The 62,614-nt window shown below is 41.9% G+C and overlaps 1 long non-coding RNA gene across 2 annotated transcripts; it reads left to right on the top strand.

Annotated features, from left to right (window-relative positions):
* The first annotated feature begins 11,068 nt into the window (after positions 1–11,068).
* Positions 11,069–39,756, top strand: LOC149435310 (uncharacterized). Of its 2 annotated transcripts, none has more exons than XR_016308516.1 (3): positions 11,069–11,195; positions 12,146–12,219; positions 39,656–39,756. It is a non-coding gene; the product is annotated as an uncharacterized LOC149435310 (long non-coding RNA). The 2 variants fall into 2 exon arrangements; XR_016308517.1 differs by lacking the exon at positions 11,069–11,195 and adding an exon at positions 11,592–11,778.
* The last annotated feature ends 22,858 nt before the right edge of the window (positions 39,757–62,614 follow it).

Raw genomic sequence — 62,614 nt, forward strand, 5'->3', positions numbered from 1 at the left:
GCCTCCTCATGCTGCTGCCAAGTCTAGAGTCTCTCATGGGTCCCTGTACGGCCTCCCATTGCTGCTGTCTCCATCGCCACACTCTGCTGCCATGTGCCACTTTCAGGTCTCTTCACACTGCTGGTGTGTTTAATTTTTTGACATAGGGTGCAGGCAGATTACGGGCCTCACATAGCTGCTGCCAGGCCCCTAATCTGCCATGGGCCCCTATATACCGCCTCCTCATGCTGCTGCCAAGTCCAGAGTCTCTCATGGGTCCCTGTACGGCCTCCCATTGCTGCTGTCTCCATCGCCACACTCTGCTGCCATGTGCCACTTTCAGGTCTCTTCACACTGCTGGTGTGTTAAATTTTTTGACATAGGGTGCTGGCAGATTACGGGCCTCCCATTGCTGCTGCCAGACATGTAATCTGCCATGGGCCCCCGTACCGACTCCTCATGCTGTGACGTTGCAACAAGGTGTAATTCAACCCTACATATGTTAGACCGCCTTTACGAACAGCTAAAGGCCATCACAGATTTCCTGATGTTAAAAGCGGATAAAGGTACTCCCTGTGTAACTTAGATGTCAGCCATTGTCAGCTCATGTGTGACACCTGCGCTTGCTCAGGCCCTTTGAGGAGGCCACGCTATTCGTGAGTCGGCAGGACTATGGGATGAATGAGGTCAAATCGGCCATGGGCCCCCGTACCGCCTGTTCACGCTGATGCTGGTCCCACAGTGTGACCTGGGTCCCTGTACGGCCTCCCATTGCTTCCACTCTGCCATGTACCTCTTTGAAATCTCCTCACACTCCTGCGGTTGTCCATTTTGTCATAGGTTGCTGGCAGATTAGCGGCCTTCCATAGGTGCCGCCAGGCCCCATATCGACCATGGGCCCCCGTACCTCCTGGTCACGCTGCTGCTGAGCCCACAGTGTGACCTGGGTCCCTGTACGGCCTCCCATTGCTTCCACTCTGCCATGTGCCACTTTGAAATCTCCTCACACTCCTGCGGTTGTCCATTTTGTCATAGGTCGCTGGCAGATTACAGGCCTTCCATAGGTGCCACCAAGCCCCATATCGGCCATGGGCCCCCGTACCGCCTGGTCACGCTGCTGCTGGGCCCACAGTGTGACCTGGGTCCCTGTACCGCCTCCCATTGCTCCCACTCTGCCATGTGCCACTTTCAGGTCTCCTCACGCTCCTGCTGGTTTCCATTTTGTCATAGGTTGCTGTATGGCCTCCCATTGCTGCTGCCTCCACCGCCACACTGTGGCTCCAAACACTGGTTTTGGCCCCGTGACTGGCCAAAGGAGTGAAGTGTGCAGTGATTCTAAGATCGACGGCACTCATCTGCATGTCATACTGACAGACAGTATTATTTCTCTTCCCCAGCAGACTCCAAGGGCATTTAAATTAAAGGTACAGTGTTCTGCACTAATATTAAGTCTCTCTGAAGCCTAGAAACACCCTTTTTTAAGTTAAATTCACAGCGAATTTATTCGACTCGAATCGAATATTGTCCACGAATTCGCCGAATCAGTCGAATCGAATTTTTCATTTCTTCGCTCATCTCTACTAATAATGATGCTGAGTGGAACCAGTTTTTTAATAATGCTGGTTTATATTTATTAAAACGTAAAAAGAAGAAATTAATCCGCCTTGACACAGAAACTAATAAGACCAGAGAAAGCCTTTCTCTGTACATGGGAAGAAAGGATTATATGAATGAGTCGGATAGACTCAAACTATTAATGGCGAATACAGAAAGGGAACAGAAATTTAAGAAGTATGCCAGAGACCTTAGGGACTACAAGGAGGGTAAGGTTTTTAAATGGCAAGAACTGAGTGAGGGTGATAATGCTGAAAATCCTTTATTCAATGAGCAAGATTCTAGATTTGAATTGTAAAGATGCACCTATGCTAACCAATAACGCTAAATTAAAATTCAATTCTCAGGTCCATGACCATTTGAGTCATACCCAAGGTTATAACTGACATGGTAGGCAGTTGGCAGATCCTGATCACAGAAGGGATAGGATGCATAGTGATCTCTTTGAAGATGGGGATATATATGATGTACCTACCTTGAAAAGATTTCTTGCTTTACAAGGACTTCAGGATGATAATATTGGCAATAGGAATATGAGGATTTACCCTTATAATCCCTATAATGCTAATGGTAAACAGCATTGCTGGAGAAATCAGAACTAAGAGACAGTACTCTAACCCGGGTAATAGGGAGTATGATAGAACTCCCAGGATGCGATCAACATCCAGAAACCCCTATCACACATCATGCAACCCCTCCAGGAATCATATGAGGCGTGGTTCCTTTGAACAATCTCACTATAAGGGGAATTCTCACTCTGAATTGAATGGGGGGACAGAGAACCCTTTTTATGTCCAAAATAATGACCGATTGGACAGGACTCAGGCATAGGACATGGGGGTAGAAACCCACAGAGAGAGGAGAGACCAACCTTGAGGCAGTATGACAATCAGGGACATTTTTTAGAGATAGGACCATCCAGAAAAAGAAGCATCTACATAGAGGTACCCGAGGGGGTAAGAGGGTCCATAGACCCCAAAACAAGGCAGGTATAATGGGCAATGGCATTTTTAATTTGAGTAAGGCAACTTTGACTCTTGAAGAAATGGCATTGCTAAATAAGGGACTTAAATATGCCCCACATGATCAATTGAATAAATTTCAAACCTATGTTGACATCCACAAATTTGTAAAACAGGTGTCCCTGAAGAAAAATTTTATGACAAACCCCAATACTAAAAATGGGCAAGGTGCCAGTGATGTAAAGTGTTCTAATTTGAAAAATGCTTCCTTATTTATTCCCCTTCTGCCACTAATCCTCATGTTACGATCTTTAAGGAAATGGTAATTAATGATCTAGAATCCCTATGGATTAGAAATCCCACTAATCTGCGTGTTATTAATTCTGAGATTAAACAACTTTTGAATAGGAAGGATTTAGTGATCTGGCCAGCAGATAAAGGGTGAGGAGTGGTCATTTTGGATAAGGATGATTATATTAAAGAGGTATACAGGATCCTTAGTGATAAAGACACATAACATTTTATCTAAAAACCATTTGGTTAGTTTTAAAAAGGAGGCTAAATGGATTATTAACCACTGGAAGTCCAGAAACTTTCACCCCCTTCCTGTCCAGGCCGATTATCAGCTTTCAGTGCTATCACACTTTGAATGATAATTGCGCAGTCATGCAACACTGTACCCATATGAATTTTTTAGCATTTTTTTTTAGACAGATAAAGCTTTATTTTGGTCGTATTTATTCACCACTGGCATTTTTATGTTTTTGCTATATAAATGAAAAAGTCCAAAACATTTTTAAAAAAGTGTTTTTCTTATAAAATTTTGCAAATAAATAATCTTTCTTCATAAATCTTGGCCGAAATGTATTCGGTTATCTTTTTAGTAAAAAGAAATAATAACCCAAATTAGTTTATAACCAAAAATTATAATTAAACAAAAATATTTTTTACATTCTTATTTTTTTATATTATTATTTATGTTTTTTTTTTTAACATACTGTCACCCTAGCAGTACAGTGTCACCATAGTGACACTGTACTACTTGAGGGGGGTAATGAAAATTTGTTTTTTAATTTATGCTGATTGCTTTTGCACCTATAAAGGCTGTAAAAGCAATAATTTATCCTTCTCTCTGGCTGCATTCTTGCAGCCATTGAAAAATACTGTGAGAGCTGTGATTGGTCACAGGTTGTCACATGGTACAAGGCTGTTGTGAATAGCCTTGTACCATATGACCTCTGTGATCATTCACAATTTCACAAGTAGTAAGCAATGATGTCAGAAGTGACATCTTGCTTACTACTTTTCATTTGATCACTGATTGGCCAATCAATGATCACATGATCGGGACCGTACAGTGATCGGTGTTCTCTGGACACAGTGGACACCAGATCGTGGTGCCTCACGCTCCCAGGGAGCATGCCTGAAAATTCAGGCGCCGTTTATGAATGGCAACCCACTCCTGCACTGCTCCCGTCCGGCCGTTTATGTACATGGGCCGGATGGGAAGTGGTTAAGAGTGGTTATAGGAGTGGTGTGATTACTAAAAAAGAGATTTTGTATGTCCCTCAGGTCCTTGCTTACCCATCATGTACTATCTCCCTAAGATCCACAAAAATCAATCCCACCCTCAGGAAGACCATTTATAAGTGGTATTGGTTCCCTATGTTCTAGAGCTGCAGAGTATATTGAGTTTTTTTCTCCAACTGTTAGTACTTAGTACTCCATCTTTTTTAAGAGATACAAAACAAGTTTTAAGGGATGTTAAAAATATTGCAGTTGAAGATTCTACTTTTTTGGTAACAGCGGATGCAGCTTCCCTGTATAGTAGTATAGGACATGAAAATGGCATGCAGGCTGTGAACTAATATTTGAGTGGGGCAGAGGAATTTCCAGATAGACAAAAGTTGTTCATTTTGGAATTACTGGATTTCACCATGACCCACAATTGTTTTTGGTTTGGCAAGTTGTTCTATCTTCAAACAAGGGTTGTGGCTATGAGAGCTAAATTTGCTCCCAGTCTAGCAAATTTGTTCATGGCTAGGTGGGAGGAGGAGGATATGATTTACTCTAGGGATTGGCTTAAACTGATATCCTATAGGCGCTATATAGACGATGTCTTCTTTTTATGGCAAGAGAATGAAGAAGCACTTCATAATTTTTTTGGGACCCTCAATAATGACAATTTGAATATTTGTCTATCCCATACTTATAGCCAGAGTTATTTTTTTGTAGATCTAACGCTAATGAATGATGGCACCAAGATTGTTACTAAAACCTTTTTTAAACCACTGACAAAAATAGTTATATCCCCACCGATAGTTGCCATCATTCTCTCATGGTTAAAGAGCATACACAAAGGCCAATGTTTAATGTGCAGAAGGAATTGTAACAACTTAGATAACTATTATGCACAATATGAGATATTAAAGGATAGGTTTTTGCAAAGGGGTTATAATGAAATCTTTTTTGGAGAATACTATAAAACAGGTAGCTGATGTTAATAGAGAATTACAAATACCCAAACCTAACTGTGTACAAAGCAGCAAACACTCTAAGAGGATATCCCCTCTAAATCACAAATCAAAATAAATAGCTAGTGTTGCACTAAGGGAAATATATAAATACATAAAAAAAATTCACATAAATAATATACATTAAATATATAAATAATTGATATGTGTCCAATACAGGATAAAACAGAAAGTGCTCAATAGTGAACCATTGCCAAACATATATAGAACAGTCCACTTATTCTGTGACGAATAATAGAAAATCACTGTGAGAATTGCACCACCATGATGTCAAATTGGAGATCCTTTGACCCCTTAATTATAGGGGGTCAATACACGCCTGATATATATAATTCCGTCCAGACTCATATGGCTCACATCAGATCACGTATACCATCCGAGGCTCCTCAGGCCATCCCAATCTTATGGGGTCAACATATACTCATATAAAATAAAGAGGTGCCTCTCATAGTGCAGTAGGTTAAAAAACTATTAATTAAATGAACAAAAATGCACTTACAATCATAATAAATTATAAGGTAACCATAGACCATCAGTCAGCAGAAACAACAGTAAAATGGCGATTCTTACACGATGAAGGGAGCCTCCCTTCTGATGTCAGCACGTAAGAATCGCCATTTCAGGACAGCATTTATGGCAAAGCTTCCATTTGGAAAGGATTGGTATCCAAGGATAGTGTACAAATTCTTATAACCTAATATAGTGAAAACAAAACTTGGACCCTTAGTGAATGGTAAAAATAATGTAGTCTAATTATTTTCTTTCACCCTGTTGCCAATATGAGTTAAGGAGAAAGTAAAATCATGCAGTACATATGGTCAACTGATAACTGAAGCATTGGAATCATTCCTATTCTAAACAAGCATTTTGTTGAAATCATTAGGTCCCAGAACTGTTTTGTATGGTCAAATATGGGGCCTTTTTAAAGTCTACCTGCCCTGTGGGGCCAACAGTGCTCCCTCATGGTATTTCCATTTTCTAGAATGATAATACAGTGGGTTAATGAATGCCAGGGTGAACTCCCTCCATGACCTATAATATCTGAATCAAAAAGCTTACATTAGTGTACATTTGTTCTCCTTATTTCCTAAAGGAGCTGGAGGCCTTTCTTCCTGAACAATTGTGCATTATTTTTCTATACAGTTCAAGACTTGTGTGAAAGCATTCTAAGAACTATTAAACTGTTCTGGAGGCATGGAGCGACCCTGCTCCTAATAATATTCTTGTTGATAATACATTGTTATCAATGTAAATTATTTTGTCTACCCTCTGCATATAAGCCTAAAATACATGATTTTGTCTAGGAGTACTAGGGAACACTGTCGATCCCACACAAACATTTATAGAAGATTAAACCAACTAAATCTAACCTTAAGGAAATTAGTAAGTTACCTTAGCAGTCTATAGTTCTAGTACCGTATTTTCACTCCATAAGACGCACTTTTTCCCCCCCAAGAAATGGGGGAAAAGGTCTGCGTCTTATGGAGCGATTATGGAGCAGCCGGCCCGGTATTCCCCTGTCACCGCCACCGTGTTAGAATACCTGGCTGGCCACTCAGCTCTACTGTGCAGAAAAACCTGCTCCTCTGTCCTACCTGTTCCTCAGTCCAGCTGTCAGATGCAGTGACTGACAATTCAAACTCAAAGATAGCCGCCGGGCCTCCACGTGGCACCGGCAGCATGACATCATGACGTCCTGGGCTCCCACTGACGCGTTTCATGCGCACGCACTTCTTCAGAGGTAGAGACAAAGGCTCACGTGGAGGCCCGGCGGCCATCTTTGAGTTTGGATGGTCAGTCACTCTCATGCATCTGACAGTGTTGTTACCCATTTTCCTACCGAATTTTGTTAAATAAAGATTCTACCTTAATACTACACTATGAGTTTTTCCCTTCGTCTCCTGTGAGGAGCTTTTCAACTTTCAGAGCCCTGCTGTGATCCACCTATCAGCTCCAGAGAGGGGAACGCCTTGTCATCCAGGATTTCCTACCCACACATCCCTGAAGGGGATCTCAGGCACTCTGGATCCATTCTCACCACACGAAGGCGCTTCATCCTCACTATCTCCAGTTCCAGTCCTATTCTGACCAGAGAGAGGGGGGATCTTCAGGATATTTATACATCGCGTATTTTTAATACGCCTCTGGTTAGTGCGCAATTTTATTATATGCACTGGGAACGCAGGGAGCACCAACACAGGACTTTATTTTCTCTTGCTAACATTGATTGTTTATCATTGTCATTGCTAATTTTCATTTAATCTTTAGCGCTGCATTTTATGTTTTATTTTCACGAGGTTTTATGCGGTTTTCCTTGAATGTTCAGCTGCTTATGTTCTAGAGCGCTCACTGTAGCATTTCATTATTACATCTCCTGTACTATGTCCGCAGTGTCTGATCATCTCCTGTACTATGTCCGCAGTGTCTGGTCATCTCCTGTACTATGTCTGCAGTCTCTGGTCATCTCCTGTACTGTGTCCGCAGTCTCTGGTCATCTCCTGTACTGTGTCCACAGTCTCTGGTCATCTCCTGTACTGTGTCCACAGTCTCTGGTCATCTCCTGTACTATGTCCGCAGTCTCTGGTCATCTCCTGTACTATGTCCGCAGTCTCTGGTCATCTCCTGTACCGTGTCCGCAGTCTCTGGTCATCTCCTGTACTGTGTCCGCATTCTCTAGTCATCTCCTGTACTGTGTTCGCAGTCTCTGGTCATCTCCTGTACTGTGTCCACAGTCTCTGGTCATCTCATGTACTGTGTCCACAGTCTCTGGTCATCTCCTGTACTGTGTCTGCAGTCTCTGGTCATCTCCTGTACTGTGTCTGCAGTCTCTGTTCACCTCCTGTACTGTGTTCACAGTCTCTGGTCATCTCCTGTACTGTGTCTGAAGTTTCTGGTCATCTCATGTACTGTGTCCGCAGTCTCTGGTTATTTCCTGTACTATGTCTGCAGTCCATTGGTTCAAAATATTTTTTTTCTTATTTTCCTTCTCTAAAATCTAGGTGCGTCTTATGGTCAGGTATGTCTTATGGAGCAAAAAATACGGTAATTAAAGTTATTCAACTGGATACTTCCATGTAAGCACAACATTGTTCTAAGACCTCAATATGATGCCTAGGAGCACTAGGAAAGACTATTGTTACCACACAAATGTTTATAGAAGTTAAAACAAACTAATTCTAACCTGAAGGAAATTAGTAAATTACCTTGGCAGTCTACAGTTGTAGGGATCAACATTATTCAAGTGGACACTTCCGTGTAAGCGCAACATTGTTTTAAGAACTCAAGCTGTCCTTCCTCATACATCATAATAGATAGAATGAACTGGAGATCCAAACATCAGTTATGGGATGCCTATTTAGAGACACAATCTGCAGATTTCAAATCAGGGAATATGGGAGATCCCTTTTATGTTACACTACATGGAAACATCTGAGAACCCAAGTACACCAATCTCACTATTGGAATCCTCAAAATATGAAAGACACCACTTGGTGAATCAATCAACTGGCATCCTCCATGAACCCTCAATTTATATTTGACCCATAGCCCTGTACTTAGGGTGACTGCAAGTTGCAGGATAATGCAGTCTCATGCACACTAGCATACAACTCTTACAGTGTATTTGTATGCTCAGTACAGATGTTTGTGCCAAATGGCCTATATAAACAGGGTCACTGCATGGAGAGATTGCTGAATAATCTTTAGCTAGTTCCTGATTATCCATGAGCTCACCTGCTGTTCTGCTTCCCTACCAGGGGCGGACTGACCATTTGGAAATTCGGGCACTGCCCGAGGGCCCGGGGTCAGTAGGGGGCCCCATGACATGCCCCTGGTACCTTTTTAATAGGCTTTTTTTGAGTTTGGGCAAGGACACAGGGGCCCCATGATCCCCTATTGCCCGGGGGCCCCATGAGTTGTCAGTCCGCCCCTGTTTCCTACGTATGACCCAGCTTGCCTTGTGACCTGGACCTCTGTCTACTTATTGTGACTTTAGCCTGCCTGATTGACTCCACTTATTGCCTTCTGTCAAGTAACTCTGCTGCCTGCTTGATCCTGACCTTGGATTGAGCTTCAGCTCTTACTCCTGAATTGGTACCTCTGTTGTCCATGTGTTACTCACACTTGCTTGTATCTTGTTCTCTTTCCTAAGCTCTGATCTGATACTGTGATGATCCAGACAAGCCTAGAGCTATGAGGGCCTAAATGACTGAGTAAATGGGGAAACAAACAGTGTGGAGGTAACTAATTTAAAAACATAAAAACAAAAAAGGGTGGTACTTACTGGATTTGTTTGAAGAGGTAGGCTGAGGAAAAGGAAGATCCAGGCCTCAAGTCATGGTGACAGCATCCCTCCCCCCAACCTATTTATCATCTCTGTATGGTTTTAATTTAGGTCTTAGCAGAAGCTGGCAGTTTGGGGTGCTTCAAGGTGGGATGAATCTGTTTAGTTTTCTTTTGTAGGACTCATCTTCAGTATGGTGTCCTCTAGCTGTTCTGGTCAAGTCATAGTTCCTGGGTAGTTGTAGACATGTACATGTCTGAGGTCAAGTGAGATAGTCACCAAAGCAGTGTTTTACTGCTGGGAGCATAACTTAGCTATCTGGTGTCACAGCCCATCAGCTCAGTCTCCATTATATTCATGACAACTTTTCAAAATTTTAGTAGACAGCATTTTGGCTCATTTTTGTCCTCCTCACCATAGTCTCGGTAGCTATACTGTAGCCCTTATGTACAAAAACTAAAAAATGAAAAATAATAGTATTATGCCCCCAGGGCAGGACTTCAAATCACACCCCAACCCCTTAGCATGGGGGAGGTGTTTTGTAGTTCATAGAAATAGCTGGGAACAATATAACTGATAAAGAATGCAGCACAGGTACAGGGCACATGGACTTTTCAACTCACAAACGTTCAGGCAGAGCTAACAGATCATTTTTTGCACTTGAACAGATATAAGAAAACAGGTTCAATTATATATTTAAAGGCAGGCATGGTAAACATTCCCACCTGCTCCTTGATTTTTTTCACCTGCATAAGATGTGCATTAATGTAGTTTTATGGCATCATTTGTTGTGCTGTATGCACCCGTATGTCTATAACAGAGTAAATCCTTAAATTCTGGAGTCATCTGTTGTGTTGAAACGTGAGGCATGTGGTATGGCACTGCACAAGCTACTGCATGACATCTGTCTGTAGTGGGAGACCTGACACTTCCTATGCAGAAACTACATTTCCCACAATCCCTGGGTCTCTCATTCTAGTGCTGGTGCAGGTGAGAGCTACACAGATTAAATCTGACATAGGTGCACAGATGTAGATACAGCTCAGTTATTCAGTGTTTCATCACATTATCACTCCAACATTTGTGATGCAGCACAGAGGGGGTAATGAGGGCACTGCGTGACCCTGAATAGGAAATTGCCTTGTCCCTTTGGTGTACAGGGAAAAGCTAGCTGATGCAATTCATAAGCTCATCATTACAAGGTAAGCCAAAAAAACAACACCAGAAATATACAGTAACTCTACTAATAGATTTTTAAAGCAATTCAAATATTTGAAAGTGTAAAGCGCCTTTAACAGACCAAAAGAGAAAAAAAAAAAAGAAGGTCATTGTTAAGGTTTACATACACTTCTGAGATGGCTGGTTTGCATGTGTGCATGATATTCCTAAGGGCCCATTCACATCTATCCATGTATGTATGCAACCCAGACACATAGGTGTGAATGGGGTCTAAATCATCATCATCAAGTCTGAGCTTCAGTCTCTCGCCTGCTCAGGGACAATGAAGCCTTAAAAAGTGACTGGCTGCTATGCACACCACATCTTTCTATCTAGTTTTATTAATCAACCCTTTATGTACACTGCATTCTACGTATCAGTTTTACTAATATTGCAGGCCACCTGCTAATGTGATATATTAAGATCAACACTATAAGTATTCCGTGTAGTATTCCTCCTCTTGAGTTCAGCCTACATTTCAAACATCTAAATAACAGCGTAGCTCCACTCACCATATTCTGTTCACCGATCCTCTTCTCCAGCCGCCTTCCAATCTTCCGTAATTCCTCTTCTGACTCCATAAAGTCAGGTGAAGAAGTGTCACAGGTAATGATAAAATGTGATATATGTGCACAAATCTCTAGGAGAGGTTTTTTTTTACCTCCAGGTACAGTAGTTTTTACATCTACATACTAGTGTAAGTATTCTATATTGACTTTTGTTATCTGTGTTCACAATGTAATGGGAATAAGTTAATGTGCAGTCATTTCTGAAAGCAGATGTCTATTCGGTGGTTTGTATACACTTGTGTTTTGTATAGTGTGTCACTGTGTGAGTATATACCAGTCCGAAGTGTATACAGTTTTCTTCTGCTTGGCCTTACCGAGGGGGTGTGTCTCAAATTATAAATAGTCCCAAGGTCTTTCAGCCGGACACTGGAAGTGGGGGGGTGTAGTGACAGCTGTGCACATGGCACACACAGCCCTAAACACAGCAGAAAACCATATGCTATATGTTACATGCTTAACCACATATGCCGTCTTGGCCATCAATACACCCTTGCACCTGTTAAAACATGCAGTGTTAATGTAAAAGTGGATTATACTGAAAAGATACTGCTACGTGCAGGACAATCAAGACAGAATAATAACACAACGCCAAAGAAAAGATCACCTGCTACTGGACCACAGTAAGATTTCATTCAACTCTGTAAATGCATGGGACATATATATATATATATACATTTGTGTTCAAAATAATAGCAGTGTGTTGAAAAAAGTGAATAAAGCTCAAAATCCTTCTAATAGCTTTTATTTCCATACACACAAATGCATTGGGAACACTACACATTCTATTCCAAATCAAAACATGAAGAAAAATATATCAAATTTGTGTTGTTCCTCTAAAAAAATTGAAGAAAAGTAAATATTAGACTGTTCAAAAAAATAGCAGTGTTTGTATTCTTCTTTACAAACTCAAACATTCACTATATAAACTGAAAAATGTTTGAAGATTTTGCTTTCCTCCTCTTCAGCACATGTCTTTTTTTTCAACAGTGGGACTTTGCGGGGGCTTCTTGCAGATAGCTTGGCTTCACATAGGCGTCTTCTAATTGTAACAGTACTCACAGGTAACTTTAGACCTTCTTTGATCTTCCTGGAGCTGATTGTTGGCTGAGTCCTTGCCATTTTGGCTATTCTTCTATCCATTCGAATGGTAGTTTTTCGCTTTCTTCCATGTCTGTCAGGTTTTGGTTGCCATTGTAAAGCATTTGCAATCATTTTAGCTGAGCATATACATAAGGGGGAAACCTCCTGTGCTCAACCCTAATATACTGAAAAAAGCTGCTAACACCTGCACCCGTTACCCAAAGTGAAAAACATAAAGATATAAATGATTGGTGTAGCGCTTTTCAAAATCTTTCCCTTATTTATACCGTGAACAAACCATATAATCAGGACCAAATCACAATAGGTCAATCATACAGTGACAAATAAACACAAAATATATATATAGTGAATAAACCACAACTATATCCCAGATCCTGGGAAACATATAGAATCAGTGTTAAGTGCTCTGTGTCAAACCACTTAAATACACATGTGTAACACACTAAAGTGAAAATTCAAAATACAATCGTGAATAACATAAAACAATTTATAAACCCATAAATAACATTAATTCATATAAAATGTGAGAACAGTGTCCACTGCAATGCATTAGCACACACATGCAGGTGAATTTTGTGCGTGGCAGGCTCAGGTGCTGTGGAGTTTGCCAAGGGAGGAGGTGTAGATGGAGAAGAGAAGGGGTCCGAGGACAGAGCCTTGGGGGACCCCAACAGAGAGGGGGAGGGGAGGTGGCACCGTTGTAGGAAACGCTGAAGAAGCGTTGGGATAGATAGGAGGAGAACCAGAAGAGAGCGCTGTCTCTGATGCCAAGGGAGAGTAGTTTATTAAGGAGGGGGTGGTCAACTGTGTCGAAGGCCGCGGAGAGGTCCAGGAGAAGGACGACAGAGTAGTCGCCTTTGGCTTTGGCGGTTAGTAGGTCGTTAGTGATTTTGAGGAGGGCGGTTTCGGTGGAGTGTTGGGGACGGAAGCCGGACTATAGTGGGTCAAGGAGGTTGTTGTCAGTTAGGTGGGCGCTCAGGCGATCGTAGACTAAGCGCTCAAGGAGCTTGGAAGTGAGTGGCAGCAGGGAGATGGGTCTAAGGTTGTTTGGGTCTGTGGGGTCCAGGGAGGGCTTTTTGAGTATGGGGGTGATGTGCGCATGCTTTAGGGGGGGAGGGGAATGCGCCAGTAGAGAGGGAGAGATTGAAGATGTGGGTGAGGGAGCTGATGAGGGAGGAGGGGGGTGACTGGAGGAGATGAGAGGGATAGAGTCCAGGGGGCACGTAGTGAGGCGGGCTTCTGAGAAGACCCTGGTGACTTCCTCAGTGGTAGCAGGGCTGAAGGAGTACAGTGCTGGGGGGTTACGGTAAGCGGGGCCTTGGGTGTGGTGGGGAGCAGTGCGGTTGCGAGGTCAGAGGAAAGATGAGGGGGTGATGGGGGTGGAGGCTAGGTGGGGAGGTAGATTGCAAGTTGACTATGTCCTTACGGATTGCATCAATCTTGTTGGGAAAATGGGTGGCAATCTCGTGGGCGGTGAGTGAGGTACTGAGTGGAGGAGGGGGGGGAGCGATCAGGGAGTTGAAGGTGGAGAAAAGTCGGCGAGGGCAGGTGGAGAGGGTGTTGATCAGGTTTACGAAGTAGGCCTGCTTGGCGGCATGGAGGGAGGAGGTGTAAGTGAGGAAGGCAGATTTGTAGAGGGAGAACGCACGAGGGGACCTGGTTTTGCGCCATAGTCTCGCCAGCGCGCGAATGCGACGTTTGAGGCATTTAGTATGGTCATTCTGCCATGGTTGAAGCGGTCTAGGTTTGATGTTGCATGTGGTTAGGGGTGCCAGAGAGTCTAGGGCAGCTGACAGGGAGTCGTTGTATGTGGTGGTGGCTAGGTCAGGACATGACAGTGGAAGAATGCTGTCGTGTAGGCGGTCGGCAGCCGAGTGCCGAGTGCCGGGCCGGGTTCAGGTTGTGGAGGTTGCGGCTGGAGATGGTTTGGCGCCTTGGGGGGGGGGGGTTAGGGGAAGGGGAGATGGAGAACGTGAGGAGGTGGTGGTCGGAGAGAGGGAAGGGGGTGTTAGTGATCTGGTTGAGGGTTCAGAGGTGGGAGAAGACGAGGTCCAGGGTGTTCCCATCGATGTGGGTGGAGGATTGAGCGTACTGTGTGAGCGTGAAGGAGCAGGTTAGGTGGAGGAGTTGGGAAGTAGCCGGGTTGTTGTCGTTGATGGGGATATTGAAGTCCCCAAGGATGATGGTCGGTAGCTCAAAGGAGAGGAAGAAGGGAAGCCAGGCGGCGAAGTCATCCAGGAAGCGGGGTATGGATCCAGGAGGCCTGTAGATCACTGCGATCCTTAGGGGAGTGGGGGAGAAGAGCCGGATGCAGTGAGTCTCGAAGGAGGAGAAGGATAGAGAGGGGGGGGTTAGGGAGGACCTGGAAGGTGCTCAGCGGTGATAGGAGCAAGCCGACACCACCACCTCTGCGACTGCTCAGTCTGGGTGAATGGGTCCATATGAGACCTCCACGGGTGAGTGCCGCAGGGGAGGTCATGGATGGCGGTAAGCTTGTTGCAAACCGAGCGGGCGTTCAGGAGTGCAACTGAGAAGGGAGATGGATGCGGGGAGGAGGGGTACAGGTATGAGGTCGAGGGGGCTGCGGCGGCTGGCGGGAGCAGGGGGGTCCCTGGGGGGGGTGAGGTGGTGAGGGGCCAGGGTTCGGGGAGATGTCCCCAGCGGATAGAAGAAGGAGGAGGGTGAGGAAGGTGGCATGGGAACGGGAAGTGCAGATAGCAATGTTCAGAATGCAACAAAGTGTTAAATGACAGCAGAAACAGTACCAAATTTGCCAGCGTATAAGACGACCCCCTAATTTTCCAGTTAAAACATAGGTTGTCGGCTATACTCGCCTTATAAGACTACCCCTCTTCCAAGGCAACACCATTTAAAAACATCAGATTTGATTGAAATAATTTTAATTAAAATGGTTATGACTTACCGGTACTTAAAATCCTTCAAAATCCTCATCATGTTCATCCTCTGACATCAGCAGCTCAGTTAGAGCTCTTGTACACAGCAGCTGTCAAGCTGGCATTCAGGAGCTGTTCTGTGTTTTTTTCAGCAGCCCCTGAACTCTCCCTAATGCTTTCCTATGTGTCCATGCAGGGGCGGACTGACAACTCATGGGGCCCCTGGGCAATAGGGGAACATGGGGCCCCTGTGTCCTTGCCCAAACTCAAAAAAGCCTATGAAAAAGGTACCGGGGCCCCGTACTGACCCCCGGGCCCTTGGGCAGTGCCCGAGTTTCCAAATGCTCAGTCCTCCCCTGTGTCCATGTACACTTAGTTGTTTACAGGCAGTTGAGTTTACAGACTTTTTTTGAACGCACCAAACTTGTGTTCAGGAGTAGATTTTACCAACGTTTCAAACGCCAAATGCTTGTAAATGCTGTAAAAGCGGTTAACCGCGTTTAGAAGCATTTGCGTTTAGAAGAGTTTTTTAACTGTTCCATATCCAGATGCTGTCCAGAGCCTTTTTTCATCAGCAGAACTGAATGCAAAGCGTTTTCCATGTATTCATGGACCTATTACACCAGCGCAGTCAGTTCCAGGTTTTGCATGAAGGAAAAAATGGTAGAACGTGCCGCATTATGCTCATGATGGGATCCATAGTGAATACAACCAGAAAAGACAGGTCATCTCAAAACATACTGCTCTCTCTGCTTCTGCTCTCTCTATTTCTCACAAAATGTCTGAAATAGTTAATTTTTTACTGTTTTTCAGTGCATTCTGGGCATTTTAGAAGGTCTCCTGAGGTTATCTTTAAAAAACGCTTCTAAATGCAAACGCTCATAAATGCGGTATGCAAACACAGCTAAACAGAAGTTTTTTAACTTTCGTTTTCCAGCAGTCATTTTCCATCGTTCAGAAGTGTTTTCCAAATGCACCGTGTACATGGACCCTAAGACTACCCCCCTTCCGAGGCAACATCATTTTAAAACATCAGATTTGATTTAAATAATTTAAATTAAAATGGTTATGACTTACCGGTACCTAAAATCTTTCAAAATCCTCATCATGTTCATCCTCTGACATCAGCAGCACAGTTATTATGTTCCTTGGCAAAGTTTTCAACTTTCAGTTTGAAACTGGCTTCATATTTCCTTCTTCTTGCTGGAGCCATGATGGGGTCTTGTCTAACAGCCATTTTGTTTAAATACACCCACTAAAATATCAGCCCGCTGGATGTGCGGTAATACTGTGTGTATGTTAGCTTTGGCTACATACAATATACATACAGAATGTACGCTGAGCCAATTACAGTGAGCGATGTATTATATTAATTAATTCAAAGCCTGCTTGGATTAGCTGAGTCACAGAGGTGGGCTGATGATGTCACAACCTCTGCCAATCCGAGCAGGCTTTGTGTTCATTAATAAAATACATCGCTTGCCGTGATTGGCTCAGCGCGGTATACTGTATGTAGCCGAAGCTACCGTACATACAGTATTACCGCACATCCAGCGGGTTGACAGATTAGGGACATTTGTTTTGAGCCAGCTTGGCCCAAACGAACTAAAGGTTCACACTGTATACCCCACGTATAAGATGACCCCTGATTTTTGGGGTATGTTTTCAAGTATAAAAAGTCATTTTATATGCCGGAAAATACGGTAGATTATATGAAAACCATATGTTTATAAGATCAAGTCATACATTGCAAAATTTATTTTGGTCCATATTGCCATGAGTTACTGTTGCCTTTCTATCATCTTGAACCAGTCTACCCATTCTCCTTTGACATCAACAAGGCATTTTCATCCACATAACTGCCGCACACTGGATATTTTCTCTTTTTCGGATCATTCTCTGTAAACCCTAGAGATGGTTGTACGTGAAAATTCCAGTAGATCAACAGTTTTTGAAATACAGCTCGTCTGGCATCAACCATGCCATGTTCAAAGTCACTTAAATCCCCTTTCTTCCTCATTCTGATGCTCGGTTTAAATTCAGCAAGTTATCTTCACCACGTCTAGATGCCTTAATGCATTGAGTTGCTGTCGTGATTGGCTGATTAGCAATTTGTGTTACCAAGCAATTGAATAGGTGTACCTATTAAAGTGGCCGGGGAGTGTATACTCCATATTTCTCTCAGAGCTATACTTAACCATGTAACATTAGTGTACAATAGAGAAGGGAAGTGGAAAGGAAAAAGGATAAAAAGAAAAAAAACAAAAAAACAGAGGAGGGAAAACATAGAGATCAGTGATAATAATAAAAACAAACTTAGGCTTTACTTAGTCATCAAAATATGTCATCCTTGTCAGGTTCCTATATGTGTCAGGATATTTTTTTTTTTTTGTTCCAAAAATACTTTATTGTTATAAGAGAAGACAAAAAAGCATTTAGAGCATGTACAGCCATAGATCACAGTCAAAACATAGACATGACATGTTGCTTCCCGTTTCGCAGACGGGCCAAATTGTAAACAGTCATACAAGACGAAATGGTATAGGACAATACATCAATCATACAATGCAAAATGAATGCATACCAAGAGGATATCTTAATCATTAGTTAGTGGCTCTATCTATCTAGAGCCACGTTTCTCAGCCAGGGTTCCATCAGAGGTTTCTTGGGGTTCCTTGGCCAGTGAGCAATTTCTGTTTCTCAGATAAGTTCTCACTGACACCATTGATCCTTTTATCTATATATATGGGGGAATTCTTCCCAATGATCACAAGCGTAAGGAGCATTCTTACCACAGTCTATCATACTAATGTATCATGTGTTGTAGATATATCACTGCCCCTTGGGACAAGCTGGAATATATTATGGGTCCTGCGCTCAATAGATCCAACCCTAAGCAAACCCAATCCCTCTGGCACAACTGGTAATGAATAGCAAATACCCCGCCAAGAAATTTGCTGACACAGGGTTAAATGAAACAAGAACAATTTTATGGAGAATGAAATGCAGTGTAGAGGGGTGGGGTTCCCCTTTCAACTTCAAAACTTACTTTTCTTCTTTTATGCAATGCAGTAAATTTGGTCTGCCACTAGAGGGCTTCACAGCCAAAAATCTCCTGATGGCAGAGTTGCACTTTAAGCAGAATACAACTGATATCAAACAAATAAACTTACTTATACTCTATCAATGAAATGTATTACCCACACCGGTGTATGATTCTGCTTCTGAGGGGCGTTAGCCAAAAATCACCTCAGAGTCAGAACAGAATGCAATAAAGAGGTACCTCTAATAAGGCTACTAAGCCAGATTCCCCCACTCTAGTCCTTGTAACGGTGGAGCTCTAGTTGGTGCACGTTTAGTCCTTACAATGAAGTAAATAGCAGCTGAAGGCTTCTTTGGAGTTTCAGCTGGTGTGGGTTACATCCAATTTTACTAGGTTTCTGGGCTGAGAGGGTCCAACCTCAGTGTCTGAACGCAACACAAAGCACCCCAAGACCAGGGGCAGTCGCAGGATGCAATCTCCCAGTATGTGTCAGTCCCCAGGGTAGACAGTCTCAATTACACTGGTGGTGAGGGGCAAAGCAGGCAGAGGGATCTGTGGCTTGCACAGGGCCCCGGATGGGTGAGATCCCAGCAGTGGGGTGCGGATGTCCCAGTCTATATGCAAAGTGTAAATGGTGTGTCTTACTCTCTCCAGGGGGACAGCTCATCAGACTCTGAACACACAGCAGGGTCCCTCTATCCGCACTGAGTGCTGTAGTGCCTCCTCCTCTGCTTGGACGGGCTCCACATGTCCCTGTCTTTTCTCCAGCCTCGTGTATCTCCCCTCTCCCCTTCACTTCCTGCTTCCTCCCCCTCCCAGCGTTCTTTGCTGTGTAGTGGATGAGTCATGAACTTGGCAGAATGCCCAGGTTTTACAAATAGGGGAGAGAGAGGAAGGACTGACTGCTGAACATGTGATTCCTTCTGAATCCTCTTGTACAAGGAGCCTGCTACACACTCCCCCCACCAGAGAAGCTTTGGTCCTCCAAAGACAGCAGTAAAAGCAACCTGTTACATGCTTTTTATATACACGCGGAGAAAAAGCAAAGTTAGTACACACAGGAAATTAAATTATTCACACTTGCATAAGAATCTGGCAGAGGAACCTCCCACCATGTAGCAGAGTGAGGGTTGTCCTGCCCATAGGCCACACTAATGGGAATGGCCCAACCAGATGTGCCAGGGGGTGAGTTGGGGCTGTTCTCTACCGAAACTGCTGTAGGAGAACCAGGCGTCACGCGATTCCTTTGAGAAGCATGTACTACTTCCTCAGAGTTTTCACCCAACACATCATATGTCAGTCTCTTTGGGGGTTGAATAACTCTACGCTCTCTCTGTTCTCTGGGCTCTAGCAATGGTTCTGGCTTTGCTTCCGATGTTGGTTCTGACACTACTGACTCATCAACCCTCGCTTCTTGCTCGATGCTCTCTGTCTCTCCCAGTTCAGCTTCCTCCACATCTTTGCCCTCATCAACAATGGACCACCAGTCTTCAGGTTCTTGCAAGTCTTCTGCAGGTTGGGCCTGAGGCACAAATTCAGGAGCCTCTGGCCTAAGAAGAACTACGTCAGTCACTCCAGTGGAAGAAGGAATGGTGGGTTCGGAAATGTCAGATGGCCACAGCAAATCTGTCCCTACCTCCTCACTCTCACTGTCCTCTTCATCTGCAGGAGGTGGTGTGGTTTGTGACCTGGTCACAGGTCTAGTCCTCTGAGAAGTTGAGGGGGTAGACTGTGGATCAGATTGTGATGGTAGACGGACTGCATCTGACAAAGGCAAAAGGTGGTTGCGGTGCCAGGTTTTGAGTCGGCCAACACCCTTTTCCGGTCGAATCTGGTAAACTGGCAATCCAGGCAATTGTTTGCACATGACATAGGGCTCTGATCGCCACCTATCCGCCAACTTGTGTTTTCCAGGGATACCCAGATTTCTCAGTAAGACTCTGTCTCCAGATTGTAAGTCCTGTACTCGCACTCTGAGATCAAAGTTCTCTTTGTTTCTCTGTCCCCTGGCGTCTGAGGTGGCTTGAGCCTTCTCATAAGCAATCTTCAGGCTTTTCCTTAGGCGGTTCACATATCCTCTATGGGAAGCTGCAGAGGTATGGTCTACAGAGGTTCCAAAAGCCAAGTCTACTGGCAGTCGGGCTTCCCGGCCGAACATCAGCCGGTAAGGAGAGTATCCTGTAGCGTCATTGGCAGTGCTATTGTAGGCATGTACGATGGCTGCTACATGCTTACTCCAGTGTTGCTTTTGCACTGAAGTCAAAGTCCCGAGCATATTCAGGAGGGTACGATTGAATCTCTCTGGCTGAGGATCTCCCTGAGGATGGTATGGAGTAGTCCTCGACTTTTGGATGCCTAGTAGACTCAAGAGTCTCTTGATGAGATTGCTCTCGAAATCTCTCCCTTGGTCTGAGCGGATACGTTGTGGTAGTCCGTAATGCACAAAGAACCTTTCTACTAAAATCTTTGCCACAGTTGATGCTAACTGATCTCTAGCAGGAAAAGCCTGGGCATACCTAGTAAAATGGTCAGTCACTACTAGGATATTTCCCTGTCCACTCTGATCCGACTCCAGGCACAGGAAGTCAATGCACACCAATTCCATGGGTCCCTGACTTTGAAGGTGGCCCATTGGGGCAGCTCGTTGAGGCAGAGTCTTCCTCTGAATACATCGGATGCAGGAGTGACAGTAACTTTCAACTTCTGTCCGCATGCAGGGCCAGTAGAAGCGGTCTCTTACCAAACAAAAGGTTCTTTCTGGTCCCAGATGGCCATGGTCATCATGGAGAGCAGTCAGCACCGTTTCTCTGTGTTTTGCGGGCAAAAATAGCTGCCATTTCTCTTCAGGATCATCAGAGGGGCCCCTTCGGTAGACCACTCCGTGGCGTAACTGTAGCCGATCCCACTCACGATGTAGCCGCCGGGCCTCCCTTGACGATGTAAGAAGCAAATCAGGGCTTTTGCTTTCTAAAGCCTTCAATACTAGGCCGCAGAGGGGGTCTTCCAACTGATCTCTTCGCAGATCCTTCCTGGAAAGCTTGGGCAGGCCTTCACCCCCAACCTGGGTGACATTGCAATAACACCTGGGAACGCCAGACGCCGAAATCCCAATGTCTTCTGCCCTGGACCCACCTCTTGTTCGGTGTTCCACTCCTTGGCATAAGGCTCGTACCCCTTCAGAGGGCACCTGAGTCCACTCTTCTGGGGAATCCTTGGAACAGTGAGGTCTTCGGGATAAGGCATCTGCATCCCTATTCCCAATCCCTGGCCAATAACTGAGGCTGAAAGTGAACTCCGATAAGGCAGCTAACCACCTGTGGCCAGTAGCATCCAGCTTAGCTGTAGTGAGAATGTATGTGAGGGGGTTATTATCTGTTTTTATCACGAATTCTGCTCCATATAGGTAATCTCGAAGTTTGTCCACTACTGCCCACTTCAAGGCCAAGAATTCAAGCTTGTGGGTGGGGTAGTTCTTCTCAGCGGACGCCAAACCCCGGCTCACATAGGCGACAGGTCGCAAGCATCCATTCTGTTCTTGATAGAGGACTCCCCCTAACCCATCTCTACTTGCATCCACATGCAATTCGTACGGCTTAGCTGGGTCTGCATAGGCCAGGATTGGGGCGGTGGTTAGACTCTTTTTCAGCCGTTCAAAGGCCTCTTCACACTGGGTTGTCCATTGTCCTTGAATAGATTCCCTAGGCCTCCTGGGTCCCACTGCTGGCTTCGCAGGTCTAGAAAGATCTGCATCATCATTGTCTTCTTCGTTTCTGAGCAGTTCATTGAGTGGGCGGGCTATCCGAGCGAAGCCCTGGACGAATCTGCGATAATAGGAGCAAAAGCCCAGGAAAGATCTGAGCTCTGTGACATTTGTGGGCCTCGGCCATGAGGTGACAGCTTCCAGCTTCTTGGGGTCAGTGGCCACTCCATCGGCAGATACGATATGACCCAGGTAATTGACCGAGGGTTGGTAAAACTGGCACTTCTCCAAAGACAACTTCAGTCCCTCATCATGAAGTCTCTTGAGCACCTTCTCCAATCTCTCCTCATGTTCCTCCAGGGTCTTCCCGAACACAATGATGTCGTCCAAGTATACCAGTACTTCAATTAAATTCATGTCACCCACCGTCTTCTCCATCAGCCTTTGAAAGGTGGCTGGAGAGTTGCACAAACCTTGAGGCATCCGGTCAAATTCAAAGAACCCGGGGCGTGTCCAAGATGGCGACCGGAGCGGACGCATAATCCGGAGCTCCGGCGCCGATTTTCGGAATCCGCTGCCATCCGTGCTGCAGCGGATCACAGTGGAGCAGAGGAGGGCCCTGGTGTCATTCCGGATACCTGGGAGGTGGATTCCGGGCGACATTTCCGCCCCTCGTGGCGGCGGACATCCGCGGCCTAGTGCGGCCGCGCGGGCCGGGGCTCCGGCGTTTTCCATCCACATCCGCTGCCATCCGTGCTGTGGGGGATCATCCGAGGACGTCTGCAGCATCCTCTGTATCACAGAGGCTGGGAGAGGGACGCCGCTGTGTATTGCTGCTCCCCGCGGCGGCGGCGACGGTTGCGGCCTACACCTTCTGCCAGAGGCCTCCTTTCACCTGGACACAGTGAGTGGGGGGTACAGGCGGCATCCTGTCACTATGATCTCCCCACAGTGCTTTGGGGAGTGGGCCACATATTAATAGCCCCAGAATCCACCATCCTCTGTGACTGTGGCCCTTACTGTGCTCAGAGGCCTACTGGGGCCTTGATACTGCCCCAGAGGGTGTCTCCCTGCGGGGCCCTGTGCTCAGAATTGGAGGTCCTCTGCTTCCTGCTTCCCATCCGTCCCTCTCATGTCCTGAGTTGGGATCCAATGCCATCATCTTGCTCCAACGTGAATTTTTTGCAGGATTGCTGCGACTTATGTTCTATCTACCCTCTCAAGGCTTGCTGAATATTTTTACAATATAATGTTATCGCATATGGATCTGACAGCATCCATGTAACTACAACCCTGAACCTATTTTGGGCGCTATAGGTCCCCTGGGGTTATAATCTTCACTCACTTTCCAATTTTCAGTTGATCACCCCCGGGAGATTACTTGTATGCCGTCCACCAAGAAAAAAAAGGGACAAGCTCAGAAGTCCCTCACAACATACCTACTAAAGGCTCACGAGATTTGCGGCATGTCTCCAGTCAATACAGAGCAAGCATCCCTGTCCGATCCCACGGGATACCACCGCTCCCTTATCGACCTTAGTCAGCGAAAATACACAGCATCTCACAAAAGGGGACTTGGAGTCCTGCTTGGAATCTATGTACGCCAAACTAGCTGCCAAATTTCAATCAGAATTGCATAAAAGCACTAATGTTCTCTCTCAGGAAATAGCCACGCTGGGCTCTAGGACAGACCGCTTGGAAACCAAACACGATGAACTTAGCCTGGCCTATGGTGAACTTTCCAGAGAGCATGATCATTTACAAACGGCCTTTTCACAACTGCAGGCGCAGGTCGAGGATCTTGACAATCGCAATCGCAGGAATAATCTGCGAATCAGGGGAATCCCGGAGTCTATGTCAGATCTTTCATTAATTATAACCAAATTGTTCAAGTCACTCCTCCCAGATCGTGACCCTGGATCTTTTGCTTGTGACCGCATCCACAGAGCCCTACGCCCTAAACCTCCTGCTGACAAGCCGCCTAGGGATATTGTCTTGTGCATGAAGGATTTTCTGACCAAGGAAGAAATCCTCAGAGCTGCTCGCAATACTCCAACAATCTCCTTTGAGGGCTCGGTTTTACAAATCTATCCTGATGTTTCCCCGGCCACGTTGGAGAAACGTAGAAAGATGAAAGAAGTTACAACTGCCCTGTTCTCAGCTCGTATCCGCTACAAGTGGGGCTTCCCTTTTAAGCTGATAGTTCCACACAATGGGAGCACATATATCGCTACATCCCCTCCCGAAGGTAGAGCAATCTTGGCCAAATTGGGCTTGGCGGATGCCCCATCACCTCAACGTCCACCCTCCACCCCTCGTATTTCTCCCATTTGGCATACCCCTTCCCCACGGAGGGATAGAAGGAGAGTCAGACAAGAACCGGGTTGACGTGTCCACTCTCACTTGCCTAATACTCATTGTCTTGATAGTCTTTGGTTTGGTCTATTGTTTTTTTATGACTTTACTAAGATTTGGGACCCAGGGATTTTGCTCTCTATTTTTTACATTGTCAGGTTGTGTATTTCTGTGGTTGTTGCTGTGCTATTTTTGCAATACTGAATATTTTGTATGCCTTGCATTGATAACTGTACGGGTTAAGGTATAACAAGGGTCATTGGACCCTCCTAATTGCGCCCATTAATTCATGGTTGTACTACTCTTTGACACGTTACCCCACCCTGCCTCCTGACATGGCCGGAGGTGTCGCCATGTTGCCATGGAAGAGCACTTCCAGTTCCGGTTTCAAAAACGTTTTTGGATCATTTTCAGCGGATTATTAACAATTTTATTTGGGGAAATAAGCATCCACGTTTTGCCTCATCCATTTTATATCGCTCACAACGGACGGGAGGTCTTGGTCTTCCCAACTTTTGGCTATATTACCTCTCGGCTCGTTTTGCGCAATTATCACAATGGGCTACTATTAACTCTCAAATCCCATGGATTAAGTTTGAGTCTCAGTCGATACGTCCTTTTTATTTACCGGGAATTTTATGGTCTAAAATCTCCCCCCGATCGCTTACTTTTCATAACTCTATAGTGACCCACTCACTGACACTTTGGTCCAAATACAAGGCTAAGCTGAGTTTAGTCTCTCATATTCCCCCAGGTGTTTCATTTTTTGGTGATCCTACTTTTGTTGTAGCCTTTTCTTCCCCTCACATGTTTCGTTGGTGGTATGATCGATCCTTTATCAGATTGTCCGATTTCCAAAGAGGAGGATCTTATATTACCTTCGATATGCTGCGCGTGCTATTTGATGTTCCTCTTCGTGAGTACCTTCGTTATAGACAGATTAGGCACTTTTTTAATGCGCACTTTGGCCTTACCCCGTCTTCTCCGATCTCTTTTTTTGAGCGTGTCAGCCGTGACTCTCCTAGAGGTAGGGGTCTTATTTCAGATCTTTATCACCAATTTTTGATCTGTCTTTTTCATGCTCCTCCTATGTACAGGCAGAGGTGGGAGGAGGATTGTGGTATCACTTTTTCGGATGAGGATTGGGACTCCATGGTGGATAATATATGCAAGAGCTCTAGATCTCTTTCGGTTCGCGAGACGGCCCTTAAAGTTTTAACCAGATGGTATTATACTCCGTCCAGACTACATACAATGTTCCCACAAACATCCCCTTTATGTTTCCGGGGCTGTGGCCGCACAGGTACTTTGGTCCATATGTTTTGGGATTGCCCAAACATATCTTTGATCTGGCGTAAGATATCTGAGGTGGCTACCTCACTATCGGGCAACCCGATACAGTTGTCTATACAGACCTGTTTATTGGGGGTTCATATCCCAGGGGTCTCTGATGCCACTCTGAGATTGCTACATACATTATGTATTGCCACTTTGTGGTCCATTGCCCTGCATTGGCGGTCTAATGCTGTACCCTTGGACTCTGTTTTACACAGAATTGACACTGTAATGCTTATGGAACGTATTTATTATACACTACTGGATAAGATGCACTTATACGATAAAAAATGGGAGTCATGGAAGGATTGTAGACATTTATTGCATGATTGACAACATCCCCGGTAAAGAATGGCTGACATATATTGTTGATAGCTGTATCACTCAATCTGTTTTATCATTTATGTATCTCATGCACTCATAACTTTTTTTCTTCCTCTATCTTCTTTTTTATGTTAATATACTTTTATGTATTGTACGGTTCAAATGTGCCATATTTTTGCTGACAATATCACTTTCATACTGTGCTGTTGTTTTACTGTCTACTTATGTACAATAAAATCGTTTGTAAACAAAAAAAAAAATTCAAAGAACCCTATTGGGGTTATGAACGCGGTCTTTTCTCGGTCTTCCGGGTGCACGGGGATCTGGTAATACCCATTCTTCAGGTCCAGCACACTGAACCACTTTGCCCCTGATAGGCTTTGCAAAGCATCCTCTATCCTGGGGGTGGTATACTGATCAGGAACAGTTCTTCGGTTTAGCGTCCGGTAGTCGATGCACAATCTTAAAGATCCGTTCTTCTTCCGGACCACCACTATCGGAGAGGCGTATGGGCTTCGTGACTCTCTGATGATACCTGTCCTCTTCAACTCTGCCAATTGCTCACGCAGATCTTCCAAATCTCCCAATGGAACTCGTCGAACCCTTTCCCTGAATGGGGCGTCTTCTCGAAGCCGGATCCGATGATGGGCACTCTCTGCACACCCCACATCGAACTCACTTCTGGAGAATGCAGCCCGCCACCTTAGGAGTTGATTCTTCACTCTCTCTCTCCATTCCGGGGAAAGGGGGGTGTTCCTTGGGTAAAACGCATCGACAGGGATTTCTTTCTCTCTTCCGTCCCCTAGCTCAGTGGGCAAGATTGGGGTTGCAGGATCCACATGTCCTAACAGCACCCGAGCTGGGATTTTCACTGGGGCAGCAGTTGGATTATGAACACTGACCGAAACCTTTCCGTGGCTCCTCCGTAGCGCTTTTGTTGACACTACCTCCGGGAGGATCTCCACTCCTGTGTTCTCTTCACAGCCACCAGCCTCAAGGACAATGAAGGGGCCTGGCTGCTTCCAGGTCAATTTGACTGATGCCTGTAAACACGCCACCTCTCCGGGTTGTAGCACCTTCTCATGTTGATCCAGGCGCCATATCTTCCCTATTCTTTCCGCTGGGGCTCTCCTCTCTTGTACCAGGCGCTGATATGCTTGCCTCAGCATGGGATGTACAGAAGTGGGTTGATCATTGGGCTCTTCGACCAATGGCGCCAGCAGCCTTCTGACAAGATTGGTGTTGGTCCCTATGATTAGGGGACTCCCATTGGCCCCAGGCGGCCGGGGACAGATGACGGCTAAGGCTTCGAAAGTCTCAGCCTTCCCTGTCATGGAAGGATCAAAAGTTAGTCTGACCGATAGGTAACCATCATAGGGAAACTTCTGGGTTCCTATGCCCCATATTTCCAGATCTTCCAGCTTCTGCAAGGGCAAATGCTTCAGATGCTTGTCATAGAAGTCTCGGTACAGAAGGGTTACTTGGGCTCCGGTGTCCAGAAGAGCCCTGGTATAACTCCCTTCTACCTGAATCAGGACGACAGGGGAGGGTCCCACTAAATTCTCAGGGAGTGGTGAACAGGTAGCCGTCTTCTTCTGTTCTGCAGTTCTTATCCTTACTCTCCTCCTGGGGGAGTTTTGGCTCGGCCTAAGCCGTGGTTGACTCCCAGGTTTGAGGTGTGCACTGACTCCCTGAGGTGAAGTGGCATCTTCCCTAGGCTGTTTGTAAGGGATGGTGGAGTCCTTCTGGATAGGGCCAGATTTTCTCCTCACCCCCCTTTTACTTGGTTGAGTGGAGCTAGCTGCGGTGGTGGGGTCCCTGGGTTGCTCCTTCACCAGGGCCCTCTGAAGTTTTCCGCCGGTTTTTGGCGCTTAGCTTCAGGCTTCCTGGGGCTCGGACAGACTCTCCTGACATGTCCGGTCCCTCCACAATTAAAGCAGGTAATTTGAATGGTGGGACTAGTTGCTTGCATTGGGGCAACTCCTGACAGGTTTTCAGAAACTGCTCTCGTCTCTCTCGCTAAACCCGACGGTCCCGCCATTAGTAAGGTCACCATCTCCATTAGTTGGGACACCTGAGTCTTAAGGAGTTCAACTTCAGGGGTGTCACCTCCCACATTGACTACCCGGACCCCTACAACAGAGTCTGACTGTCTCTCTTTGTCATCCAAAATGGCTTCCTCCTCTCTCACAGTCCGGATCAAGTCTGGATAGTTCAGGAGGCCACCATCTCGCCGAGTTCGTAATAGAATGGCAATGGGGTCTAGGGGCCTGGCTCCCCGTAGGACTTGTTGCACCCAAACCTCATCTACTCTTTCAGGGCCTATTCCCCTTTTTAGCAGAATTTGGTATATTATCTTGTCTAGACGTCCCATGTAACTGGAGAGTTTCTTCCCTTCATTTTGGTAGGTATGCTCTAGCTGATAGATGAGGTCTGAAGCCTTTTCAGTACGCCCAAATACATCTTGTAAAATATCTAGATAGCCCTGAGCAGTGCAATCCTGTTTGCTAAGTTTTAGGTTGCGAATAGCCTCCAATGCAGGGCCCCTTAGGCTCTCCGTAATCCTCTGTTTCTTGTTGGCCTCAGGAATGTCCCATTCACTTAGTGCTTGCATGGCTTGGTCTAGCCACTCTTCAAAGCCATCCTCCCCGGTAGGTATTGGTTGCCTATCCGAGAAGAATCGGAGCTTCCGATACATCCCTGTGTATGGAGAGGGGTCTTTACGGCATTTTAACATGAAGTCCCCCAATGCAGTGAGGAATTCCGGGCCTATGGTGGCTAGAGGTGTCTGGGACAGGGGTTCTTCCCTTTCAGGTCTTGCACAACTAGGCCCGGGGGTGTTCAACTGAAGTAACTGGAGCCTTGTCCCATCCTCTATTTGGATATTGGCTCCTTGGAAACTGTCAGGGATCCCCTTCTTCCACTCTAGCAGGGCATATGCCAGGGTGGTGTCTGAGGCGGGTATCACATCTATCACCCACGTTTTCTTTCCCTCTGTGGGTAGTGCATTCACTATCTTGGTAATCTGTTCTTCGGTCCCCATTTCTCTGGGGAACTCGACCACTACACTCCGTTCTGGGCAAGCATTTTCCCTGCTGCACCACTTGGTCGCGGCTGCGACGTCCATCTTAGGAGTTGGTATAGGGCACTGCTTGAGTGGTTGTTGGGTAATTGAGCAGCAAGAATCCCGGACGAGCCCCCACGTGTAGCACTGCCCCTTGGGACAAGCTGGAATATATTATGGGTCCTCCGCTCAATAGATCCAACCCTAAGCAAACCCAATCCCTCTGGTACAACTGGTAATGAATAGCAAATACCCCGCCAAGAAATTTGCTGACACAGGGTTAAATGAAACAAGAACAATTTTATGGAGAATGAAATGCAGTGTAGAGGGGTGGGGTTCCCCTTTCAACTTCAAAACTTACTTTTCTTCTTTTATGCAATGCAGTAAATTTGGTCTGCCACTAGAGGGCTTCACAGCCAAGAGTCTCCGGATGGCAGAGTTGCACTTTAAGCAGAATACAACTGATATCAAACAAATAAACTTACTTATACTCTATCAATGAAATGTATTACCCACACCGGTGTATGATTCTGCTTCTGAGGGGCGTTAGCCAAAAATCACCTCAGAGTCAGAACAGAATGCAATAAAGAGGTACCTCTAATAAGGCTACTAAGCCAGATTCCCCCACTCTAGTCCTTGTAACGGTGGAGCTCTAGTTGGTGCACGTTTAGTCCTTACAATGAAGTAAATAGCAGCTGAAGGCTTCTTTGGAGTTTCAGCTGGTGTGGGTTACATCCAATTTTACTAGGTTTCTGGGCTGAGAGGGTCCAACCTCAGTGTCTGAACGCAACACAAAGCACCCCAAGACCAGGGGCAGTCGCAGGATGCAATCTCCCAGTATGTGTCAGTCCCCAGGGTAGACAGTCTCAATTACACTGGTGGTGAGGGGCAAAGCAGGCAGAGGGATCTGTGGCTTGCACAGGGCCCCGGATGGGTGAGATCCCAGCAGTGGGGTGCGGATGTCCCAGTCTATATGCAAAGTGTAAATGGTGTGTCTTACTCTCTCCAGGGGGACAGCTCACCAGACTCTGAACACACAGCAGGGTCCCTCTATCCGCGCTGAGTGCTGTAGTGCCTCCTCCTCTGCTTGGACGGGCTCTACATGTCCCTGTCTTTTCTCCAGCCTCGTGTCTCTCCCCTCTCCCCTTCACTTCCTGCTTCCTCCCCCTCCCAGCGTTCTTTGCTGTGTAGTGGATGAGTCATGAACTTGGCAGAATGCCCAGGTTTTACAAATAGGGGAGAGAGAGGAAGGACTGACTGCTGAACATGTGATTCCTTCTGAATCCTCTTGTACAAGGAGCCTACTACATAGATAAAGCCATTTTTAGCAGGGGTTTCCTGAGACTGGAAAGTTATTTCAGGGGTTCCTCCATATTGAAAAGGTTGAGGTTGCCAATATTTTATCAAATTTATCATATCTGTCCTGGCAAATATGTACCCATTGCTCAGATTACATGATAGACTCAACTTTTTTTGTCAAATTTATATCAGTATTTGGTATCATTGATAACCTCAGCACCACATCTCCCATGTACAATATCAAAAATAACAAAAAATGAGTAAATAGGATTTTTAAGATGCTAACAATTCTACCCTCAGGAGAAAAAGAAAATACATAGAAACATATGTAAAAACGTACATTTTATTACAAAATCATACTATTAAGCTATACAGCAAATGTAATTCACATGTATATAAATGACAATCAGTGAATATAATGTGCCAACTATAATGTGGCTATAAACACACATAATAAATTACTCACAATAGTATATATATCATTCAAAACAAAAGAAAAAAACTGTTGCGCCTATAGGTGAAGGCACCTGTGAATTCCATTTGTATTTGTATTTGCTCCTCAGCTGTACCCCTTGAACCCCTGAAGAAGCTCAACTTGCAAAATGTGTTTGGACTTTACGCTTTCCCTTTACTTTATTTGTTTAAATGTATATTTGCCCAGGGCACTGCTCCATCCTGTGGAGAGGGGGTGCTGGGAGCTTCAGCTTGTCAGTATCTGAGACTGGTCCGCAGATCAGTTAACAGAACTGGAGAAGACAGCAAGCAGTCAGGTAGGGGCATTTTATTGCAGAAGAGACACTGCATGACTCTTCTTTGATAAAAACCTGTCTGCTCTCTGTTTCTTTTTTTGTTTACAAATGATTTTATTAGTTTTTATGAAATAGGCTGCAAGGACAACATTACAGCATCAAGTAACATATAAAACAGAGACAAGGCACATCTGTAATATACATTCCAAAAAGGTACAATCATGTAAGGCATACAAATTAAGTGTATGAGCAAGATAGATAAAAGGGTAGGCAGAACAATAATGGCACCAACAGAAAAACACGATCAATTGAATCATAAATATTAATTATTCAGATAATAAATGTCTATGAGTTTTCCAAACCTCCCACTTTCTGTGGAATAACTGCATCCTATCCAGTAACATATAATGAATACTCTCCATGAGCATTACTGCATCGACTCTCAGCAAAACCGAGGGCAATGGCACCGTGGGTGACCTCCAGTGCAGGGCAATGGCCCACAGGACAGAAACATAGACGGTATGGATTAGCCTCATAGCCCCTGATGCGAGCTCCCAACAGGCAAGACTACATAGACAGATGCACAGGTGCACTTGCCACAGCAGAGGCCACTTCAGAGACCCTGCGCCACACCAAAGAAAGGATTGGGCAAGCCCAAAATGTGTGCACCAAGGTACCAGCTAGGCCACAACCTTGGAAGCACAGATGGGACATCCCCGGAAACATGACACTCAGCCTAGAAGGGGTATAATACAAGTGGGTTAGTACTTTGAGGGCCGTCTCCCAAACAGAAAGAGAAATAGAGCTCTTACGTATACTATCCACCATGGGGTCCCAATCCTCTTCAGAAAAAGTGACACCACTATCCGCCTTCCATTTCTGTCTATATAAGGGTGGTGAGGAATAGATAGTTACCGGAAAAAGAAGATACAAGTCTGAAATAAGACCCCTGCCCCTAGGACATTCACGGCTATTACGTTCGAAAAAAGTAATCGGGGTCGAAGGTGTCAAATCAACATGTGTATGAAAAAAATGTCTATTTTGCCTATAACGATAGTATTCCCGGAGCGGGATATCAAAAAGTGTGCGCAGTATCTCAAAAGTGATATAAGACTCTCCTCTTTGAAAATCAGATAATCTGATAAAGGAATGATCATACCACCAATGAAAGACCTGTGGAGATGAGAATGCTATAGTGAATCTCGGGTCTCCAAAAAATGATGAACCTGGTGGGACAGAAGATAGAAGATTTAATTTAAATTTATAACGGGACCAAAGTATCAGTGAGTGGGTAACAATAGAATTATGGGACATCAACATGCGAGGAGGAATTTTTGTCCAAAATACCTGGTAAATAGAACGGACGTATAGATTGAGATTCAAATCTGATCCAAGGGATTTGGGAGTTAATAGTCGCCCATTGCGATAGTTGTGCGAAGCAGGCCGACAGATAATAGAGCCAGAAATTGATAAGACCAAGGCCTCCCATCCTTTGCGATTGATAAAGAATTGAAGAAGTGAAACGAGAACGTTTGTTACGCCAAATAAAATTATTAATCACACGTTGAAAACGATCTAGAAAAGTTATCGAGACCAAGATTGGGAGAGCTCAAAACAAGTACCATAATTTCGGCAAAACATTCATCTTTACTGTCTAAAAATGAGATAGGGTATCCATACCAGATTTTTAATAAAGTAGAGAGGCGTGACACACATGGTGGTATCACGTACCTGGTGATGGAGGCCAATGGAGAGAGGGCTTCCCTTGCAGCTAAGTTCCAGACTCCCCTGAGAGTGGGACAGTGGGAATCAGGCCCAAAGTTGCACAGGTCACCTGTAGGAGTGCTGGTTGGTGGTCCACTCAGAAGCACAGCTGGTGCACGGGAATAGGTCTGCAGACTGGAGGCGCCTGTGCGTGGTGTGCAAGCCTTCCGGGATTTGGATGTTTGCGGGTTAGTCAGTTCGAGCAAAGGTCAGGTACCGGGTGGAAGACAGAACAGACGTGGTCAGGTGGGATAGCCGAGGTCAGATCAGGGGGTCAGTAGAGCAGACAGGTCCAAGAACAAGCCGGGTTGGAATCAGGACATCAAGGCACAGGCACAAACCACGGGGAGCTAGAGATCATCCAGCAACCAGAGGAAGTGATGAGCCTCCTTATAAAGGCCGTCTGGCACCAGACTGAGGCTGATGTGTCCTTCTGCGACCATGTAGAGTATTGGCAGAAATGCCAGAACGTCTGCTGTGGACAGGACCCTGACAGGTGGGTAATTAACTGCAAATAATCTCGAATAGCTGGGAGTAATGCAGGCCATAGATGGGGAGAAAAACGGCAGATTTTTCTTTTAAAAAATGAAAAATTGGTAGTTCAAGCGGCCGACGTTACCATCAATGGTAAAAAAATCGGCCGATCTTCATCCCGTCTAGAGCCGGCAAAAAGTGTCCCTGCAGAGAGCTCTGCTATTTCTTTGACAGTTCTCTGACAGTTCCTTGACATTTACAGAGGTTGCAACATTGTATCTATTTGTTTCCATTTAGGATACAGATGTTTTTATTCGGAAACAAATAGATACAATGTTGCAACCTCTGTAAATGTCAAGGAACTGTCAGAGAACTGTCAAAGAAATAGTGGAGCTCTCTGCAGGGACACTTTTTGCCGTACTGGAATTCCTCTAATTTTTCATTCTTCTTCTTCTTCTCCTGCTTCATCATCCTCCTCTTCTTCTTCTTCTTCATCATCATCCTCTTCTTCTTCTTTTTCATCATCATCCTCTTCTTCTTCGTCATCATCATCCTCTTCTTCTTCCTCTTCATCATCATCATCCTCTTCTTCTACTTCTTCTACTTCTTCTTTCTCTTCATCATCATCATCCTCTTCTTCTACTTCTTCTTCCTCTTCTTCATCATCGTCATCCTCTTCTTCTATTTCTTCTTCCTCTTCATCATCTTCATCCTTTTCTTCTTCTTCTTCTACTTCTTCTTCCTCTTCATCATCATCATCATCATCATCCTCTTCTTCTTCTACTTCTTCTTCCTCTTCATCATCTTTATCCTCTTCTTCTTCTTCTTCTACTTCTTCTTCCTCTTCATCATCATCCTCTTCTTCTACTTCTTCTACTCTTCCTCTTCATCATCATCATCCTCTTCTTCTTCTTCTTCTACTTCTTCTTCCTCTTCATCATCTTCATCCTCTTCTTCTTCTACTTATTCTTCCTCTTCATCATCATCATCATCCTCTTCTTCTTCTTCTTCTTCCTCTTCATCATCATCATCATCCTCTTCTTCTTCTTCTTCTTCTTCTTCTTCTTCTACTACTTCTGCTTCCTCTTCATCATCATCATCCTCTTCTTCTACTTCTTCTTCCTCTTCATCATCATCATCCTCTTCTTCTTCTTCTACTTCTTCTTCCTCTTCATCATCTTCATCCTTTTCTTCTTCTTCTACTTCTTCTTCCTCTTCATCATCTTCATCCTCTTCTTCTTCTACTTCTTCCTCTTCATCATCATCATCCTCTTCTTCTTCTTCTACTTCTTCTTCCTCTTCATCATCATCCTCTTCTTCTTCTTCTTCTACTTATTCTTCCTCTTCATCATCATCATCCTCTTCTTCTACTTCTTCTTCATCATCATCATCATCCTCTTCTTCTTCTTCTACTTCTTCTTCCTCTTCATCATCATCCTCTTCTACTTCTTCTTCCTCTTCATCATCATCCTCTTCTTCTTCTTCTACTTCTTCCTCTTCATCATCGTCCTCTTCTTCTACTTCTTCTTCCTCTTCATCATCATCATCCTCTTCTTCTACTTCTTCTTCCTCTTCATCATCATCATCCTCTTCTTCTTCTTCTTCTACTTCTTCTTCCTCTTCATCATCTTCACCCTCTTCTTCTTTTTCTTCTTTTTGTCTTCCTCTTGCAGGTCACTGCTCATGCGCAGATTTTTTATCGGTAAAAAATCGGCCGATTTGCCCATTATTGCCGCGAAAATCGGCCGATTTTTTTCCAACTTTACCGGAAAAAAAAAACGGCCAAAATACCAAAAAACGGCCGACCAAATCGCCCACTAATGATCCGAAAATCGGCCGATTTTATTTTCGGCCGAAAAATCGGCCGATTTTCGACCCATCTATGGCCTGCATAAGATACACACCCAGATAGGAGATCCGATCTGTGGCCCAACGAAAAGGGAAAGAGCTGCGGAGAGATTCACCCAGGGAACCTGCTCGCTGTTTCTTACAGTGGAACGTCAGTTCCACTTTAATGTTTAGTATCCCAACAAAGTAATGAGGGGGACGTCCAGACAACAACTGAAAAAGTAACACTCTTTATTATATCCAATAAAGTGCAGCACACCATTCAAATACCCCCATTTAAGAAACAGTGAAATTTCAATACTGGAGTACAAAAGTACTCCAAGTCTGAGAAACTGACAAATGTTTGTTGAAAACCAGAAATAACTGAGCACCTTAAGTCACCTGTCACACCGCTGCAATTTAAGATAGATTTGTGTGCCATTTCAGCACGATTTCTGAAGACTTTATTGCTACTTGTGAAGATTCTCAATGATTTCTTGCAATTTGCAGTGCAATTTCCATTATATTCTATGTATGTGAAATTGCAACAAAACTGCAGAAAAAGTAATACAAAAACTACTTTAGAAATCGCGCTGCAGCAAATCGCACGTGTTAAGACACTGACATTCACATTCATTAGATGCGATTTCAATGCGCAAATCGCACCGGTATGACCAGGCACTAAAGACCAGTTCACATTAGAAATGCAGAGCAAACCATTCCCATGTAATGCAATATGGCAGCCCACTTATTCTATTGCCATTAGATGCAGTGTTGCATGGGAAAAAAGTTATTGGGGGGGGTGACATCATGTTTTATTGCACCAGGTGAACACCAACCCTAGTGACACCACTGAGTAGAACTGTTTCCTACCATTAAACAATATGTGCTGGACCATGTAATTATAAGAACATCTACACTTACAGTTTTCTCTTAGTACCCTGCAAAGCCCCACAAATACTCGATGAATCTGACAGTGAAGTCCACCTAATGCAGCTTCTCATGATGGTGTGGTAACAATGCTGCACTGCTCATGTATTCACAGCAGAGTCAACGCATTTATGTAGGCTTTGTCTGCTTGCATTACAGCCAGATGAAAACGTATTACAGAGGCTGCACACAGAGCATTGCCACAGCTGGTTCTCAAGCCCGTAGATTGCTCATCAGCACCTGACCCAGAGGCACATTTACCACAAGGCAAACAAGGCAATTGCCTAGGGCAGCATTTTTTAGGGGGCAGCACTGCCCCCTAGAAGAAGGGACATATGCAGTATGAGGACCATGTTGAATCTGAGAGAGGCTGCAGGCTTCTTGATGGTGTATGCAGAGCAGATTGTCGTTCCTGGGGATGTCCAGAGCTGTGAAGGTGAGTATCTTTTTCTCTGTCTTTGGTGTCATGCTCTCTCCGCCGGGAAGGGGTGGGGGGGGGGGTGTCCGAATTTTTTGTTGCCTAGGGCAGCACAAAACCTAAATACACCACTGACCTGACCACACCAAGCCCTGCCCACCTCTTTCTGAACTGGCAGCACTGCCACTGTGAGCTAGAATGTCTGTAGGGGAGAGTATAGGACACAATTGAAGGAGGATTTAGCTCAGTCAGAAGAGCTGAAGTACTCCTTTTTTTTTACTTTTTGAGGTTTGTAGATAACATAGTTACTGGATTTTGTACTTGTTTAGACAGGATGCTTTAGTTGTACTTTAATTTTAGAAGTAGACAGTCGTTTTCCTGATCTAACTACCCAGAACTGTCACCTACCATATTATATAAGAATAGTTATGACCAGGGCTTTTTTCAGCTGAAACACGGGAGAATGCTGTTCCAACATCTCTAGCACTGAATGTCTGTAATGGCAAGGGGTGCTGGGTTGTGCTGGGGAGTCTATTGATACTGGATGCTGGGGATCTATTTTTGCTGTAGGGGGTCTATTTTTGTGGGGGATCTATTGTTGCTGGGGTGGGTCTTATGGTGATGTGTGGGTCTACTGTTGATGGGAGGGATCTACTGTTGACAGAGGGGTCTATTGTTGATGACTACTGGACAGTCTATTGATGCTGGCTGAGGGGAGATCCATTGTTGCTGCTTGGGATCTATTGTTGCTATGGGGTATTTTGTTGAGGGTGGTCTATTGCTGCTGGGGGCAATCTATTGTTGCTGGTTAGACTTATTGTTGCTGGGGGGTCTATTGTTTTTCTGTTATCATTAGCAAATTCTAAATAACTTATCACCACAAAATGATTCTTGGTTCTGTATCCTCTAAAAAGGGTGGCACTGGGAGATGGGTAGGGGGTGGAACCAAGGAACATTGCTCAGAGGTGGGTAATGGGGTGGAGACAAGGGGTGTCTTGAAAAGGAAGAGTTCCTGCACCTATTCTCTGAGAAAAAAGCCCTTGTTATGACACCACCTAATACCTCCTGCCTCTTTGTAATACGTATGTAGCCAGGTGCTGGCACTAGTGCCCCTTTTTAGGATAATAAGGCAAAAGTGAACTTCACAGAATTTTTATTGTGAAACAACAAGTATCGGAATGCCCGCTTGCTATGTTCCTATTGACTGTTTATATCCTCTCCTGATTGGTCAACATCGGACTATTAGGAGGAGATGCTCTTAAGAAAAAGAACTGCGGGAGCTGTATTTTCACTGTACAGGTGGCACTGCATTATAGAGGCAAGGGAACTACAATTTCCAGGGAGCTATGAAGGCTGGGAGGAGGATTGGAGAGGGCCACTTGGCGCAAGACAGAGGAAGGAAGCAGATGCCCAATATAGAGTGCTTAGCACTCAAGGCAATCACCTTCCAGTGCAGCCTAAGCTACAGCACCCCAATGTTCTATTGCGGGTTTGCCAGTCTTCTTCTGCATCTGCAGCAGTACAGAACTGGTTCGCTGGCCTTCTTCTGCATCTCCAGCAGCACAGAGCAGGTTTGCTGGAACTCAATCATAGATCCATGAGGGGTCCTTCCGCCATCGGTATCCATGGCTGAAATGCAGGATCAGTGAGAGGGTCAACCTATTACACACCCTATACAGCAGGAATTGAGACTTTAGCCCAACAATGTCTTGTCCTCCTGCTCCCTAGGCATTGCCCTGCCTGCTTAGTCTACCACTGAGCACTGCCATATTATCCACCCAAGATTACCCCATTAATCCAGAGCCACCTTTACTTCTTACTGAACTTATTGCATTTTTACTACTGTTTACGTTTTTCTACAAAATAATTTCACCAAACACCTCCTCAATAGTTTGTCTTCTTGAAATGAGAGCAGACGGAAGTCATCAAGCATCATCCATTGTGCACCACGGTAAGGGCCCCAACAAAGCCGGCAGAAATAACTATTTTCACCTGAGGATTGCTTTATTTCCTATATAGAAAGATCCTGCAGGCAAACTTGAACCTAGCAGGGTCATTTCAGTGTTCTAACAACAGTGTAGCCTCCAGGGGTTAACATTATTCTTCGTCAAGCTGCCCTAATTGCAGTCTTAGTGAGCCTGTTACAGTTTAAGCTGGTTGGGGTGTATGGTGAAACCTGGCCCAGTTACCCTTGGTGTTGCACCCTGTATGCAATTTTGGTATAGAAGTACTCTGTATAGGAACAGGAGTTATAGCATTTTGGTCACAGTTTTGTATTACCTTGCTTTATATGAGCAGTCTATTTCTAATACACACTGTCAGTCTAATCTGGTGTTGTTCATTCTATTGAATAAGGGGTGTGTCAGAGTGGGTAGACCAACTAATCTGGTGTTGTTCATTCTATTGAGTAGGGGTGAGTCAAAGTGTCAAAGGCGGTAGACCAACTAAGCAGAAAAAGAAACTAGTTTTAAAGGGCTTATCAAACTAGTGGCTCCTATGGGGGTGCCCTACACATAAAATATCAGATATACATTACTGTCCCCCTTTGTAATGTACAGCGCTGAGCGAACTATTGGCGCTTTATAAATACTGTATAATAATAATAATAATACTTATTTTACATGGCACCAGATATGACCACAACTGTGTTTAATATCCATGTTAATACCTATGAGTCAGTTTTAAAGATTCCCAAGGGTAAATTATATTCTTTTGGTCCTAACAAGATGTTTCTATTGCTGTTATATGATAGAGCATTAAAGCAAAATTGTGGTCGATTTTAAATACATTGTAATCATCAATAAAGCTTGATAAAACACCTTCCACATGTATTATGTTCCCTACCATCCCAGCGAGGTCAGTTGTCCGGTCCTCAGTTGTCCGATCCTCAGTGTGACTTACACTGTCCAAAGTCTAAGCAGTGCTGGACCATCTTGATAGCCACTAGTAATGGGCTGCATGTTCGAGTTGAACGTAAGTTCGACTCGAACATGGGCCGTTCGTGTGTTCGTTGAATTCTATTTTCCCACTGCGCCCTGACAGTGCCTTGTGATTGGCCAATGCATTGCACCTGACCACAGGTCAGGTGCAATGCTTTGGCAAATCACAGGGCATGATCATGTGACTTTATCACCCTATTTAAGAGCTGTCATCGAGGCGCAGCTGTCAGATGGCAGGAGCCAGTGTCGAGGGTGTAGCTGATTTTTTTTTCTATTTTCAGGTGGCGGGCATCGAGATTGATGTTGGATCTACTTTGGGGGACATTTTTTTAAATTGCTATGTTTAATAAAGGACCTGTCTAAGACTGTCTCCTGTCTTTTTTACACTACACTTTTTTCTATTGTGAATGGATAGTGGTACCATGGGGGTCGGGATCTGGGGGCTGTCTTTTTAAAGGGGGCTTCCAGATTCTGATAACCCCCTGCCAGCAGAGTCGAAGCCCTTGTCCCCATCAGCATGGGTACAAGGAGCTTTGGGGGGGGGCCCCACTGTCCCAAAGTACCCCCCCATGTTGAAGGCATGTTGCCTTGTATAGTTCGGGGGGGGCACTGGGGGAGGGGGAGGAGGAGCAGGAGGGAGGTATACGAAAACCGACCTGTAGAGCCTTCCAATCTTAACCTGAAGTAACCTCACTGATTCATACCCAGGGTTCTAGCAAGCCTCTAACTGTAAAAAAAAAAAAATCTGTTACACTAGAGAGATTTTACACATGCATTTTGCTACTTCTTGAAGTGTCTTTAGTTTACTTTAATAACACATGTTATATGTTTTTATGCAGTCTATCCACTGTACATGCATGTTACCATAATTTTTTTCTCTGTGTATATGACCCATCGTAACATTTATGCAGCATTTACATGTTATGTTTGTGATAAGACTTTATTGCCAATCTCATGCTTTTGCACAACAGTAATTAACCTGGAATAATGAACTGACCTTTTTATGCTAATATGTGTTGTGTACATTTTGTATCCCATTTATCTAATAAAAAGATAATACAATTTTGATTAATGTATCCATTCTTATTACAGATGTCCTGTTCATTGCTTAGCAATTTAGCGAACTCATGTATAAAAAAAAAAAGTAAGTCTAATTGTCGACTTTGCTTTTGCTATCAACGGTCTTTACCTGACCATGCTCATCTGGATTGCCAGGACTGTTTTCAAGATGTTCCTCTTGGAGCTAGAGAATTCTTTTTTTGAACGAACACAAATGAATACAAATATAATGGACACATTTCAATTAAATGGTTTCAGCATCCAGATCCATTGCTCAGGGAATTCTTTTGATTTGTTAGAAGAAATAAGTCAGTGAGGATGTCCCTGATGGTCAGGTGCATTCTTCTTCATCTGAAGATAAAACCTTGGGGATAACTTTTATTTTCATAAAGTGGATACGAAGAACTATATATAATCTATCGCAATAAGTATGGAAATGTGAAACAGTTAAAACTTCTAGCAAGGACAAACTGTTTTTTTGTTTTTCATAAAAGAAAGGTTGGAGCATTTTTTTGCTTACTTTGAGGTGGAACTAGATGGAAAGGTTTAAAGTGGTTCAAGATTTTCATTAGGGAAGAGGTTTAGTTTTGCCACTACCATGTATTAGTGGTAAACAATGGGGTTCATGAAATTTGCAAAATGCAAGCATCTGGCTGAAGATTTGGCAGGTTCAATGTAAGAAATAGGGAACAACCTATAAGTTGAATCCCAAGCAGGGGCGGACTGAACATTTGGAAACTCGGGCACTGCCTGAGGGCCCGGGGTGAGTAGGGGGCCCCATGAGATCTCCCTGGTACCTTTTTCATAGGCTTTTTTGAGTTTGGGCAAGGACACAAACAAGAGGTACCTGTGCTCAAATCCCAACAGCTAGTGCATGCATTTATCCATCAGGTGCTAAAGGGGTGTAACCACATATTAACACTAGAAATTCTGAAGGACCCTCTGCACACCAGTATATATCCTTTCAAGCAGACTATTAATATTATTATATTATTATACAGTATTTATAAAGCGCCAATAGATCACTCAGCATTGTGTCCACAGTAGCATTTGCATAGACAGAGCAGAGTAGGACTGGCCATAGAGGGATTACTTTGACGCAGTTGGCCAGCTTAACCACTTCCAGACCGGACACTTTTACCCCCTTCCTGACCAGGGCAATTTTCAGCTTTTAGCGCTATCACACTTTGAATGACAATTGCGCGGTCATGCAACACTGTACCCAAATGAATTTTTTACCATTTTTTTGAGACAGATAAAGCTTTATTTTGGTGGTATTTATTCACCACTGGGATTTGTATTTTTTTTTTGCTATGTAAATGAAATGTCCAAAAATTTTGAAAAAAAGTGTTTTTTTTATACAATTTTGCATATAAATAATATTTCATCATAAATCTTAGCCAAAATTTATTCTGTTATCTTTTTAGTAGAAAAAAAAATCCAAATTAGTTTATAACCAAAAATTATAATTTTTAAAAAAAAATTTTTACATTTTTATTTTATTTTTTTATATTATTATTTTTTATTTTTTATTTTTTTTTACATACTGTCACCCTAGCAGTACAGTGTCACCATGGTGACACTGTACTACTTGTGGGGGGGTGATGAAGATTTTTTTATTTTTTTTTACACTGATTGCTTTTACACCCATATAGGATGTAAAAGCAATCATTTCTCTTTCTCTCTGTGTGCATTCTTGCACTCATTGAGCAGTACTGAGTGAGCTGTGATTGGTCACAGCTTGTCACATGGTACAAGGCTTTTGTGAATAGCCTTGTACCATGTGACCTCTGTGATCATTCACAGATTTCACACGTAGTAAGCAATGATGTCAGAAGTGACATCTTGCTTACTACTTTGCATGTGATCACTGATTGGCCAATCAGAGATCACATGATCGGGACCTCGTACAGAGGTCCCGTCCGACGATCGGTGTTTCACTGTGTCCAGAGGACACAGCGGGCACCGGATCGCGGTGCAGCGCGCTCCCAGGGAGCGCGCACAAGCAGGATGCGGGGAGGCCGTTTATAAACGGCCACCCGTCCCTGCAGTGCCACCCTCCGGCCGTTTATATACAATGGCCGGTCGGGAAGTGGTTAAGCATGTATTGCAATATGTGTGAACTAAATATCCCTATTTATTGCATAGTCTGCTTGACAGGGTATATACCAGTGTGCAGAGGGTCCTTCAGAATTTCTTGGGCAAGGACACAGGGGCCCCATGATCCCCTATTGCCCGGGGGCCCCATGAGTTGTCAGTCCGCCCCTGGTCCCAAGAATCAATAATTTGGAGAAAAGGAGGACATATTCACCTTTCTTGAATGAGCAGGCTCACAGCAATCATATTGTCATTATGTGTTGGTGCTTTTAGGGAGACTTCATATTTATGAGTAGGGAGAGATAATGTTCAATTTTCACATTGGTACATGTTCCCATGGCAGTGCCTGGCTTTCCATGCATTTTGCTTGACAATAGATTGCTTATAAGCCCTACAAATAGTCAGTTAGTAAGAAAGATTTGCCCCTTTTATGCTTCAAAGTTTTCAAACCTCAAGCAAGAAGCTGTTTGCAAACTTGAATCCAGGTACCTTTTAACTCTTTTACTTCGGCTGATGTATATAATATGTAATTTTCAGATGGAACCAATCTTAAGTTTGTACAGCCACCAATCACTTCAACAGACCCCCCCAAATGGGCATCCTGCGCCATATTTCTCAGGCTCTGCTATCCAATCTGAGGGCCAGGATTCACAACATGGGTGTCGCTGGGTAGGGGTGAGGGAGATCAGTGAACGTCAATTCATTGATCTACCCTAGCAAGAACACAGAAGTAATTTTGTCAATTTCCCTGGCCACTGTGGCTGGGAAAGAAGCTAATGAAGCATGATTTGTATTCCAATAGGTTCAGTGAAGTGCATGTTTCACGACTGCCGTCATTTCCTCAGGGGCTATTTGTATATAAGGAAGCCCCAGGGGAAGCGACAGCAGTCGCGAAACATGTCGGGTCAATTCTCCAACGCCAGAATGTCCCTCACTCCCCCATAGGATCATCCTGGTGGTCTTTTCCATGCCTCATCACTGATTGTGTTCGTGCTGTATATGGTGGGCTCTGGGACATTCGTTGCGGGGATATTACGAAATAGATTTTTAATACTATGGTCTATATGTGACTTAATGTCAAATAAAGCAATATTGATTTTAACTATACGCGCATCTAGTCTTTGTGCTTTTAAAGTCCATTTTTAGTATTTCTGCTTCTTCTGACTAGTACCTATTGAAGTTGATTCATCTGGTTCAAAGTATACTGTGGTGTCAGTAGGGGTTGGGCTTTCAGAGAGAGGTCCAGAGCAACAGGGATCCTGAAAATCATCCAGCAACTCCTAAAGGGGTAGTGCTACAGGAGCTTTCAAACAGCTTGAACATTTTTTTAAAGTTTTGTATATGGTTTATACAAAGGTTATCGGTTTGTACAAATGTATTGAATCTGGCTACAGATACAGCTAAACCCTATGTGCTGGACGTAAGGAACGGCTTAAGACATTAGGCTAGATAATAAAAACAACCTAATGTGGCAAATCCACCAACACATTTGAAATGTCTTAAAATATTTGGTACCAAATATAACCCAGAGTATTATAACAACTCCAAACTATTATTGCTGTCAGTATTCCTACAGTTTGTAACTGTTTTTTCTATTTTGAGGACTCATTTTCTGTAGGGCTAATGAGCAGGTCTTATAATCTCCATCAAAAAATAATGCAGTACCAGAAAGCTTGCAAAACAACACATGCAGAATGAGTTGGTTCACTGAATTTAAAGTAGCTGCAGTTATCTGGTGTTGTTCTCAATGAGAGCGGGAAAATGTTTGTAGATTGCTGCTGTTGCGCTCAATTTACCATTATATCTGTTTTGGCATAATATAAGTTAGAGCCATAGCAGGATATCAGCTAAATGAGCCAGGCTGAGCGCACAATGTGATATTTGTCTATAATATTTAAATATTACTTTTAAAGAACAAGGCACATTTTATGGCATAAACATTCATTTGCACACTATACCCTTTTAATTTAAATATATCTGTGTTGAAGTTAACAAATATCTAATTCTTGCATAGTTATTGAAACTAATTGACGACTTGCTGTTTCATCATTCAAGTGTCAGTATAAGGTCCCTGTGGAGGTTCCTGGTCTCCTATCTGAGCACAAGGCTGATAGCTAACACTCTCTGGGATACTGAGAAGGGTAAAACTGTCAATCAACAATGCTTTTCCTTTTCTTACATTTAATCCCGACAGCACCAAAACAAAATTCTTGTATCTCAGCATGTATTAATTCAGAAAACAATGTTTTGTTTTATGAATGAATACATGCTGAGATACAAGAATTTTGTTTGTAAGCGCAATTTTAGCTAAATAAATGGTCCAATTTCTTCTATTGCCTACTACACTATATTGGTTTGTTGTGATATGTGTTATGATGCCATTGGAAATCATATATACTTTGGGATAAGAGGAACCTATATCTATTCATTGCTGGTTGATTCTTACCATCTGGTGCATCTCCTACGCTGAGGATGGATTGAGAAGTGAAACCACAGAGTGATTTAAAAGTGGAATTGATTAAAGCTGTTTCCAAGTTCACATAGGTTAAGAGTAAGGATGACAGTTATTTAGAAGTGGTCACAAGGTGGAATTTTTGCAAGATTTGTCACGAGTTGGAAGTGAGTTTTGTGAAACATATCATGTTGTGAATAATGCACTATGTGCAAATATAATTTTTCTTTTGAGGTTTATTGGAATGAGAAGAATTCTCAAATTAAAATAAATACTTGTGAGCCACTAGAAGTATTCTTACACTTTAAATAATTATGTCCTTATATGATAATCAAGTGATTATTGTGAATTGCTGGGATACTATTCTAATTAATTAATCAAGTGTTTAAATAAATTCTTAATAAAATTAAAATATATTAGATCGCTAGGTACTTATTACACCCTCTCCAGGTGTATGGATGTATATATTAAATGTCAAAACTGTACCGCGCTCCAATGTATACAACTCTCAATAATAATACAAATCCAATTTTCTATAATAATGTTATTAAATGACTCTGTGTATCTTCAATATATCAATAATTAAATCAACCAAAAATCTTAATTGATAACACCATTAATTCATATATACAGAGTGAAAAAAATGAAAAATATGAAAAATATGAAAAATATGAAAAAAATAAAAAAATATAATGTGCATATAAACCAGAAAAAATATATATGGAAATGACAATTCAGTTCATCAGAGATGCGATGGTATTAGAAGTTCAAACTAATCTGTATGATGGATCAGTGTTCACAGCCGTGAACCTCTCCCTCCTTTCTTCTCTCCTCTCTCCCCAACACAGCCTCCTCAATAGAACTTTCTCCACTGGCTGCTTATTCCTCCATGCTCGATACATATAAAGAGAGAAACAGAGACATAGTGTCTTATCCGGGATAAAAGTTATTTATTTAAAGCTATTGGTTTCCCACTCACATGCTCTAAACAAAAGTAGCGCTTTGTGTGCAAATGTATCCAAATAGTATCCAAATCCTGCTATACAACCAGCCTTGCAGGTGTGTCTGCCTTCACTGAATGTGCTTGCCGTTCCTCCGTGGATGCGTGATGACGTCACCGCCCCTCCCCTACGCGTTACGCTACAGGGACTCGTAGCTTCCTCTGGGGGATGTAGTTTATCATGTCATCATGCACTGAGGCTATTTATATTCTACCGGCGCCATTTTTGCTGTGATTTATAAAATCCTCATTCCTCCTCCATATTCTTGTAGTCCAGTATGTATCTCAATGTTATCTACTATACATATGAACAAGAGTGAGTCTCAGCATCCTACGGTTGCACATTCAATGCTACCAAACACACCCTTCACAATTCAGATTACAATATCATATTTTCTATTCATTTTCATCGCCATTTATCTTATTCATTTGTCTTATTCATGTTTATATTAACCACAGTATTCATTCTTTAATTTTAATAATTTCCAAACATTTAATAAACTTTAAATTAAAATTAAAATCAGATTTAATATAAAATATTATTTTTAAAAATTATAAAAAATATTTAAAAAATTAATAAAAAAAAAAAAAAAAAAAAAAAAAAAAAAATATATAATTAGAAAGATATATAAAAATAAAAATAAAATTAAAAAATGCCTAAAAAAATCCTTATTTATTATTTTTATTTCCTCATAAATTAAATAATTAAAACCTATAATCATACTAGAATTATTTTTTACATAATAGTTAATAAACTACTTCCTCATTATTCCATCTATATCTTCCTCCTAATATTGTACTTGAAATGTATTCTTATGCTCATTATTCTTTATGGTATATAATAATATCATCAATTATCACTTAGGAAACAAGCTAAGTCAAATTCCTTATTTAACCCTAAAGGGTGCAAAGAATTCATTTGATAAATCCACTGGGATTCTTTCTTACTAATTTCTCTAATAAGATTATCCCCTCTCCAGTGTGCCTTATGTTTTTCAATTCCCCAAAATTCTAATCCTTCTGTTTTCTGTCCATGATATAATTTGAAGTGTAGTGATACATTATGATACTTATATCCTTTTGAAATATTACGAACATGCTCCTTTAATCTTTCTTTTAGCATGCGTTTTGTTCTTCCTATGTAAATTTTATTGCACGGACATTTTAGTGCATATATTACCCCTTTGGTGTCACATGATATAAATTGATTTATTTTAAATGTTATTCCACTTATTAAATTAGTAAACTGCATTCTCTTTCTGGGGTTATTTTTTGTTCTAATACAACTGTAGCATCTTCCACATTTATAGAATCCTATTTCCTTAAAGAACGAAAATGGATTTTGTTTGGGGGGATCTAGTATATTCTTTACTACCTTATCTCTGATATTCGGAGCTTTTTTGTAAATGAATCTTGGATTGTCAGGAATGTTATCTTTCAGATCTTTATCCAACTTTAATATATCCCAATGTTTTTTAATTATTTTTTGCACATCCTTATATTGTTTATTATATGGCATTATGATAGTCATAACATTATCCATACTGTTATTATTCTGTCTTTCTGTTAGTAATTTGCTTCTATCTAGTGTTCCTGCCCTATCCCTTTCTTCACCGATATACTCTTTTTTATAACCTTTATTGATGAATCTCTTTAGAAGGATGTCACTCTGTTCCTGATAATCTATATCATGTGTACAGTTACGTCTAAGTCTCGTAAACTGTCCTCTAGGTATGTTCTTTATCCATGTTTTGTGATGGCAACTATGGGTAGGTATATATGAATTTCTATCTGTATTTTTGAAGTGATTTTTTGTAGAGATAAATGATCCCTCTTTTACTAGCCATATATCTAAAAAGTTAATTTTTATGTCACTGCTATTCCAGCTGAGTTTTATATTATTTTGGTTATTATTTAATTCTATATAATAATCTGCTAATGATGTATCATTTCCTCTCCAAACTAGGATGATATCATCAATATAACGATGGTATGCTATAAGTTCTTGTTTTTGATTATTAAATATATTGTCTTCCTCCCATTGTGCCATGTATAAATTTGCTATGCTGGGGGCAAACTTTGCCCCCATCGCTACACCTTTGACCTGTAAGTAGTACTTGTTATTATACCAAAAAAAGTTGTGTTTAAGACAGAATTTTAAACACTTGATTAAGTATTTTTTCTGTCTTTTATGTAAATCGGAATACTTTTCCAATGCCCACTTTGCCGCTTTTATTGCTCCATCATGGTCAATGTTTGTGTACAATGAGGTGACATCAGCTGTACTTAATATACTATCTTCAGTGAGTGTTAGATTTTGCATCAAATGAATAATATGTCTAGTATCCTTCAAATATGCCTTCGTTTGCACCACTAATGGTTGTAGATATTGATCAATATATTCTCCCATCCTTGCCGGGCTGTTAGAGGAAGATGATGTGATGGAATGGTTCAATTTTTTTAGTGAGAAGAGCATGGAACTCATAGTGTTCTTAATAAAGAGAAGGCAAAGAAAAATGCGCAAATTGGAAAATGTATTAAAGGAATATAGAGAGAAGGTAGAAATACATAAAGAACATCCAGAGTTTAACAAATATATGACAGAATTAGGAAAAAATGTGAAAAATAAGGATTTGGAGATTCAGAATAGGAAGAAGAAAAAATATCAGAAAGTAACGCAAGAATATAATTTGAAACAAATATATAAATGGCAACAGCAAGATATGACAGAAGGATTGAAATCTACAGATAGTACTCCAGTTACGAAACAAAAAAATAATAAATTGACAACTAAAAAAACCTTAAATTTTGTCAATAACTCTACTAAAGAAGTCCATCAACATACACCCAAAATACCACTGAAAAAGATACCGATGCAACAACAAGAACAAATTACCTTACCATCACAAGTACCACTAAAACCACTTACATCACAACAGGTTAGAGAAGTACAGAATAATAAAAAGAGTTATACACAATACCCCAACAATGACTATAGGGGACAAACACCTTATTATTACCAAAATAGAGGTCCACCACCATATCAACCATCAAGAGGTAGACCTTACTATAGAAATGGAAATAGAGGTCAAAATTATAGAGGACATCAGAATTACTATAATCAGGGCCAATATAATTACAATCAAAGTAGAAATTATGGACCTAATTATAGGAATGAATACAGGAATGATAACACATATGCATATACTACAGAATATGCAATTAATAATCAAATGAGAAACACACCACAGTCATTCAATCTTCCTTTATCAAACAAGTATTCTCCATTAGAATCAGAAGAGTCATATACGCCTTTACCAAACCCTTTTTTAGAGTTAAATCAACATCCAGTAGAAACAAATCAAAACATTGTAGAAAGAGGGGAAACAGAGGAGGAAGAAAACACAAACAAAAAAAGAAGGAGAGTATAAAGGGGGAAGGCATTTTCAACCTTAGTGGAACACCCCTTAAACAAGAGGAAATCTACGCATTAGATCAGGGCTTGAAGTTTGCTCCTAATAAAGGATTAAATAAATTTGAAATGTATATAAGTTTACAAAAATTTATAAGAAAATTAAATATTAAAAAATATTATGTTCAAAACCCAATAGAACATAATCAGGAGGCTAAAATATCAAAATATCAACACAGTGATCTGAAAAATAAATCTGTTTTCAACCCCAAATCCAGTGATAATACATATATAACAACTTTTAAAAAATTAGTGACTAAAGATCTAGAAAAATTGCAAACAAAAAAATTCAAACATAATTATAACCTTGAGAAAGGAATTAAAAGTCTCAAGGAGAGAAAAAATATAGTAATCAGGCCGGCAGATAAGGGGGGGGGCATAGTTATATTATCAAAAACATTTTATGAACAATCTATGGAGGAAATGTTAAAAGATGAAAGTACATATCAGGAGCTTAAGAATAATCCAAACAAAGAGTATAAAAAAGAGTTAATAGAGCTAGTAAATTATGGAAAGAAAAAGCACATACTAAATGAGAAAGAAGCAAAGTATCTGGTGCCAACAGTATGTAAACTGCCTATAATATACTCAATACCAAAAATTCACAAAAACCTTGAGAATCCACCAATTAGACCTATAATAAATGGGATAGAGTCTTTAACGGCAAGGATGGGAGAATATATTGATCAATATCTACAACCATTAGTGGTGCAAACGAAGGCATATTTGAAGGATACTAGACATATTATTCATTTGATGCAAAATCTAACACTCACTGAAGATAGTATATTAAGTACAGCTGATGTCACCTCATTGTACACAAACATTGACCATGATGGAGCAATAAAAGCGGCAAAGTGGGCATTGGAAAAGTATTCCGATTTACATAAAAGACAGAAAAAATACTTAATCAAGTGTTTAAAATTCTGTCTTAAACACAACTTTTTTTGGTATAATAACAAGTACTACTTACAGGTCAAAGGTGTAGCGATGGGGGCAAAGTTTGCCCCCAGCATAGCAAATTTATACATGGCACAATGGGAGGAAGACAATATATTTAATAATCAAAAACAAGAACTTATAGCATACCATCGTTATATTGATGATATCATCCTAGTTTGGAGAGGAAATGATACATCATTAGCAGATTATTATATAGAATTAAATAATAACCAAAATAATATAAAACTCAGCTGGAATAGCAGTGACATAAAAATTAACTTTTTAGATATATGGCTAGTAAAAGAGGGATCATTTATCTCTACAAAAAATCACTTCAAAAATACAGATAGAAATTCATATATACCTACCCATAGTTGCCATCACAAAACATGGATAAAGAACATACCTAGAGGACAGTTTACGAGACTTAGACGTAACTGTACACATGATATAGATTATCAGGAACAGAGTGACATCCTTCTAAAGAGATTCATCAATAAAGGTTATAAAAAAGAGTATATCGGTGAAGAAAGGGATAGGGCAGGAACACTAGATAGAAGCAAATTACTAACAGAAAGACAGAATAATAACAGTATGGATAATGTTATGACTATCATAATGCCATATAATAAACAATATAAGGATGTGCAAAAAATAATTAAAAAACATTGGGATATATTAAAGTTGGATAAAGATCTGAAAGATAACATTCCTGACAATCCAAGATTCATTTACAAAAAAGCTCCGAATATCAGAGATAAGGTAGTAAAGAATATACTAGATCCCCCCAAACAAAATCCATTTTCGTTCTTTAAGGAAATAGGATTCTATAAATGTGGAAGATGCTACAGTTGTATTAGAACAAAAAATAACCCCAGAAAGAGAATGCAGTTTACTAATTTAATAAGTGGAATAACATTTAAAATAAATCAATTTATATCATGTGACACCAAAGGGGTAATATATGCACTAAAATGTCCGTGCAATAAAATTTACATAGGAAGAACAAAACGCATGCTAAAAGAAAGATTAAAGGAGCATGTTCGTAATATTTCAAAAGGATATAAGTATCATAATGTATCACTACACTTCAAATTATATCATGGACAGAAAACAGAAGGATTAGAATTTTGGGGAATTGAAAAACATAAGGCACACTGGAGAGGGGATAATCTTATTAGAGAAATTAGTAAGAAAGAATCCCAGTGGATTTATCAAATGAATTCTTTGCACCCTTTAGGGTTAAATAAGGAATTTGACTTAGCTTGTTTCCTAAGTGATAATTGATGATATTATTATATACCATAAAGAATAATGAGCATAAGAATACATTTCAAGTACAATATTAGGAGGAAGATATAGATGGAATAATGAGGAAGTAGTTTATTAACTATTATGTAAAAAATAATTCTAGTATGATTATAGGTTTTAATTATTTAATTTATGAGGAAATAAAAATAATAAATAAGGATTTTTTTAGGCATTTTTTAATTTTATTTTTATTTTTATATATCTTTCTAATTATATATTTTTTTTTTTTTTTTTTTTTTTTTTTTATTAATTTTTTAAATATTTTTTATAATTTTTAAAAATAATATTTTATATTAAATCTGATTTTAATTTTAATTTAAAGTTTATTAAATGTTTGGAAATTATTAAAATTAAAGAATGAATACTGTGGTTAATATAAACATGAATAAGACAAATGAATAAGATAAATGGCGATGAAAATGAATAGAAAATATGATATTGTAATCTGAATTGTGAAGGGTGTGTTTGGTAGCATTGAATGTGCAACCGTAGGATGCTGAGACTCACTCTTGTTCATATGTATAGTAGATAACATTGAGATACATACTGGACTACAAGAATATGGAGGAGGAATGAGGATTTTATAAATCACAGCAAAAATGGCGCCGGTAGAATATAAATAGCCTCAGTGCATGATGACATGATAAACTACATCCCCCAGAGGAAGCTACGAGTCCCTGTAGCGTAACGCGTAGGGGAGGGGCGGTGACGTCATCACGCATCCACGGAGGAACGGCAAGCACATTCAGTGAAGGCAGACACACCTGCAAGGCTGGTTGTATAGTAGGATTTGGATACTATTTGGATACATTTGCACACAAAGCGCTACTTTTGTTTAGAGCATGTGAGTGGGAAACCAATAGCTTTAAATAAATAACTTTTATCCCGGATAAGACACTATGTCTCTGTTTCTCTCTTTATATGTATCGAGCATGGAGGAATAAGCAGCCAGTGGAGAAAGTTCTATTGAGGAGGCTGTGTTGGGGAGAGAGGAGAGAAGAAAGGAGGGAGAGGTTCACGGCTGTGAACACTGATCCATCATACAGATTAGTTTGAACTTCTAATACCATCGCATCTCTGATGAACTGAATTGTCATTTCCATATATATTTTTTCTGGTTTATATGCACATTATATTTTTTTATTTTTTTCATATTTTTCATATTTTTCATTTTTTTCACTCTGTATATATGAATTAATGGTGTTATCAATTAAGATTTTTGGTTGATTTAATTATTGATATATTGAAGATACACGGAGTCATTTAATAACATTATTATAGAAAATTGGATTTGTATTATTATTGGGAGAAGAATTCTCACATTTTGGAGAAATGAAAAAGAAGAAAATTATATTCACGATTAGGACATTTGCACATTTAGATGCTAAAAGATTTGGACTGTATATAAGAATTTATAGCATGAATTTCCTACATGGCATTATTTTCAATGGATTTTCATTCGTAAACCAAAAATTACGTTAACCGAGGCATTCGTAAACCGAGGTATGCCTGTACTCCAAAAATATACGTAGGTAACAAAGGTGCTGTCAGGATTAAATGTAAGAAAAGAAATCAAGAAAATTATCATAGTCATGGTTTTTAGGACATTTACACATTTAGACGCTAAAAGATTTGAACTGTATAATTTGGACTTTCGGGGGAGAAAGTTTATTATTTTGGCATTTGGGGTTTTGTAGACACCTCTTGGCACACCAATATATTCACTTAAATTCTTCAACCCTCCAAAGATTATCACCGTTGATATTTAAGTGTTCAATTCATGTGCAAAAAAAATTTTTTATGTGTGCTCCTCTTCCCCTTTCATAAAAAGTGTCAGCTCCTCATGCAAAAAAAAAATAAAACTCATATAGTGCATTATCTTTTTAAATACAGGAGCACCTCGATTTACAAACAGCTCAGTTAACATAATTTGCGGTTTTCAAATGAAAATCCATTGAAAATAATGCCTCGGTTTACGAATTTTTTTTCATAATACGAACGGATTAATTGGTTTTCAATGCATTTACAATTTTTTTTTTAATCATGTCCCTGTACAGTACTATGCCTTTAAAGTGCACTTTATAAAGAGTTTTGAACAGATAAAAGACTTTTTTTAAATTTTTTTCTGACCTCTGAAACGGATTAATTGGCTTTCAAGGCATTCCTATAGGAAACTGCGTTTCGGTTTACAAATTTTTCGCAATATGAAAAGTCCCCCAGAACGAATTAAATTCATAAACCAAGGTACGCCTGTATCTGTTATCAGCAACAAACTTTACAGCCTAAGGCCCCATATACAAGATGAGAATATCGGATGAATGATTTTTTTTTTGCATGCTAGTCTCATATCGAATGTGAAGAGATTGCTAAAGCTACGAAATTTTTTATGAATAAAAATTCAGAAGTGACATAATGTGTTGCATTGTATTTGTATTGTATTTTTGGACAAAAAGTGTACTGATTAAACAAAAATCATATGATCTGGTATCGTATGAGAAAACATTTTGTGCTTGTCCCTTCTAAAAATTTCAAATGAAAGCTGTGTACTAACAATCAGATTATCGTACAATCCTGTCAAAAACATTTTTTTTCATACAATTTTCTGACCGTTTGTACTAGGCTTAACACTTAGCCAGACACGTCTGCTTTGACAGGAAGAGAACACAAGAAAACAAACAAAAACCAAGTAATTCTGCAGAGGTAGGACTGAACTATTACAATAATTCAAAAGCAGATATTCAGATTACTACAGATGCACACAGATGACTTGTTCTCTTTAAGCCCATCACATACCTATGGAAAAATGTAGGTTGCTGTTGTTGACCCCAGTTAGTCAGGGCCGTCTTTAATATTGATTGGACCCCCCCCCCCCAAACAATTTCACTCTCTATCTGCTCTAAGACAAACAATAAATAGTAGCTAGACTCAAAATCACAATTACTGCAGCAGATCAGGCAGCCAGTGATCGTGACTGGGTGCTATAGGTTACTGCACATCCATACCACTCACTGATTAGTTGCTAGAGGGAACCGCACATCCTTACTGCTCACTGATTGCTTGCTAGAGGTCACTGCACATCATTACTGAGCACTGATTGTTTGCTATAGGTTACTGTGCATCATTATCACTTACTTATTGGTTCCTAATGATTACTGCACATCATTACCGCTCACTGATTGGTGGCTTCAGGTTACAGTGCATCATTAACACTTACTTATCAGCTGCTAAAGGTTACAGCACATCATTACAGCTCACTGATTGGTTGCTGGAGGTTACAGCACATCATTACAGCTCACTGATTGATAACCTCTGCACCCCAAACCTCTCCACTCCAACCCCTCCACCTTAACGCTACATGCCTGCACTGCTCATCTATGCACCCACCTTCCTTACCTCTGTACATCCCCTCCTTCCTAAACTGTGCATCCCTACCTCTGCAAATTCCACCCGCACCTCTTTTCTTACCTTTAGAGAACAGGCTGATGGTAGGCTCAATGACCACAGTTGCAAGCAGGAATTTCAATTATGCCTCTGTTTACCTCCACAGTGGGCAGCATTCAGCAGAGGTGATGGTGGATGGAACCTCAGGAAAGCATGATGTACATATGAATGCCACCACTATTTACACGTGAATGCTGCTGTTATTTACATATCAGTGTCAGTTATTTACATGTGAATGCTGACATGATGTCATGGGTCATCTGTACACTGCAGTAGGGCAGAGCTGGGTAATATAAGTGACAGCACTTCACACACATATATATCGAAATAGAGTGCAGGAGGGAGACTTCAAGGGACAAGGGTATGTAAACTGGGACAATTGGCAAATATGGCCAGCTGCTTTGGGCCCCCCAAAAATGACTGAGCCAGGGCAGCTGTCCCTTTTGCCCTGCCTTAAAGATGGCCCTGCAGTTAGTTACATGCTGGCCTGGTGATTCAAAGGCGTAAATACCTCTAAATTTCTAAACCTGGCCATATGCTGTTAGACTGGTGGATTTTCGAAAGAATGTTCGTATAAAAAAAATCTTGTTAGTACATTCAATAATTCCAACAGAAACTTGATAAATGTCGTTCGTAAATACCTCAAAATTTAGTTTACTTTTAACAATGCAATTTGGCATGAATGTAATTGACCCCACTAACAATTTAATTTCATATTTCCTTATTATTATTTTGACTCACTAAGGCAGGACATAGACTATGCAATTTTCTTTCCTGCACCTACGGGTTGTAGGAAAAAAAATTGATTTCTACATCAACACAGTCAATGTTGATAGGGGAAGCCCTCCTGTAGAGCTATTGTGTTCTCCCAGTGGAGGGGGGGGGGCACGTTGGAGGGAGCCATCCCTGCCAAGAGAACACAATGATTATTGCTAGAGGCTATAGCTGCTGGCAATAATCACATATAAAATTGGACATGCTGGTTGTACCCAAGTTGCACAACAATCGGGTACAATCAGCCTTCCCATAGATGGTTTGAATCTCGGCCTCGGCCATACGAGGGCAAGCACACGTCTAGTTTGATCAAGTTTGCCAAGCTGGAAACAGGGGACATCTTAGCTAAATATTCTTGTTACATTCTCCTGTATTATTACATTTGTTGTCTTTACCTGTTATTATTTAATAAATGTATGATCTCTCTGCTTGAAAAAACCCAAAAATGTAAAATATCAAGTAACCGTGATAAAAACACAATTATAACATTGAACAAGTGTTTCAAAAACAAAAAATTTGCAACGGTGTGTGGCCAGCTTAACATAAAACCAGTATGCAGATCAAGAGCTCTGTCTTCACTGGCTGCATACTTCTTCTAGGCCAGTTACTCAGAAAGAATTGAAATTCAGGGACTGGAAAAAAATTCAGGCAGCAATGCTAGCCTGCTAGACTGGGTCCTGAGCAAGTCTTATATTTACAAGCTTACCAATAAAACACCGGGATAACAGTTATCATCCAGTCACTTTTCCAGTGTTTACAAGCCCTAATAAAGGTGGACCTCTTTAACTCTTTATCTTTGTGATGAAAAAAATCTGACTGAACGATCTACTTTAGCCTGGCACTAATTTTTATCATACCATTTCTGTCCCAAGGACTCTTTTCTGGACCCACCTGGTTTTGGTGAGCTGCCTTCAACTAAACCAGGGGTCTCCAAACTTTCCAAAGGACCAGACTTCAGACTTTAAGGGGGGCAAGCTGTGGCCAGTGGGAGTAGAAAATCCCTCAGCATCAGTGAAAATAAACAATGCCCCAGACTTGGCTGTCAGTGGGAGTAAAACAATTATTAATTGTGCTCCATTGTTGGTGTCAGTGGGAGGAATAGTGCCCTATCATTGGTATCAGTGGGAGGAATAGTGCCCCATCATTGGTATTAGTGGGAGGAATAATGTCCCATCATCATTATCAGTGGGAGGAATAATGCCTCACCAGTGCTGTCAGTAGGATGAATAGAGCCTCATCATTGGTATCAGTGGGAGGAATAGTGCCCCATCATTGGTATCAGTGGGAGGAATAATGCCCCATCATCAGTGTCAGTGGCAGGAATAGTGCCCCATCATTGGTATCAGTGGGAAGAATAGTGTCCCATCATTGGTGTCAGTGGGAAGAATAGTGTCCCATTATTGGTGTCAGTGGGAGGAATAGTGCCCCATGAATGGTGTCAGTGGGAGGACTCTTGTCCCATGATCGGTATCAGTGGGAGGAATACTGCCCTAGCAATGGTGTCAGTTGCAGGAATAGTGCCCCATGATTTATGTCAATGAGAGAAACAGTGCCTTATTGCTGGTATCAGTGGGAGGAATACTGCCCTAACAATGGTGTCAGTTGCAGGAATAGTGCCCCATGATTTATGTCAATGGGAGAAACAGTGCCTTATTGCTGGTATCATTGGGAGGAATAGAGCCCAATCTTTGGTGTTATACAAAGAAAGATAGCCCTTTAACTCTTTATCTTTGTGGTGAATAAAATCTAACTGAACTATCCTCTTTAGCCTGGCACTCACTGATTTATGTTACCACTTCTGTCCCAAGGACCCTATTCTGGATCCTAGTGAGCTGCCTTCAACTAAAAGAGGGGTCTCCAAACTTTCCAAACAAAGGGCCAGACTGTGGCCAATGGGAGTAGAAAACACCCCAGCATTGGTGGATGTAAACAATGACTCAGGCTTGGCTGTGAGTGGGAGTCAATTATTAATTGTGCTTCATCGCTGGCATCAGTGCAAGGAATAGTGCTCCATCGTTGGTGTCAGTGGGTGGAATAGTGCTTCATCATTGGTGTCAGTGGGAGGAATAGTGCCCTATCAGTGGTGTCAGTGGGAGGAATAGTGCCCTATCATTAGTATCAGTGGAAGGAATAGTGCACCATCGTTGGTGTCAGTGGGAGAAAAGGTGCCTCATCAGTGGTGTCAGTGGGAGGAATAGTTCCCTATCATTGGTATCAATAGAATGAATAGTGCCTTATCATTGGTATCAGTGGAAGGGATAGTGCCCCAATGTCAGTGTCAGTGGAAAAATAGGGCCTTAATGTTTGTGTCAGTGGCAAGAGTGAATTATGCACCATCAATGGTGTCAGTGAGATGAATAGTGCCCTATCATTGGTGTCAATGGGGGGAGTACTGCCCCTTCATTGGTGTCAGTGGGAGAAGTAGCTGATCATCATTGGTCTCAGTGGAAGGGATAGTTCCCCATCATTCCTGTCAGTGGCAGGACAACTGCCCCATCATTGGTGTCATTAAAAGGAATAGTGCCCCATCATTGGTATCAATGGCAGGAATAGTGTTTCATTGTTTACTGTATATCAATGGTAGGAATAGTGGCTCATCATAGGGCATCAGTGGGAGGAATTATATTCTATTGTCGGTGTCAGTGAAAGGAATGGTGCCTCATCGTTGGTATCAATGGTAGGAATAGTGGCTCATGATTGTTATCAGTGGGAGGAATTATATTCCATTGTTGGTGTCAGTGAAGGGAATTGTGCCTCATCTATGGTGAAAGTAGGAAGAATAGAGCTTGAGGAAGGACCTAAGGGCCACAGTTTGGGGAGCACCAAACTATACCATCACATCAAACTCCAATCAGAATTACCTAACGAGACCAAGGTCCAGTTCCCCATGAATACAACTTGTTACATATTCTTTCATTCCCTTTAATATTAAATTAAATTAAATGGCTGCTTATAATAATACCTTGGAGCCTCGGATTCATCAAAATAATGTAGATTTGTGTCTTAATGAGATCAGTTACAGTTTTCTAGTTGCATGCAAATATTGATGATCCCATGAGGAGCAGTTTCATTTTCTAATTTGTGTTTGTGCTTTAATATACACTGTCAGCTAGAGTGTGTGGGGGGTTCCCGGCACAACGACTACATTATTGTACTTTTACTGAATGTAAACATTAGAGATGAGCGAATCGAACTAGGCGAACCGGAATTCGAGTCGAATTTCAGGAAATATTCAGGAAATGGATCCATTTATGGAAACAAATACATACAATGTTTCAACCGCTGCATGGAAGGACAGTCCCAGAACTGTCATTAATAGTCTATTTCTGACAGTTCCATGACATTCCCTCCATACAGCGGTTAAAACAGCTGTATGGAGTGAATGTCCCAGATCTATCAGAAATAGACTATTTATGACAGTTCTGGGACATTCACTGCATACAGCTGTTTTAACCGCTGTATGGAGGGAATGTCATGGAACTGTCAGAAATAGACTATTAATGACAGTTCTGGGACTGTCCTTCAATGCAGCGGTTGAAACATTGTATGTATTTGTTTCCATAAATGGATCCATTTATGGAAACAAATACATACAATGTTTCAACCGCTGCATGGAAGGACAGTCCCAGAACTGTCATTAATAGTCTATTTCTGACAGTTCCATGACATTCCCTCCATACAGCGGTTAAAACAGCTGTATGGAGTGAATGTCCCAGATCTATCAGAAATAGACTATTTATGACAGTTCTGGGACATTCACTGCATACAGCTGTTTTAACCGCTGTATGGAGGGAATGTCATGGAACTGTCAGAAATAGACTATTAATGACAGTTCTGGGACTGTCCTTCAATGCAGCGGTTGAAACATTGTATGTATTTGTTTCCATAAATGGATCCATTTATGGAAACAAATACATACAATGTTTCAACCGCTGTATGGAAGGACAGTCCCACAACTGTCATTAATAGTCTATTTCTGACAGTTCCATGACATTCCCTCCATACAGCGGTTAAAACAGCTGTATGGAGTGAATGTCCCAGATCTATCAGAAATAGACTATTTATGACAGTTCTGGGACATTCACTGCATACAGCTGTTTTAACCGCTGTATGGAGGGAATGTCATGGAACTGTCAGAAATAGACTATTAATGACAGTTCTGGGACTGTCCTTCAATGCAGCGGTTGAAACATTGTATGTATTTGTTTCCATAAATGGATCCATTTATGGAAACAAATACATACAATGTTTCAACCGCTGCATGGAAGGACAGTCCCAGAACTGTCATTAATAGTCTATTTCTGACAGTTCCATGACATTCCCTCCATACAGCGGTTAAAACAGCTGTATGGAGTGAATGTCCCAGATCTATCAGAAATAGACTATTTATGACAGTTCTGGGACATTCACTGCATACAGCTGTTTTAACCGCTGTATGGAGGGAATGTCATGGAACTGTCAGAAATAGACTATTAATGACAGTTCTGGGACTGTCCTTCAATGCAGCGGTTGAAACATTGTATGTATTTGTTTCCATAAATGGATCCATTTATGGAAACAAATACATACAATGTTTCAACCGCTGCATGGAAGGACAGTCCCAGAACTGTCATTAATAGTCTATTTCTGACAGTTCCATGACATTCCCTCCATACAGCGGTTAAAACAGCTGTATGGAGTGAATGTCCCAGATCTATCAGAAATAGACTATTTATGACAGTTCTGGGACATTCACTGCATACAGCTGTTTTAACCGCTGTATGGAGGGAATGTCATGGAACTGTCAGAAATAGACTATTAATGACAGTTCTGGGACTGTCCTTCCATGCAGCGGTTGAAACATTGTATGTATTTGTTTCCATAAATGGATCCATTTATGGAAACAAATACATACAATGTTTCAACCGCTGCATGGAAGGACAGTCCCAGAACTGTCATTAATAGTCTATTTCTGACAGTTCTATGACATTCCCTCCATACAGCGGTTGAAACCGCTGTATGGAGTGAATGTCCCAGAACTGTCAGAAATAGACAGAAACTGTCACAGAACTGTCCTTCTTCTCATCCTTCTCCTTCTTCTCATCCTTCTTCTCATCCTTCTTCTCATCCTTCTCCTTCTTCTCATCCTTCTCCTTCTTCTCATCCTTCTCCTTCTGCTCATCCTTCTTCTCATCCTTCTCCTTCTTCTCATCCTTCTCCTTCTCCTTCTTCTCATCCTTCTCCTTCTCCTTCTTCTCATCCTTCTCCTTCTCATCCTTCTCCTTCTCCTTCTCATCCTTCTCCTTCTTCTCATCCTTCTCCTTCTTCTCATCCTTCTCCTTCTCCTTCTTCTCATCCTTCTCCTTCTCCTTCTCATCCTTCTCCTTCTTCTCATCCTTCTCCTTCTCCTCATCCTTTTTCTTCTCATCCTTCTCCTTCTCCTTCTTCTCATCCTTCTCCTTCTTCTCATCCTTCTCCTTCTTCTCATCCTTCTCCTTCTTCTCCTTCTTCTCATCATTCTCCTTCTTCTCATCCTTCTCCTTCTTCTCATCCTTCTCATCCTTCTTCTCATCCTTCTTCTTCTCATCCTTCTCCTTCTTCTCATCCTTCTCCTTCTCCTTCTTCTCATCCTTCTCCTTCTTCTCATCCTTCTCCTTCTTCTCATCCTTCTCCTTCTCATCCTTCTCCTTCTCCTTCTTCTCTTCCTTCTCCTTCTTCTCATCCTTCTCCTTCTTCTCATCCTTCTTCTTCTCATCCTTCTCCTCCTTCTTCTCATCCTTCTTCTCATCCTTCTTCTTCTCATCCTTCTCCTTCTTCTCATCCTTCTCCTTCTCCTTCTTCTCATCCTTCTCCTTCTTCTCATCCTTCTCCTTCTTCTCATCCTTCTCCTTCTTCTCATCCTTCTCCTTCTTCTCATCCTTCTCCTTCTCCTTCTTCTCTTCCTTCTCCTTCTTATCATCCTTCTCCTTCTTCTCATCATTCTCCTTCTTCTCATCCTTCTCCTTCTTCTCATCCTTCTTCTTCTCATCCTTTCCTTCTTCTCATCCTTCTTCTTCTCATCCTTCTCTTCTCATCCTTCTCCTTCTCATCCTTCTCTTTCTTCTCATCCTTCTCCTTCTCCTTCTTCTCATCCTTCTCCTTCTTCTCATCCTTCTCCTTCTCCTTCTTCTCATCCTTCTCCTTATTCTCAGCCTTCTTCTTCTCATCCTTCTCCTTCTCATCCTTCTCCTTCTCATCCTTCTCCTTCTTCTCATCCTTCTCCTTCTTCTCATCCTTCTCCTTCTCCTTCTTCTCATCCTTCTCCTTCTCCTTCTTCTCATCCTTCTCCTTCTCCTTCTTCTCATCCTTCTCCTTCTTCTCATCCTTCTCCTTCTTCTCATCCTTCTCCTTCTCCTTCTTCTCATCCTTCTCCTTCTCCTCATCCTTTTTCTTCTCATCCTTCTCCTTCTCCTTCTTCTCATCCTTCTCCTTCTTCTCATCCTTCTCCTTCTTCTCATCCTTCTCCTTCTTCTCATCCTTCTCCTTCTTCTCATCCTTCTCCTTCTCCTTCTTCTCTTCCTTCTCCTTCTTATCATCCTTCTCCTTCTTCTCATCATTCTCCTTCTTCTCATCCTTCTCCTTCTTCTCATCCTTCTTCTTCTCATCCTTTTCCTTCTTCTCATCCTTCTTCTTCTCATCCTTCTTCTTCTCATCCTTCTCCTTCTCATCCTTCT

This window comes from Staurois parvus, unplaced genomic scaffold, assembly GCF_062004578.1.
Source record: "Staurois parvus isolate SC_StPar_1 unplaced genomic scaffold, SC_StPar_1.0 ptg001548l, whole genome shotgun sequence".
NCBI classification, from domain to species: domain Eukaryota; kingdom Metazoa; phylum Chordata; class Amphibia; order Anura; family Ranidae; genus Staurois; species Staurois parvus.